We start from the raw sequence: 72,089 nt of genomic DNA, 5'->3' as shown, positions 1-72,089 counted from the left end.
TGCAGTATTCCAGATGTGGTCTCATTACAGTTCTTTACAGTGGGATCACAATCTCCAATACTTTAATTACTGAAAGTGTAACTTTCATACTTTGTGGGCTGGAATTCTTCTGCCAGTGCTGTTGCATTTAATGCAGTTAACAGTGCTGCCGGAAGAATTCTGCCTCCAGCACACATCTGAACAGGGAGTATAGCAGCAGGATTTTTACAGCATATCCTGACGCCCAGAAAGAATCATAGTTACACTTTAAATCACTACTTCTTTTAATTTCCTTTAAGTCCTTGTGTTATATGGACTTTACAGTTCAATTTGTTGAGGGTAACCATGTGACTGGCTTCCATGTGCAATCTGTGTGGGTTCTGAATCAAGATATTTTACTGTAAATCCAAAAAAATTTAAAATAAAAAAATCTGCAGGTAGATTTTTATTATATCCAGAGGCAGGAAATACATATGAAAAATATTCTGTGTGAACATTAACCAAGTTTGACAACAGATATCTGTTTAAATATCTGCTTCGGTCTACCAGTGCTGATACACCAATCTCTTGAATAGCTTTTAAAATAATCTGTGCTTTATGAGTTTGCGGTTGCCACTTCACAGACATATTGAGAGTCCATTAATTTCCTCATCTCAACATGACCTTGATGGTTTCCACGTGAGTTCTGTAAGGTCACATCATGCTAAAGAATGTTCAGGAGGCCTGTACGCTATCTGATTCAAGGTCCAAAATGATTTGAAAAACTATAATATTGTTAATATGTAACAGTCAAATGTCATGAAGCTTTAGAGGTTGAAAATAAATGGCCGCAGTATTCAATATGAATCTGTTATTGTAGATAGTAACCGGCATATAACCAGAACATTTTTTAACACACTTTGTACAGTATTGTGTGTATATGCATGCAATTCTTCTCAAAGTAAGAGCAGGCAAGTAAAATGGTTATGGATATTCTTAAACAAATGCAATATATTTTTGTGTGAATTATAGTATTTTAAAAAAATGAATAAAAAAAATCCCAGAAATGCTTTGTCTCTTGTTCATGAATATTTAAACCATTAATATGTCAAATTGTATAATATGCTTTGCCATCTTTTGTCAACTATCTTTCAGAAAATGTGAAATCTCAGCCAATTAATAATTGCATAAAAAATAATTAAATAATCGTAATGAGACTTATGAACAAGTCACATGGCTCAGAACACTTTTATGTTACAAAAGCGGTTTAGTGTTAATTTAGAATAAAATGACCTCTGGGATCTTTTATATGTGCTACATTCACCTCACAAAAAGAAAAAAAAAAGTTCATTTTCACTTAATTTGGAGTCAGCTTGATTAATGTAATATTTAATAATGTAAAAAACCATCAGCTATACTTGAAGGTCACACTGCATTTCTATTTTATCAATTAAAGTGTACATACACCATTGCGACCACTCCTAATGCATCTAGAATGAAGACCAAAGCAAAGTGGAACCCCTCCTATACAATTGATCTTATATACAGCTCCTATGTAATCTTAAGTGCCTCCTTCCTTTTAGATTATAAACAAGGCCTGTTCATATTCTAATCCTGCAGTCGTGTTCCTCTCATTCACTTCTTTAACTGCCTGCAATTCAGCATGAATAGGATCAGAAGGAAGGGAGAAGCACCTAACTGCCGGATTAGACAGGGTTTGCGTGTAGTCTGTAGCCATATTTTTATTTTTACTTTTTTTTTTATTCCCACCTGGGAACTTGGTCTTGACTCCTCATATGATACACTGGTGGAAGGCTATGTTCACACAAAGTTTTTTCAGCTCTGTTTAAAATTACATCCGTCATTTTGAGTCTAAAATAACGGATGTCATTTAGCAGCCTGGCCTCCCCTTAGTGCAATGACGGCTGTTGGTACATTATTCTAGTTCAGGGGGACAAATTAACCTTTGGGTGTGGCTTAATTGAAAAGTCCATTGAATTTAATAGTAAAAACGGAGAAAGAACGGTGACAAAAGGAAAACTGTGTGTGAACAACTAATAAAAAAAAGTCCCCTGTTTGCAAAAGGCGTCCAGAAATAATGATCATGATCATTATTTTGACATCCATTTGTAAAAACGTCCGTTATTCAATACATTGTGTGCATTGGACGTCCGTCTTTCCATTGACTTCAATGCATTGCCATTGCAGTTAGTTAAATAAAAATCGGATGCCTTTTCTCTATTTTTGACGTTGTGTGAACATAGCTGAAAGCTGACAAACATCCTATAAGGCCCTGACTCTACCAGCTTAGATCTAATGACGGCATACCTGGGGGCATTTCTTAGGCCCAGGCTGCCATGACAACCTATTGGCACTCTGCGTCTGCATTGCTGGAGCACTAGTGGGGAGTGATAGCTCTCTGTCAAGCTCCTTAGATGCCACTTATATTTATTTACCAAGTATCAAAAAAAAAAAAAAAAAAAAAAAAGCTAGAGACTTTACACTCAAACAAAAAATTAAAAGCAATTAAATAACCACATAGGTATATGACATGCTGGGTGAAGGGATATGGCACTCCCTCACCCCACCAGGAAATCAAACAATAGTATTGCTCCACATGTTCAAGTATATACAAATAGGTAAACCTGATTATATTGTGCAATGTAGTTGGCACTACTAGATATAATGGCAAATGACCCCAACAATAAATACAGTAATAAAGAACAAGGATCAAATACACAGGAAATTACAAAAAAGGTCATGTACTGCAAGAAACATCCCCGTAAACACCAAATAATTGCACTAAAGAGGCCAAAGTACAAGCATGAAAAGATATCTAGTTACTCTACGATAATAGGAGCTGATGACCTGGTGTGTGTGACAAGACACATTGGGTCTGCACGAGATCATCAGCTCCCATGATCGCAAGGTGACTAGATATCTTTTCGTGCTTGTAGTCTCATGTGTTTTTTATTGATTTTACTATTATTTTACTATTTTGGTGGTGTGCGCTTAAGTGTATAGTGTCTAGCTTTCCTTTTTTTTGATACTTGGTATGCATTTGCTACCTACTGGGGGCATCTACCCAATAGGACAAATATTCTACCTAATGGGGCATCTACCTAATTGAGGGATGATCCACATAGCTATTTGAGGGTGGGCACCTAAAAGTGGAGGACATGTACCTAATGGGGGTGGGAATTATCGACCAGTTGGGGGCATTTGCCTAATGAGAATGGGAATTATGTACCCACTGGAATCATCTACCTAATGAGGTAATTACCTACTGAGTAGGAACCTACCATCTACCTAATTATCTAATTATTTAGTTTGCTTATTTTTAAGTGTTTTAGTGAGTGGGTTGTTCCCATTAACTATCCTAACATACTATCCTAGCTAAGACAATGTTCTAACTAGATAATTGTAACCATGAGCCATATGTATATTTAGTGCTTATTTTTATGGTCGAACAGTTATTTAGGATCAGCGATAAATTGTTGTTTTCTGATTTACTTCTGATCCTCTTTTTTTTTAATATAGGCCGCTCTTAGCCGGCAAGCAAGTTTTGATCTTTGCAGTTTGTGCCTGGAGTTCCTGCTTTAGGCTAAGTTCACACTCTGTATCTGTGCGGCTGTATTGCGGGCGGTAAATCATCGGCCGGATTTTTCCGGTTCATGCGTACGCTATACGATATACAGCTGCACAGTGCACACTATGTATGAGCCTACGGCCCGATCGTAAACGGACCCGTAAAAAATGAACAAGACCATTGTTTGCAGCTGGAAATGCGGCCGTGGATTGACAGGCGGTCCGTACGGAGTACTTCAAAAATAGCCGGCAATGATGCCGAATGCCGATGCCTCTAATAGTTAATATATTAAATTAATAAAACACATTTTCTTTGTAATAAAGTCCCTTTCGTTGTTCAATAATTTAATTCTAACGAATCCATCATTGTGCAATTAAATATACTGTTAAAATAAATATATATATATATATAAATAAATGTATATTTATATATATATTTATTTTTTGACAGTATATTTAATTGCACAATAATGGATTCGTTAGAATTAAATTATTGAACAACGAAACTGATTTTATTTCAACGAAAATGTGTTTTATTAATTAAATATTAATTAGTACAGAAAGCTCCAGTAAGCCGTTAATTCATATTGCCGGCAATAGAGCTTTCTGTACTAATCATCACTTTACTTTAATTAAAACATCAAATGTTTCTTCTAATTATGTTATCACAATAGCATTATTAGAAGAAACATTTAGAATTATATGTGCGCTCAGCTGATTGGCTGATCGGCTGAGCGCACATATAATTAGCGGGTCCGCAGCACAGTCACTTCATTGTGCTGCGGACCAGCGAAGAGACAACATCGGGGTGAGTATAAAGCTCTCCCCACCCCCTCCCGAGCACTGCACCCCTCCCAGCAAGGAAGGGGGGTCACTTAACCCCTTCCTTGCTGGGATGGGTGCAGTCTGACATCAGTCTGGCCCCCAAGGGGTTAAGTAGGATGCAATACATCCTCCCTTAACCCCTTGGGGGCCAGACTGTAAGCAGCGATCTGTAAAGATGCTGCATACTGTAAGGAGCACAACACCACTCACAATGATGGGTGTTGTGCTCCTGTTTGTGTGTTTTTTGTGTGTTTCTCCCTTTTTGTTTTTCAGATATCGGTATCCTGTGGATTACGTCGGATTCCGTGGACTACGTCGATGACCAGCGTTTTTTTTTTTTTTTTTTATAAAATGGTCAATGAGGGGTGTGGGGGTGTTTTTATTTGAATAAAATTTTTTTTGAACTTGTGTCTTGTCTTTATTTCTTTACTTTATAGACTTAGTAGTGGAAGCCGTCTAATAGACGGAATCCATTACTAAGTCGGGGCCTATTGTTAGCCGGTATAAAATGGCTAACACTAACCCCCCATTATTACCCCAGTACCCAATGCCACCAGGGGTACTGGGAAGAGCCGGGTGCCAGTGGTCCCGGAGCGTCAAAATTGGCGCTCCTGGACCGGGCGGCAGCAGGCTGGTAAGATTTAGGCTGGGGAGGGCCTAAACCAATGGCTCTTCCCACCCTGGTGTTACCAGGCTGCTGTCGTTTGGTTTTTAACCCGGCTGGTTATAAAAATAGGGGGGACCCTATGCTTCTTTTTTATTATTTATTTATTTAAAAAAAAAAACGCATAGGGTCCCCCTTATTTTTATAACCAGCCGGGTTAAAAACCAAACAACAGCAGCCTGGTAACACCAGGGTGGGAAGAGCCATTGGTTTAGGCCCTCCCCAGCCTAAATCTTACCAGCCTGCTGCCGCCCGGTCCAGGAGCGCCAATTTTGACGCTCTGGGACCACTGGCACCCGGCTCTTCCCAGTACCCCTGGTGGCATTGGGTACTGGGGTAATAATGGGGGTTAGTACTAGACATTTTATACCGGCTAACACTAGGCCCCGACTTAGTAATGGATTCCGTCTATTAGACGGCTTTCACTACTAAGTCTATAAAGTAAAGAAATAAAGACAAGACACAAGTTAAACATTTTTTTATTCAAATAAAAACACCCCCACACCCCTCATTGACCATTTTATTAAAAAAACAACAACAAACAACCGCTGGTCATCGACGTAGTCCACGTAATCCGACGTAATCCACAGGATACCGATATCTGAAAAACAAAAAGGGAGAAACACACAAAAAACACACAAACAGGAGCACAACACCCATCATTGTGAGCGGTGTTGTGCTCCTTACAGTATGCAGCATCTTTACAGATCGCTGCTTACAGTCTGGCCCCCAAGGGGTTAAGGGAGGATGTATTGCATCCCCCTTAACCCCTTGGGGGCCAGACTGATGTCAGACTGCACCCATCCCAGCAAGGAAGGGGTTAAGTGACCCCCCCTTCCTTGCTGGGAGGGGTGCAGTGCTGGGGAGGGGGTGTTGTCTCTTCGCTGGTCCGCAGCACAATGAGGTCACTGTATGCGGATCGGCTCTTTATATGTGCGCTCAGCCGATCAGCCAATCAGCTGAGCGCACATATAATTCTAAATGTTTCTTCTAATAATGCTATTGTGATAACATAATTAGAAGAAACATTTGATGTTTTAATTAAAGTAAAGTGATGATTAGTACAGAATGCTCTATTGCCGGCAATATGAATTAACGGCTTACTGGAGCTTCCTGTGCTAATTAATATTTAATTAATAAAACACATTTTCGTTGAAATAAAATCAGTTTCGTTGTTCAATAATTTAATTTAAACGAATCCATTATTGTGCAATTAAATATACTGTCAAAAAATAAATATATATATATATAAATATACATTTATTTATATATATATTTATTTTAACAGTATATTTAATTGCAAAATGATGGAATCGTTTAAATTTAATTATTAAACAATGAAAGGGACTTTATTACAACGAAAATGTGTTTTATTAATTCAATATATTAACCATGAGAGGCATCGGCATCGGCATACTGCAGAGCATCGCAAACCCCGGTAATAGCGATTCCTGTAAACTGTTTCCCTGCTTTCCCAGATGCATTCCAGATGTGTTTGCATCACTTTCTTAAGATTTTATGTTATTTTTAGTTGAACCAGATTTCCAAGTAAATGACCGTATGTTTTCAGCCGCATGTCTATTTTTTCCCACGGCCGTAGTTTCATCCGCACATTTACAGCCGCATAAAAAATACAGCCGCACACATACATAGTGTGAACATAGCCTTAAGAATGTCAAGTGTTGGTGGCTAACAGTCTGCTAATAGCACTCAAGATTCCCTGATAATTGTGGTCCAGGGTGTGTATTAGTTTAGTGGGTCTTATTCACATTCCTTAAAGGGGTTGTTCAACAATTTTTTTTCTTTCAAAATAACTGGTGCCAAAAAGTGCAACTTAGGTCTATCAAAAAATCTCAAGTCTTCCAGTACTTATCAGCTGCTTTATATGATGTATTCTCTCCACTCTTACACAGTGCTCTCTGCTGCCTCCTCTGTCCGTGTCAGGAACTGTCCAGAGCAGGAGCAAATCCCCATAGAAAACCTCACTTGCTGGAATATGCAGCAGCTGATACTGGAAGACTTGCCTTTTTTATTAGAAGTAAATTACAAATCTCTGGCACTTTCTGCCACCAGTTGATTTGAAAGAAAAAACATTTTGGTAAACAACCCCTTTAACCCCTTAACGACATCGGGCGTACCCATACGCCCCCGTTGCCTGGGCTTTAACGCAAACGGGCGTATGGGTACGCCCGATGTTTCCCCGATCGCTGCGTGTTCACACACAGCGGTCGGGGAAGATGGCCTGCTATAAATCATAGCAGGCCATCATAGCTTCACGGCACGGGGGGTGGTTAACACCCCCCGTGCTTACGATCGCCGCTATAGGCTGATCAATTCAGATCAGCCAATAGCGGCGATCGGAACCTTTCCGGGTCATCGGTGACCCGATGACCCGGAAAAAAATGGCGGTCGGTGCTGTCCGAGGACGGCACCGACCGCCATTACTGTAAAAAGTAATGGTGATCGCCGTGCCACCGGCCCGATCGCCGTGAACGGCCGGCCGGCCGTTCACGGCGATCGGGCCGGTGGCACGGCGATCAGAGTCCCACAATATAGTAAATACCTGCCCTGGACCCCTCAGCTAGGTAGCCGAGGGGTCCAGAGCAGGTATTTGTACATTACTCACCTGTCCCGGGCTCCTGATCGGCGTCTTCCGGGTTCGCGGCGTCCACCGTCATTCCGTTCGGTCTTCGGGTCTTTCCGGCGGTCCCCGTCGTCTTCTCTCGGCTATTTTCGGCTCCAGCCTCGTCATTTTCCGGATTTTGCGCTCTGCTGCCCCCTAGCGGCTGATATGTGTAATACACTTATCAGCAGCTACAGGGATATTCAGAATGTAGAAAAAGGTTGTTTTTTTTTTCCAATTTTTTTTTTTTCTATTTTCCGCACCCTATCGCCGCTGAGTGTTGATCAGCATCGCACGAAAGTGCGCTGCTAATCAGCAACTCCTCCTTTTTGGCGTAGGGTGTTTTTTTTCTATATCCTACTGCCACGGTCTGCTTATAAGTGCCGCACATAAGTGCGGCATTTATCAGCAACTCCTTTGTTGGCGTAGGTTTTTTTTTTATACTTACTGTAAAAAAACACGTAAAAAACACTACATTACACCACACTACATTGAATAAAGTTTGACACTACACCACTACATACCCCATATACCAATCCCCGTATAAAGATGGCCCCCAGGGTGTTTTCGGCGTCAGAGGGATACGTTATTATTGCCCCCGACCCCGAAACAGCCAGTGAGGATGAATGGGGGGGATCCTTCTTTCCTCCATTCATCCTCATCATCCTCATCATCCAGTGACGTGTCTGGGGGTAGCGTAGCGTACGCTGCCCCCCAGACACATCTTTTCCGCCAGTACCGTCCCAATAAGAGATGACGGTATGGTGTGAAATTCTACAAACTCTGTGAGCGTACCTCAGGGTACACTTACAGATTTCGAGTACGTGCAAACTGCGGAATGGCGAAGGATAACCCTTTGTGCATTCCGCAGCTGGCACCCGCCGGCGGACTAATGCGGGCGCATGTCTCTACCCGTGTCATAGACTCCAATCTATGCACGGGCGGAATCCGTCGTCCATCCAAAGAATGAACACGTTGGACGGAGAGCGGAATCCGCCCGTGCATAGAATGGAGTCTATGACACGGACGGAGACGTGCGCCTGCATCAGTCCGCCGGCGGGTGCCATCTGTGGAATGCACGAAGGGTTATCTGTCGCGATTCCGCAGTGTGCATGTACCCTTAGAGTGTATGAAGGAAGGGACACTCGAATCCAGCCCCCAGATGCCCACTCCCCCCCCCCCCATCCTTGGAGTTAGTGGGGAGATCGTTCGGGAACTGATCTTCCCACTGCTGGATAAAGGTCACCACCTGTACGAGGATAACTTTTATACCAGCGCCCCCTCTTCTGGTCCCTCGCTGCCCGAGCTACTGTAGCTTGCGGCACGATCCGAACATATCAGAAGCCGTAATAGAGCCCTAATATTTAGCAGCCATGGAGCGGACCCAGCGCTTCTGGATATGAAGGACCCCGGATCGCACCAGGACAACATTTTCCAGGTGACGTCCCCCACACTGGAGAACAGGAGACGCCAGAAGAAGTGCAGAGTGTGGGGTAACAGGGGGATCAGGAAGGACACCATTTTCCAGTGTGACGCCTGTCCTGATCACCCCGGCCTCTACATACTGGATCGCTCCAAGGCGCACCACACGTCACTGGGGTTCTACATTATCTAAATTCTGTCCCTTATTCCTATTTCAGGGGTCACGTTGATCCGGGGATTATTCTGGTCGCCATTATGGAGTCGGGAAGGAATTTTTCCCCTGTGATGAGGCTACTGTCGTCTGCCTCACGAGGGGTTTTTGCCTTCCTCTGGATCAACACAGGTTGAGTTTGATGGACACCTGTCATTTCCAACCTTATAAACTAATAATTGCCCTAATACCCCCAAATAAAATAGAATTGTCCCTTTTCCCCAGCTAAGTAGGTATGGCCGCCATTCCCATTAGAGGATGCCATGATGCAATTACAAAGCCTCTGTGCGGCCAGGACAGTAGAAACCCCCCACAAGTGACCCCATTCTGGAAACTACACCCCATAAGGAATCTAATAAGGGGGGCAGCGGGGATATGGCCCCCTGGTGACGGCCACATTTGGGACGTGAAAGTGAAAAAAATTGTATTTTTTATTTTCTCGGCACATGTTCTACGTAAGTGCCCGTCACCAGGGGGGTCCATATGCTCACTGCACCCCTTGTTAGATTCCTTATGGGGTGTAGTTTCCAGAATGGGGTCACTTGTGGGGGGTTTCTACTGTCCTGGCAGCACAGGAGCTTTGTAATTGCGACATGGCCTCCATCCTCCATTCCAGCCTCTAAATGGCGCTCTGTCCCTTTGGTGACTTGCCCTGTGCCCATATGGCACATTATGCCCACATGTGGGGTATTTTCGTACTCAGGGGAAATTACCCTACACGTTTTGTGTTCATTTTCTTTTTTAACCCCTTGTGGAAATGGAAAAAAATCAAGGCTAGACCAACATTTAGTGTAATTTTTGTAAAATTTTTACTCTAAATTATTAATCTTGTCATGTTTTTTCATTTTCACAAGGGGTTAAAAGATAAAAAAAAACATTTAATGTGTAGAGCAATTTCCCCTGAGTACGGAAATACCCCACATGTGGACATAAAGCGCCATGCGGGTGCAGGGTAAGCCTCCGAAGGGAAGAAGCGCCATTTGGTTTTTGAAGGCTGGATTTGGATGGAATGGATTTCGAGGGGCCATGTTGCATTCAAAAGGCCCCTGTGTTGCCAAGACAGTTGAAACCCCCCACAAGTGACCCCATTATGGAAACTGCACCCCTCAAGGAATGTAACAAGGGGTGTAGTGAGCATATGGACCCCACTGGTGACGGACACAAATGTGGAACAATGTGGCGTGAAAATGAAATATTACATTTTTTACACTATAATGTTGGTTTAGCCTTGAATATATCATTTTCACAAGGGGTTAAAAGAGGAGAAAAAAAAACAAAATGTGTAGCGCAATTTCCCCTGAGTCCGTAAATACCCCACATGTGGACATAAAGCACCATGCGAGTGCAGGGTAAGCCTCCGAAGGGAAGGAGCACCATTTCGTTTTTGAAGGCTGGATTTGGATGGAATGGATTTTGAGGGGCCATGTTGCATTCAAAAGGCCTCTGTGTTGCCAAGACAGTTGAAACCCCCCACAAGTGACCCCATTATGGAAACTACACCCCTCAAGGAATGTAACAAGGGGTGTAGTGAGCATATGGACCCCACTGGTGACGGGCACAAATGTGGAACAATGTGGCGTGAAAATGAAATATTACATTTTTTACACTATGATGTTGGTTTAGCCTTGAATTTATCATTTTCACAAGGGGTTAAAAGAGAAAAAAACACACAATATGTGTAGAGCAATTTCCCCCGAGTCCGTAAATACCCCACATGTGGACATAAAGCACCATGTGGGCGCAGGGCAAGCCTCCGAAGGGAAGGAGCGCCATTTGGATTTTGGAGGTTGGATTTGGCTAGAATGGATGATGAACGCCATGTCGCATTTACAGAGCCCTCGTGGTGCCAAAACTCTGGAAACCCCCCACAAGTGACCCCATTCTGGAAACTGCACCCCTCAAGGAATCTAACAGGGGGGGAAAAGAGGATATGGACCCCTTGATGACGGGCACATTTGTGCCATGAAAGTGAAAAAATGAAATTTTTCCCTTTCACGTCACATTGTTCCACATTTGTGCCCGTCACCAGTGGGGTCCATATGCTCACTGCCCCCCTTGTTAGATTCCTTGAGGGGTGTAGTTTCCAGAATGGAATCACTTGTGGGGGGTTTCCAGTGTCTTCGCAGCACGAGGGCTCTGTAAATGCGACATGGCCCTTGAAATCCTTTTCAGTGAAATTCAGCTTCCAAAAGCCAATTGGCGCTCCTTCCCTTTGGAGGCTCGTCCTGCGCCCCCTTGGCACTTTATCGCCACATGTGGGGTATTTCTGTACTCGGGAGAATCTGCGCTACACATTTTTTGTCTTTTTTTGCCTCTTATCCCTTTAAGAAAATGAAAAATTGAAGGCTAGAACAACGTTTTAGTGTAAAAAATAAATTTTTCTTTTTTCACGCCATATTGTTCGGAAAATCTGTGAAGCATCTGTGGGGTCCAGATGCTCACCGCACCCCTTGTTACATTCCTTGAGGGGTGTAGTTTTCTGAATGGTGTCCCTTTAGGGGTGTTTTTTAGGTTTTGACACCCCAGAGCCTCTGCCAACCTGAAGTGGTACAGTCAAAAATGACCAAATATAACGGAGGCGTTGAAATTCACTAGGCGCTCCCTTATTTCTGAGGCTTGTGGTTGCGTCAAATAGCGCAATAGGGCCACATATGGAGTATTTCTATAAACTGCAGAAACGGGGCAATAATTATTGGGGTGCATTTCTCTGGTAATAGGTTTATAATTATGAAAAATATTGGATTACAATAAAATTTCTGCACAGAAAATTAAAATTTTCAAATTCCTTACACACTTAGCTTTTATTTCTGTGACTCCCCTAAAGGGTTAAAACACTTTCTGGATGTGCTTTTGCAGAGTTTGGGGGGTGCAGTTTCTGAAATGGGGTGCTTTGTGGGGCTTTCTAACATACAGGCCCCTCAAATACACTTGGGGGCTGGGTTCACACTATGTATATTTCAGGCAGTATTTGGTCCTCATGTCAGGTCCTCATAGCAACCAAAACCAGGAGTGGATTGAAAACACAGAAAGGATCTGTTCACACAATGTTGAAATTGAGTGGATGGCCGCCATATAACAGTAAATAACGGCCATTATTTCAATACCACAGCTGTTGTTTTAAAATAACAGCAAATATTTGCCATTAAATGATGGCCATCCACTCAATTACAACATTATGTGAACAGAGCCTTTCTGTGTTTTCAATCCACTCCTGGTTTTGGTTGCTATACAGCCTCACAAATACAGCCTCAAATATACATAGTGTGAACCCAGCCTAAACCTGAACAGGTCCCTAAAAATATCTGATTTTGAAATTTGACTGAAAATTTGGAAATTTGCTGCTAATGTTTTAAGCTCCCTATTGTGTAAAAAAAATGAAAAATAGTTTAATAAATGCCGCCAACATAAAGTAGACATGTTGCTAATGCTATTTAATATATAATTTATGTGGTATAACCACTTTCTGTATACGCAAAAAAGTTTCAAAGTTGGAAAAATGCATTTTTTCACATTTTTTCACATTATTTGGGTTTTTTTCATAAAGATTTGTTATGAGTATCGACTCCAATTTACCAGAAATGTAAAGTACAATATGTCACGAGAAAACAATCTCAGAATCAGCCGGATAGGTAAAAGCATCCCGAAGGTATTAATGACTAAAGTGACACTGGTCATATTCATAAAATTTGTCTCTGTCATTAAGGCCATTTCAGGCTCTGTCCTTAAGGGGTTAATGCTGCAATTGCAGGTTCCAGTTGCAATGGTCAACGTGTTCGGCAGCCACAGGCTCTGCTGTGTCTAATAATAGGTCAGGATATAAGCCAACCACTTCAATATCATAACAGCCATCTTCTGCTCCCCAGCAGCAACCACGCCTCTGAAGTATACCTTCCAAGACATGGAGGCAGTTGGCATATATCCTGATCATTGTAATTTCATGCAATGATGGGAATATATACCCACTCCCTCCACATCTCAGAAAACATAATTCCAAGACATGGATTCACAGTATTTAGGCGGCAGGGAGAGGCTTCAGCCATCTTCTGACACCCTTCTCTCAACAGCACCCTTAACCCCTAGATGACCAATGACGCACATGTACGTCATGGAAGTCTGTCACCAGACGATCCTGGATGTACATGTACGTTATGGGCTATGAAAAGCAGTCCAGAGCGGAGCGCTCTTCATAGCAGGTGGGGCCGGCTGCAGTCAGCAGCCTGGCCCTCACTGTTAATGACAGGCTTCAGGCCGCTGCGTTTACGTGTAAGTGACAGGTACAGCTCCTGTCACTTACCAATCGGGACCCCCGCAGTCTGACTGTGGTGGTCCCTATCGCTGTGCCAGACCACTGGAGGTCTTTTACCTTCCTCTGTGCGGTCCGATCGGTGCTCTTCTGATTGAGTCTGCCACAGGCACCTATAACACTGAGCAATGCTATGCCTTTGGCATAGCAGTGATCAGTGTAAGCAATCTAATGATTGCATGTTAAAGTCCCCCAGGGGGAGTTAAAATGTGTAGAAAAAAAAGTAAAAATCTTTTAAAAAATACACCAAAGCCCCTCCCCAATAAAAATTAAAATCACCCCCTATCTGATAATATAAATAAAACACAAAAATAATTAAGTAAATAAATAAACATATTATATATCGTATTGTGTGTAATTGATCTATTAAAATATAACAATTGTCATCACGAATGGCGAATGGCATAAATGAAAAGAGGGAAAAAAATGCCAGGATTGCCGATTTTTTTATCCAAACAAAAATCACCCCGACATTACTGTCAATGTGTACATTGGCGTGCTCCGCTACTAGTTCACCCTCCGGAATTCGTGGCGCTCAATCATCCATACCAGTCCACTCTATATATATATATATACACACATCTTTTAACAGATAGATGAAGGATAAGGGACTCACCAATCATTGAATACTTGAGTTTTAATACTTGAGTTTCAATAGGACCATTTTATTAATAATTAATTAAAAAAAAAACGATTTCATTAAAAAATATATAACATTAGAAAATCTTTGTAAATCTGCATACAGTTGTGTTCAGACTGACCTATAGAATAATGGTATCATGTCACTTTTACCGTAACGTGCATTACATAGACACAGGAACCCCTCATAAGTTACCATATTGCATTTTTTTTCCAATTTCACCAATTTACATGTTTATAAATAATATTTTGGTAGTTCCGTCATACATGTTATGGTGGAATGACAAGCACCATTTCAAAGTATACCTAATCCTGAAAAAAACAAGCCCTTGCATGGCAATGTAGGTAGAAAAATTAAAGTGCAAAAATGAAAATTGGCGTGGTCCACTAGGTCATTTTGGGCTGGGTCCTTAAAGGGTTAATGCTACTCATATTAAACATAGGGTTTAACTAAAGACTACAACATGCTTTAAACATGATTATGATACATAGGAAGAGTACCTTATACTCTTTATTTTTCTTCTTTTATTATTATTTTTTTTAAAACAAAGATAATAATCTCAACAGTTTCTTGAATATCACATCCAAATAATCAAAAATTGGTTTTCATTACAACTTTAAACTCTATTTCAATATCCTACTTTACATATAAACCATCCACTACTACCATTTTACAGTGGAGCCAATCCTCCTGGGTGCCAAATAACAAAACAAAACTAAATATAATTAACTAAAAACAAATAACTAAAAATAAATAAATAACTAGAAACAAAACTAACTAAATACCACCCCCAAAGGAACTACTACTACACAACTGTGGTGAGGTGTGAGGAGTGTTTAGGTGATCTCCCTGGTAGGTCAGCTGGTATGGTGGTGTGTTAGCTGAGTGGGCCTAAGGTGTAGGACCCACCCCAGTCTGGTGCCTCACCAGCACAAAAAAAAGAGAAAAACCCGAGTCTACAGGTGTGTGTGGGTGCAGTAGAGATAAGCCAGAGTCCACTGCTTCAGCAAAGTAGAACAATTTACTTAGGAGAAATGGGTGACTTCTAGTCTGACCACCTCATGCCCACTAGTTGCGAGCTACCCTTCCTAGGTGGGTAATACCAGCCCCAGGCCTTTTTATCTGGGCTAAGCAGACTCCAGATACTTTCCAGTTTTCCTGCAATGCGCAGTGGAATACATAGACTTTCTGTACCTTTGTTCCAGTGGGGTAAGTTCCTATGGCTTCTGAGGTAACTGCCCTGCACTTTGTAGAGAGGTTCCTGGCATGGACAAGGTGTTCCTAGTTTGGTTTCTCTCCCCCTGTAATGGTTTAGCACTGCATAGCGGTTCTGGTGCTCATCAGAAGAAAACTGGCTTGTCTAGTTGTGTCCATGTTCGACTGACTTCAGACTACAACTAACTCTAATTGCACTCTGACTCCTCCCACTGGGAACTTAGTCCTAACTACAGGGGTTTATCTAATCCTTCTGTGATTGGCAGGATGAAGGTAGGCTAGAGAAAGGAGGGAAAGCACCTGCACCTATGAGTGGATAAAAAGGTAATATAAGACACAGAACAGTTAACCCTTTGGGAGCTTCAGCAGTGCATAGAACAAAACACATACAAACATAGTAGCAATGCCTAGTGGAAAAACACTAACTGCAGTGGATATCTTATCCCACTGGTAAGATTCAAGGGGTCTCATCAAGTCAGAAGACCAGTGGCATAGATACCATAGAGGCAGGGTAGGCAGCTTAGGCCCATGTAGGAGGGGGGCCCGGGGGAGAAGGTAAGAGTCGTCCTGTGTCCTTCTGCTTAACCCCTTATGTACTGTAGTGTGTAAGTGACCCAATGTTTACTTACATGCTGCAACACAAAAAAGGGTTCACAAGAAGAAGACAAAGAGATCTCTGATTCACTGCACTGATAACCCCTGACCTCTGACTTTTGCTGTCAGCCTCAATCAAGTAGGAAAATGTACAGAGCTCCATGCAGAGGTCAGGGGTTATCAGTGCACCAGCAGTAAAGCAGATATCTTCTTGTCTTTTCAACTTTGGGTCACTTTCACACAGCAGTACATAACGGGTTAAGCAAAAGGTAATCTGCTCCTGCACCAATGTATTTAATCATAAGGTTTTGTAATGGGCCCTAATAGTTAAAATCAGTGGACTGACAGAGCAAGCAGCCATTGGCTCTCTGCTCTGCCAGTCACTCTTGTAGATGCAGGCAGGATCCTGCCTCTGGCCACAAGAGATTTTATTTTTGGCCACATCACAGAAGATATCTTTTTATCTATCTATCTATCTATCTATCTACACAGTGCTTTGTGTTGTGTGTAGGGGGGGCCCTTAAATTTTTTTCCTTATGGGCTCTGTGAATCCTTGCTACGCCCCTGCAGAAGACAAATCACACACTGGACCCAGAATTTTGAGCAGACTGGGGTACGAGCTACACCCCTCTCTTCTTTAGCACCTTCCTTTGTCTCTGGAACCAGAAGTAAACTACAGAGATACCAGACAACCATCTTGTGTATTTAACAAATGGAGAGAAGTAATCTTACTAATCTCTAGTTAATATAATTAATGCCCATTGACTAATGAATTATTTCACAGTAAATGATAAATACATGAAAGTAAAAGATTACAAATTCTTTTACATTTAGCACAAACATAAATAAACATGCAGCCCCTACACACACCAACACCCACATATCCACACACACATATGAACCTACACACAAACACTTACACATATGCAATCCAGAATAATTACTGTACATTTTCTTCCTTCACTCTCAGCTTGTCTTGATCTGCTTTTATGTGCTCTGTCTCCCTATTTCTTCTCCCTCCTTTTCCTTCCTACAGAAGGCAAGCCATCTTTCAGTTTCCAGCTTATATTACAGCACATTAGGCAAATGTGATGTCAAATTGTGGATGCACTTTTTGTTTTCTCAGATGGATAACAAGGCCTCATTTGTAAAAAGTCAAGAAATGGACTTCCCAGCAGGAAGCCAATGAAATGTCATTGGGATTAAGCAATATGAATACAGGAACTAATGACTATGTTTAGCAGATGTAAGAAAGCTGTTCTGTACTGAAGTCTCTCAATGGTATATTCTCTCAGATTGGAGACCTTCACAATAAATGTGGTCAATTAAATAGGAAATAGTTTTTTTTTATACTTTATAGTTATGTCACAATAGTGAATTTTATTGAAAGTAAGAATTTAATAAAGCTCTAATGTAATATATTTCCTTTTCATACATTTTATGATAGGGTAATATGTTACCTACTGTAAAAAAATAACCTACATTCATTTTATACATCTGCATACCAGCATAATGTTTGTATAACGTGGTGCGCCTGCACTAGGTCTCGCAAAACTGTATATGCCGGGAAAAGGACCAAACAAGTGACTACTAGACTACATTTAACTCATTGAAATCAATTGATCAGGTGTGGGTATGTCTAGGTATACACCACACACACAAATCATATTCCTACATAAACAATGAATGTAGGCTACTTTATTGATGAAGTCAATGTAAACTTTGTCTGCAGATTTGTGGCGCAAGCTGCAATTCACAGCATGCTCATTCTGTGAAGAAGAAGAGAAAGACTTGGTGTTGTGAGGGTTGTGTAGAGGCCGTGTAGGGGTCTTTGTCTAATTAGTGCAGTACTCTGCCGGGATTGTCACGTAGATACTTGAGAAGAAGACATTCTTGAACTCACGTATATATATATGGACTTTGCATATATGACCGCCTTCTGTCCACCAGCTCAGAGACTTCCAGGTAGGGTAGTACGGGTCCTAGGTCTCTAAGTCGAGCTCCCACTAGAGATGAGCGAACTTTTCAAAAGTTTGTTTTTTTGAAAAGTTTGGTTCGACCAAATTTCAGATTTCTTCGGATTTCATAGTTTAAAGCATCTATATGATAGGGGGGTAGTGTATTTGGTTGAATTTAGGGCTCTACATGTCACTAACATCATTATCTTTTCATTATCTCAAAGTCAATTTTTTTTTTTTAGACTTCAATATTCACCATTACAGGGTCTATGCAGAAAAAAGGTCACAAATGCAGTGAAGGAGCAGTCTCTCCACTACACTCTCGCAAGGGTCCAACTATAGTACTTGTTTATCTGTATAGCACTTTTTTTTAGAGTTTTATTCTACACACATACACGAGGTATATATTTAGTGTCTCAGGAAAACACCTATGTCATATACACTCTTCCAAGGGTCCAACTATAGTACTTGTATATCTGTATAGCACCTTTTTTAGTTTTATTCTACACACATACACAAGGTATATATTTGTGTCAGGAAAACACCTATGTCATATACACTCGCAAGGGTCCAACTATAGTACTTGTATATCTGTATAGCACTTTTTTTTAGAGTTTTATTCTACACACATGCACAAGGCATATATTTGTGCCTCAGGAAAACACGTATGACATATACACTCTTCCAAGGGTCCAACTATAGTACTTTTATATCTGTATAGCGCCTTTTTTAGTTTTATTCTACACACATGCACAAGGTATATATTTGTGCCTCAGGAAAACACCTATGTCATATACACTGTCGTAAGGGTGACAGTATAGTACTTGTATAACTGTATAGCACATTTTTGTTCTGTGTACCCTTTGCTCTCCTATGCCTAATCTATCTACCTATCTATCTTGCGCCCTCCCTATTTTTCTCTCTCAATCACTATATGTTTCTCCTCTCCGCTTTCCTAACAATCTTTTTGTCTTTGCTTTTGTACAATATATTCTCAGCACAGCAGCGTGCAGCAGCAGTGTTTTGTCACTAATAAGCTCTGTGCACTGATAACAGTTTCCTTCCTCATGTGACCGCTCCTCTTAAAGCAATATAGACGTCACACAGGAGGTGGACTAGTGCAACATCCCTGCTGATTGGATGTGTTAAGGGCATCATGGGAAAGCGCTTTTCCCGCCCAGAACACTTCCTGCTTTCTAAAATGGCGGCTGCCATTTTAGAAAGCAAGAAAAAAAAAATTTGGAGCGGACTTCCAAAAATCCAAATCCGACCAGACTCGGACTTTTGGAAAAATCGGAACTGGATCCCATACCGGCCGAACCGGTTCGCTCATCTCTAGCTCCCACTGAAGATTTCCCCAAGTGGGCAAGCATTGTCAGTAAGATACTTCAGCACTTAGAAGAAATAAAGCAAGAGTAACAAAGCCTCCTGGTACAATAAGGTTGTGGGTTGGTGTGTCTAATCAAAAAGTAGATAGACACACTCACCTTGTGGAGCTGTGCAAGGAATAGGCACAACTCTACTGTAGGCGTAGAAAATCGCTTGGACCGAAAACTGCAACTGTCCCTCGGGTAAACAATCACCAGTGGTGCGTGAAGAGATGCAGGAATGTGTCCCAGAAGGGTCACAGGAACCCCGGAGAACGGTCAGCACAAGCGTCCAGGAAGTGGGCATAGTCACAATCAAACCATTGCACGGTCATGTGACTCAGTATTCTGTTTATTGCCACACGTTTTGGTCTGTATAGTACTTAGCAGCTTTGTCTTACTGGGGATAAGTCCCTTTTCCTTTCCTTTAGGGGGTGACTGTCCCGATGATTAAAAAGGATGTCAGGCTTAGACAAGGCTTGTCCCAGCTCACGGTTGCCCCACTTCTAAGGCTTAGCACTGCATACTAGTGGTCTCAGGCTCTCTTGCAGAATTAAGGCAGACCAAACCCAATGTCACTCCACTCACTAAACAGGAAAACCCCCTATCCTATATAGGGTTCCGTGACAGGAAGAATAAAGAGGGGATAGTGTGGAGTGTCTGCACCTGTGATTGGACAACACATAACAAATAGGTTAACCTTTTACACACTGCAGTTGTGAACAGGGGAGAATGAGACATCTAGTGGCTGGAGCCGAAAATTACAGCTCCAAGCTCTCGGTTTGACACCTGACAGTTACTTTCTGTTGGGTGGTAAAGAAGTTAGTGACACCTGTACTGGGACACTTACAGAAGTACCATCCACAGGACTAAAAAGGCTTAAGATATGTTAGATAAGATTGTGACTTCCCTATTAACGTTAGCTGGGGAAATCTGCATCAATTGTACATTCTTTTAGTCCTGTGTGAAAATACACTCACTTTCACTCTTTGCAATGTATATTATAAGACTTGGAATCCATCTGCAGCTTGCACTCACTATTAATGATCATCATTAAGGATCACGCTGATTGCACTCATTAACCTCTTAAATGCCTTGATCAATTGTGATCGCAGCATTTAAGAGGCTCAGGACAGGAATGGCGCTTGTCACTGACTGCTTAGCACCCCTGCAATTTGATTGCTGGGGCACTGATCAGTTTTCATGGCAAGCTTCCAAAATGATGATGCTGATCATAGCTTAGTGCTTGATTACTATGGGCTCCAGCAGCACATAGTAATCGAGCACTGATCTCACTGTGACTCTGCTGTGCCAGGCTAATTAGCCATTTAAATGCAGCTGTCAAAAAGCTGCATTTAAATGCTATTAAAACCGCATCTGGGGTGGTATAGTGGGTGCATAACCCCCCCATCTGCCTGCATATACGCAAACAAGCTACCAATAGAAAGTATAGATCATGGGGCAAAAAATGATGCCTCACACAGCCCCATAGACCAAGAAATAAAAGCATAAGGATGGTAATAGAGCAATTTTTTAATTAAAATTTGGATTTTTTAAAAAGGTTTTATAAAGTAAGTTAAATATAAAGAAATTAAACATAAAAATATAAGTTACCTATCATTGTAATCATATGGACTTGAGAAACATAGATAACATGCCAATTTTGCCATCTGGCGAACCGCATTTTTTCAATTTTACCGCGCATACAATTTTTATTTTCTTTTTTACCTTTTGCAATGTGGGTCTGTGGATGAAAAATGCAAGCACTATGGCCTTTTTAACACGAGGAGGAAAAAACTAAAGTGCAAAAATTAAAATTTGCTCCGTCCTTAAGAGGTTAAAAAAATAAAAAAAAGTGCACCTTTTTCCATTTTTCATATAAAAAGTATAATTTTTAAAAAAAATAAAATAAGTATATTTGGTATCTCTGTGTGCAGCTTTGTTCAAACTATGAAATAAAATAACATTACTGATCTACGATAAATGTTGTAAATGAAAAAAAAACTAAACAAAACAGAATTGCTGATTTTTTTGTGACATCTTATGTCCGAAAAAAGAGTTAATTTAAATCAGAGTCTGTGCAAAGCCTCTTTGGTCTTCTGTATAAGAGTAAAGAGAAAATATGGGTATATAGTGTGCAATATACATTTGAAGGAAATCTCCTTTTGAGGTTAGGGATGCAGTCACTGATCTTTTAGTAGCTTTTGATAAAATGCTGCTCTTTTTGGAAGTAACATTTTTGATTTGCTTCTGGATTATCAGCAAAGAACAGATCAGTCTGAGATGTATGCGTTACACCTTTTATCTGCTCCGTGAAAATTGCTTAAATGATTTTAGTGTAGAAAATAAGTGTTACGGCTAAATTGCTTCAATAAAGGTCTTGAAAAACATTACTTGTGAACTGAGGTATAAAGCAATATTAATCTAATATATTTTACCATTTAAATAGTGTGATTAATAAGCAATATTATCTAGAAATGCTTCCTAATGACACTTTAGCAGTCTTGTAAACACAAGAATCACATGCAATTATACTCATTATTGTTCTGCCAGTTCTTTCTTTGAATACAAAATAGATATTATTGGGCAGCGGCTTGGCAAATGTAAATTATCAAAAACACAGGACCTCGTGTTTATTATTTAGAGTCATAATTTTTATGAATTGTATATTAGAGCTGGAGTAGAATAGCAATAGGGATGAAATGGCTGCAAATAGAATCTATCATGAGGAGACCCAAAGGCACATGAGACATGTAAGAGTACAGGAGTGCTGTAAGTGGAATATGACAATTTAGGGGACCCTGGTATGAATTATGGTTGAGGTCACTTGATATGAACTGTGAACAGAGCTTTCTCTGCAGTTGGTTGCATTTGTTACACTATGGGGGAGATTTATCAAACTGCTGTAAAGTAGAATTGTCTTAGTTGCCCCTAGCAACCAATCAGATTTCACCTTTTATTTTTCAAAGAATTTGTAAGGAATGAAAAATAGAATCTGATTGGTTGCTAGGGGCAACTAAGACAATTCTACTTTACACCAGTTTGACAAATTTCCCCCTATATGTGTACTGCATTGAACATGAAAAAAAAAATCATGATGCCATAGCAAAAAATATTCACTACTTTACAGCGTATAGATATGGTGACGATAAGAAATAGTGGCCAATAGACATCTGGAAACTGAATTTCAATTAACCAAAGATAGCGATGAACATGAGATAGCTGTCAGTTCATTTACCCAAGGAAGACCGGAAACTGGGAGGTGGCTGAGAAGTGCCGACAAAATTAGTGGCTTAGGCTGACTGTCTAATATGTATAGGGGAATTAAAGGGAATCTGTCAGGTCCCTACCAGGTAGAGCTGCAGACAGGTGTGGCACTTCCGATTTCTGGAAAAATGCCACAAGCAGATAGCTGTGGCACTTAAGGTTCTGAGGAAAAATGCAATTTTATAACTTTGCAAATGGCCATCAGCAAAGGCAAAAGTATCACTTGTTTTAACTCTCTATCACCTATCTGCCTGTGTCTGAAGCTCTATACCTGGTAGAGACCTGACAGACCCCCTTTAAAGTACTCCAACATTAGGTAAAAGATAAATATGCTGCATAAGCATATAGCATTCTTTACCTGTCTGCCCAAGTTCTGCAACCACCAAATTTTTTTTTGTTTTGGGGGTCTTAGTACTGTATTTTGTGATTGTACTTCCTGGTTGAGAAGTTGCTCAGTTCTACAAGTTCCAGAATTAATTGCTTTCCCTTTCCCTAATTTTACTAGATTCAATAATATATGTACAGATGTGGGCTTTCTTAAACTATCTCCAAAATTAGAGCTTATTCGCATGTCCCGTAAATTATGGGCCCTATGGACAGGGAAGCCTTGTAATGGAGTGTTTCCCCACCCAGCATGATGTATCAATATCATGCCAGGAGCGGGGAAACTCTTTGAATCTCTGTGGCACTGTAATGATAGAGCCAAAGAGATTTAACGGGATTCAAAGAGATTCAAAGATTCAAAGTTGCACTTGCTTACTGTTAATATTATCCAATCCTTAGATTGGGTGCCACACACAGAAAAAACTATTACACACTCAGGCTCAGCTGCTTCCAGACGCTTCCCCACCAATGGGAGACAAGTCCCGGTATTCACTATAAAACTACCTCTAGGTTCCTGGGTGAGGATAGGAAGTAGTCAGTTTATGGGCCCTATTACACCAACAGATTATCTGCCAGATTTTGCCGATGCCGTGAATGGTTTTTAAAAAGGGAGAAATCTCCTTTATGACCAGTTCTCTGTTTATAGTCTGTTCCTGGTTTTGGCTTAAAAATCTGTTTTTGTAATAGGGCTTTATGTCTAGAGAAAGAGCACAAAGAAAAGTGGTTCCTGGAGAAGTTTATTCCAGGGCCCAGTCTTGGAGGCTTCTTCTAGTATTATAAAAGCTATGCAGTACTAAAGTTAAACCTGGGGTAACTACCCAAAGGGAAAACCTTGTCTTGTCATGACTATGCTTTATCTAGTAAGGATGTACCAAAATAAAGGTTCATTTGCAGTGGAGCAGTGCAACTAAACCAACGTACTCCATTGATCTTCACTTGGTCATCTCAGGGAACCCAGTTGTGCAAACCTGGGGCTCATGCTACCAGACCTGGCACTTCATGATCTCTTCTGGGGCATCTCCTAAACCATGAGTATGAGTATCTTCTATCAAGATTCTTACAGAGTCAAGTCATCCCAACAGAGTACTGTTATTACTTAGACAAAGCCCCTTGGTAGCCCCTGTAACCTTTACAAGTCAAGTCAAGCCTAACCAAGTTAAACCTAACTCAACCTACTAAGTCTAAGTACACAGAAGCTTTTCACACTTACTGTACATACCTCAGGTGCCCAGTCTAACTATTTTGTGTGAAAAAGCACTACTGTTCACTGTCTTTTGTATTTTTGCACCTTATTGCACTTATTTGTATTGCACTGAAAATTTTCTCAGTAAACTGTTCATTGTGGTTAAGAATTGGACTCTGTGGTTACTTTGCACCTGCACTGACACTGGTTCTAACATTACAAAGCCAAGTGTACATTAACATGAACATACCACTCCTGGCCACCATGACAAGTGCCTATTCAGTACCCCTAACACCTAGCCCTCTGCTCACTCCAAAACCTAGCAGCCCCCAGGGTCAAGGCAATAGCACCAGGTTGCACTGTGGTAGTCTACCCTGTCAATGACTACTAGGCACAGTGCTGGAGAGATGTGCCTGGCAACTACAAGGTATTAGGGGCAGTTTACGGAGCACCAGCATTGTGACCAGTTCCCCTTAAGGAAAAACTGGCAATACAATGGAGGCAGTCATATACATATAGAAACAGCCACTTTATACATATATATATATATATATATATATATATATATATATATATATATATATTTATATATATATATATATATATATATATATATATATATATATATATATATATATATATATATATATCATCTTTATGTGTGTTTTCTATAATTACAAGTTAGAAACTCTTGCGATGGGAAACATATAAATTGTCCCTGGAATTATTCTTTCATGATTCTCCTTTACACAACTCCCTGAAATGGACTTAACCATTTCATTTGGTTTTAGGTAATAATGCCTATATTATGTCATTGTGCCTCGTATTGTAGAGTTTGCATGCTTGGACTAGCTTAACACTGCCTGGGCTTGTCATTCTGCACACTTAGAGAATTGGCTCTCATAATGTTTAGTCAGCAAATCATAGTTATTATTCACACCACTTTCATGTGCCCCAAAAGTAACTGTCATAGAAATGTATTGGGATCTTAAATTGAATCATGTATGTATAATAATACAGGATCCCACACCCGTCTTTTTTGTGTTCAGATCATACTGAACATTCACAAAGTTCTTTAAATCCCTTATGTCCTAATGTCCAATTTCAACTCACATTTGCATTATAAAAGCAATTCCAACATATACTGTAGTGTACTTCCATATTGTTTATGCATATATCTATTGTTATTTTTTTTTTACTTTACGTTAAACACATAACTATAAATTTTCATGTATTGATGTACATTTTTCTCTGTTCTTTTTTTCTTTTTTTTTCGGTAAACATTTCTTTTCCTGTGAAGTATTTTCTTGTAAATGAAATGGGGTCCACTGTTGTTCACTCCAGCTCTGGGTCCCTTTGTCAGGCCCGCTCAGCCAGTCAGTGGTCAAGGGGGGACTCTGCTATGGCCGCTGACTGGCTGAGTGGGCCTGACACGTCCCAGGTCCCCACTCATATCTAGAAGCGTCCGAGGACTGGAAACAGGAATAGATGACAACAAACCCCAGTGCTGGAGCTGGGGAGGTAAGTGCACGTTGTTATGTTCACCCACCATCTCCTCAGCTATTTAGAAAAAAAAGTCAGAGCACGGACTTCTCTTTTAACTTTTATATGTTTAACTAAAAAGACCATATCTCATAAGTACAAGCGTGTGCCAATGGACAAATAAAAGTGACAAGGTCAAAGCTAATGAATACAGGACTGTCTTACAATACAAGAGAACTATACATTAAGTGACCAAACAATCATGTCCCTTTAGCAGCAGATCTAGAAATATGTGAGATGGTATGTATCTGGATGCTCTTACTGGTTCTTGTGTGCTGCTGTTGGTCTTGGCGTGAGGGTCTGGTCATGAAGTCGCAGTGTTGGTCACTCATGGTCCAGGAGGAAATGCTATTTTAGTATTCCATGTCTGTATTCATAACCTGGCCCTGCTTGTTTGCTTGAGTACTACCCAGCTGTAGCTATAAGACCAATTCCCTAATGACACCCTAATAAATAAATTCTAATTTCTGGTTATCTCCAGGTTATCTAAATTCTAATGAGCCACTTAAAGATGGTTTTAAAGCGACTCTGTGCCCACAATCTGCCCCAAACCGTTTGTACCCTCGGATAGCTGCCTTTAATCCAACATCTGTCCTGGGGTCCGTTTGGTAGGTGATGCAGTTATTGTCCTAAAAAAATAAACTTTTAAGCTTACAGTCTTGTGTCAAATTGGTGTGGCATAGAGTGTCTGAGCCCTAGGCTTGCATCACCTCTCCGTCCCTCCTCCCCGCCCTTTTCACTGTTAGGAATGCCCCAGGCACGATTTCTCCTAATCATCACTTGTCTGAACACTGCACAGGTGCCTTAATGATCGAGCACATGTGCACTGCTTAGACAAGTAATAATTAAGAGAAATCCTTCCTGGGCATTTCATGATGATGAAGAGGGTGGGGAGGAGGGACAGAGAGCCGGTGCAAGCTTAGGGTACAGACACTCTAGGCCACACCAATTTGACATAGGGCTGCATGTCTAAAAGTTGTTTTTTAGGACAATAACTGCATCACCAGTTGATCGGACTCCAGTACAGATTTTGGATTAAAAGCAGCTATATGATGGTACTAATGGTTTTGGTGGGGTCAGATTGTGGGTACAGAGTCGCTTTAAATAAACTTACAAAAATGAGGCGTCATTTCTAGGTGTTGTGTGGTAGTTAAGGCAAGAGTGCAGTGGTTCTGCAAATGGGAAATGGGGTGTGATGCTATCTCCTTACAAGGCTGTATTGTCAGCACTTGGGTATGAAAAGGAGTAGTATAAACTAGCCATTGCGCTTCATTTGGGCTAATTTTTTAGTTAAAATTTTTGTAGGCCAAATACTAAAACATTAGGGAGTTCTCTAACTGAACAAGAGGCAGTGGGCCCTTCAATTTCTGAATGGTCAGCCCATACCATTTTTAGGTTCATTCCACCTTCCTCATCATACAGCATACAGCATGCTAGAGTCAACCTTTTACTAATTGTTCTGAAATAAGCCCTTTAGTTCTCCAAAATGTATACGTGTTTTATTTTGCAGTGGAAGCGAATAGCATGGAATGGATCTACATCTTATCACATCCTCTAGCAGTGTAAATGAGCTTCCTGCTGGCCCCTTTTCATTCATTCATTATCTGCCATTGTTGGGGTGGGATAAAGCCATATGCTCTGTATAGAAAGCAATCAATGACTATCTGTGACAGCAGTTGAAAATGGGAGATAATCAGATCATTGAGCTAATATAGTCTTCAGTTCAATGAAGTGTCTTGGATCAATGCACAGCTACCAACACAAATTCTCTTACAGGCTAACATATTACAGATAGTGTATTACAGTCTTATAAAGCTGTGCGTACAACATTAGCAAACAAAATATTGCGAGACTTAAACATCATATGGATGACATTCATTCTATTCGAGGGAATCTTTCATAAGTTTTATAAGCACAGTAGATGTATGTGCACACAATTGGAAATGTCTCGTCGTCATCATTGCTCGCGGTTTGGTCGCAGCTTGCTTATAATCATGAATAAATGGAGTGTGTCTGGAAGATACAAAACACATGGAAGAGACAGAGGCAAGACATCAATTTTCATTCGGAGTGAGGATGTCATCGTTCCATTTAAAACGAAGATAAAATCTCTCAAACTTCTATACCAACTGATACAAACTGCCATATGAAGAGCCGCACGTCCTAGCCGATGATACACAAATTGCACTCTCAGTGGGTTTACACATCACGCTCACATGAATGCAGACAACTAGACAGGAATTTAGCTTTCAGATGAAAACTTTCCTGATTTATTATTTCAAATAAAAAAAAAGGTTCAGAGGTTTGAAGGTTCAAAAAATCTCTTGCAGGAATCTTTTTGTTATTGTCTGCAATGGAAATAAAATTTGACACAGGCCTATAACACGTTTGCACAGCAGTGATCTGAGGAGACAGTAACACTGTCAGAAAGAGATATTTTAATGAGGTCTGGATAACACACAAAACAGGTACAATATTCATCATCTTCTTATATGTCGAAAAACCAACAGGAATGCCCCACAGCAGAATTAATTTACCTGCTTTCGATTTATCTCTTGCCCTTCTCTTACGGAAAACCAACTAATCCACTAGATATGTTTTAGCTAAGGTAAGTGCTTACAGAAAACTCCTTGTTTCCTGATGGAAATGGCAAGCATCCCGTTCCTGTGAAGTCTGGAGCTGTGAGTGTGAATGCTTTGGGTAGTATCTTTTGCCTTCGTATTTGCTGAGGGGCACAACTATGTCCTGTGATTTCTACAGAGCTCTGCTTATGATTTTATGCAACTTTTCTCCTGTTCATCATGCACAAGTAAGACTAGTCATGAATATACAGGAATGATCTGTAGAAAGGGAAACAAGAAGGAAATTATCAAGTACATTGCAGAAAGGTTTCAGGCAAACATATAACTTCTGTGCCACAATATGTGGGTATGCTCCAGGGTATGCCCTGCTAGCTGGGGAAACCCTTAAAAGCAAAGAGTAGTAGTAGATGCTTGGAACTAACATCCAGAAGAAGTGGTTGGTAAATCCACACAGAGGTTGTTGCATGCACCCTGTGGTGGTGGACACATGTCGAGAGGAAGTGTAGTTATTATTATTATTTATTTATAGAGCACCCTTAATTCCAGTTCAGTTTTTCTCTATTTCTCTAAGGATTACCACACACAGATCAGACATCTCTGCTGAACTTACCCAGGAGCCTGGCTCTGCCAGGTTCCCTGTCCAGGACAGACCAGCTGTTGTGTACAGAACGTATGGAGAACACAATACTTTCTTTCTTAATGCAAAACTTGCACTAACGATTCAGTGCTTAACACTAAAGGAAGGACAAGTCAGAGGACACCCAAACCCATGCCGTGAACATATCTAATCAGTGCAGGACAGTATCCTAAAGCAGAGGAACACAGGAGCCAGAAGCAACAAACTCTGCAAGCTAAGTGCTTTTATATTGTATTGTGAGCGAGTTTTGGAGCGTGCGAGTTTTAGATCTGAAGTGTGTTTTTGTCTCAAGTGTGGGACTTTAATATTCTGGGACTTTAGATTTGGGGAGTTTTAGAGGAAAACAAATTGTTTATTTACTTTTGAACACATTGTTTGCTTTTGTTGCTTGTTTGTTTTTTCTTTCTTTATACATAATATCCCCATATAAATGAGCGCCATGTTTGACAATGCGGCCCAATGTACATCTTGTGCGATGTATGCAATCCTTGATCAACCGATCGAGGGTGCATACCATTGTGGGAGATGTGTGCATGTTGCTGGTTTGGAAGCCCAGATCCTGGATCTAAATGAGCAGCTGCAACGATTGAGATGCATTAGCAAACTGGAAAGGGGTCTGGTGCTCACTGAGCAAGCACTCCAAGGGGTAGATGGGGGAGAGAGTGATAGCATGGAGGTACAGGAGGAAGAGGCAGCTAGTTGGGTCACAGTTAGAAAAAGGGGTAGAGGGAAGAGTGTGAGGGAGGCCAGTCCTGATCTGGCACACCCCAACAAGTTTGCCAAATTGGCGGATGAGGGGGATGTTGATTCAGGGGTGGCATTGCTGCAGCAGGACACTGCCTCTGAAAGCCAGGGGGGTGTCTGCTCCAGTAAGGTGGGAAACAGGAGTTCAGGGCAGGCCAGGCAGGTACTGGTAGTGGGGGACTCAATTATTAGGGGGACAGACAGGGCAATCTGTCACAAAGACCGGGATCGTCGAACAGTGTGTTGCCTTCCTGGCACTCGAGTTCGTCACATCGCGGATCGGGCTGACAGATTACTGGGAGGGGCTGGCGATGACCCAGCAGTCATGGTGCACATTGGCACCAATGATAAAGTTAGAGGTAGGTGGCGGGTCCTTAAAAACGATTTCAGGGACTAGGACTAGGACCTCCAAGGTGATATTCTCTGAAATATTACCTGTACCACGAGCCACACCTGAGAGACAGAGATTAGGGAGGTAAATAAGTGGCTCAAGAGCTGGTGTAGGATAGAGGGGTTTGGGTTCATGGAGAACTGGGCCGACTTCTCGGTCGGTTACAGGCTGTACGGTAGGGACGGGCTGCATCTCAATGGGGAGGGTGCAGCCGTGCTGGGGGAGAAGATGGCTAAGAGGTTGGAGGAGTGTTTAAACTAGGGCCCGGGGGGGAGGGCAACTACAATATAGTAAGTGAAGACAGAGTAGATGGAGAGCTGGGCCTAGATTATGGAACTGGGGGTGGAGCGGCGGGAGGGGTTAGAACAGTCACTAGTGACAAGAGGAAAGGGAATATGGACAAATATATTAAATGTATGTATACTAATGCTCGAAGCCTCACTAATAAAGCTGAGGAATTAGAACTCATAATGGTTGAAGAGAAATATGATATAGTGGGGATAAGCGAGACATGGCTGGATGAGAGTTATGACTGGGCTGTTAATATCCAGGGTTATAGTCTATTCAGAAATGACCGTAAAAATAAGAAAGGGGGAGGGGTCTGTCTATATGTTAAATCATGCCTTAAGCCTATTCTGCGGGAGGATATATGTGATGATAATGTGGAGTCTCTTTGGGTAGAAATAAGGGGAGGGACGAAGAATAATAAAATTCTTATAGGAGTGAGTTATAAACCTCCAAGTATAGTGGAAAAATCTGAAAATCTTCTTATAAGACAAATAGATGTGGCAGCGAAGCAGGGGGAATTCATTATTATGGGGGACTTTAACTACCCAAATATAAACTGGAAAGCAGAAACCTGCAGCTCCAGGAAGGGAAGCGTGTTTTTGGAAATAGTAAAAGATAATTACCTTTCCTAACTAGTAGAGGAACCAACAAGAGGGGGGGCCCTTCTGGACCTGATCTTAACCAATAGGCCCGACAGAATATCAAAAATAGAGGTGGGGGGTCACCTAGGTAATAGTGACCATAACATAGTAAGTTTTCAATTATCCTTCAATAAAATTATTAGTAGAGGGGCTACAAAAACATTAAATTTCAGGAAGGCTAATTTCCAAAAACTAAGAGAGGACCTTGGGAACATAGACTGGGACAATGCCTTCAGAAATAAAAGTACACAAGAGAAATGGGACATATTTAAGAGCATCCTGGGTAAATCGTGTGAACTACACATACCATATGGGAATAAACGTAGTAGAAATAAGAGAAATCCAATGTGGTTAACTTCAGCTGTAAGGGGTGCAATAAATGATAAGAAACAAGCATTCAGACAACTAAAACAAGAAGGTAGTGGGGAAGCATTGAGCAACTATAGACTGAAGAATAGAATGTGTAAAACGCAAATAAAAGAAGCAAAAATAGCAACAGAAAGAAGGATAGCCACAGAAAGTAAAACAAATCCCAAAATGTTCTTCACTTATATAAATAACAAAAGACTTAAAACCGAAAATGTTGGTCCCCTCAAAAATAATCTGGGTGTAATGGTGGAGGGGGAAGAGGAAAAGGCCAATCTACTAAATACATTCTTCTCTACTGTATTCACAGAGGAGAATCCCATAACAGACGACATGACTAGGGATAATGTTAATCCTCCCATAAATCTCACCTGCCTAACACAACAAGAAGTGGGGAAACGCCTTAAAAACATTAAAATCCATAAGTCACCGGGCCCAGAAGGTATCCATCCTAGAGTTTTGCAAGAATTATATACTGTGTTGGACAGACCGTTATTCCTAATATTTAAAGATTCTATTACGACAGGGATTGTTCCACAGGACTGGCGCATAGCTAATGTGGTACCGATATTCAAGAAGGGGTCAAGGAGTGATCCTGGAAACTACAGGCCCGTAAGTCTAACATCTATAGTAGGTAAAGTATTTGAGGGGATTGTAAGAGATGCTATACTAGAGTATCTTAATGAAAATAATCTTATGACGCAGCACCAGCATGGATTTATGAGGGATCGGTCCTGTCAGACTAATCTGATCGGCTTCTATGAAGAGGTAAGTTATAGACTGGACCTGGGGGAGGCTGTGGATGTTGTGTATCTGGACTTTTCAAAGGCATTTGATACTGTGCCGCATGAAAGGTTGGTCTACAAAATGAGGATGCTGGGACTCGGGGAAAACGTATGCAAATGGGTAAGTAACTGGTTGTGTGATAGAAAACAGAGGGTGGTCATTGATGGAAAATATTCAGATTGGGTTTTAGTTACTAGTGGGGTACCTCAGGGGTCAGTGTTGGGTCCACTTCTTTTTAATATTTTTATTAATGATCTTGTAGAGGGGCTACAGAGTAGAATCTCCATTTTTGCAGATGATACTAAACTGGGTAAAGTAATCAGTACAGAGGAGGATAATATCATATTACAGAGGGATTTGGAGAAGCTAGAGGCTTGGGCGGAGAAATGGCAAATGAAGTTTAATGTGGATAAATGTAAGGTTATGCATTTGGGCCATAGAAATAATAAGTACAGTTATGTGCTAAATAATAAAACACTGGGTAAAAGTACTTCCGAAAAGGACCTGGGGGTATTGGTGGACAGTAAACTCAACTTTAGTGATCAGTGCCAGGCAGCAGCTGCCAAGGCTAATAAAATAATGGGGTGCATCAAAAGAGGTATAGATGCTAAAGATGAGAACATAGTTTTGCCTCTTTATAAATCACTGGTCAGACCACACATGGAATACTGTGTACAGTTTTGGGCACCGGTATATAAGAAGGACATAGGTGAACTGGAGCGGGTGCAGAGGAGGGCAACAAAGGTCATTAAGGGAATGGGTGGGTTACAGTACCAAGACAGATTATCAAGCTTGGGGTTATTTACGCTAGAAAAAAGACGTCTTAGGGGCGATCTGATCACAATGTACAAATATATGAATGGACAGTACAGAGATCTTTGTAGTGGTCTTTTTACTCCTAGGTCTGTAACAATGACAAGGGGGCATCCTCTACGTCTAGAGGAAAGAAGATTTCATCATCAGCATCGACGCGGGTTCTTTACTGTGCGAGTGGTAAGACTGTGGAACTCTCTGCCACATGAGGTTGTCATGGCCGATTCATTAAATAAGTTCAAGGGAGGACTTGATACTTTTCTTGAACAATATAATATAACAAGTTATGGGCATTAGATTTCTGGTGATACGTTGATCCGGGGATTGTTCTGGTTGCCATTGCAGTCGGGGGGGGGGGGGGAGGGGGGGGAGGGGCGGGAGTTTCTCCATGTGGTGGGGCGGTTGTCTTCTGCCCCATAGGGGTTTTTCGCCTTCCTAGATCAACACAGTAAGATTCTCCTAGGTTGAACCTGATGGACTCTTGTCTTCTTTCAACCTTATTTACTATGTTACTATGTTACTATGTAACTGATCCGGATAGAGCAAAGCTACCGTAAAGGTCTACATACTCTATCTCGCAGCGCAGGTGACACCTGGACTCACTCGGACACTTTGCTCGTCTCAGGTAACTAGGACTGGGGGTCATTTCCCCTTTCTGTGGGTGGCAGTACCAACAGTCCGGGTGCATCATAACTCCACTCCGGACCACCGTGATAAGAGCCTAAGGGACCCATCACAACCCGGCACAAAAAACTAAAAGCAGGTATACCATCACACCTGTGTGCTGGGTTAGTACTGGCATCGCGACAACCTTCTAACAGGCTGAGCTATATTCCACCGACCATCCACCATAGAAGTGGGTTCACACAGCACCACCTAGCAAGTGACCGGTAGCTGAGCTACCACACACGTCCAATTCTGCACAGCATTCCAGCAGATGGACATGGTGGTACGTGACAGGGATGACACAGGCACTGCGCCTGTCATCCTCGGTGGGGGGGGGGCGGGGGCAAGAGAGGTCTCGGCAGTTAACCCTATAACCCTGTCACAGCTACGGTGGCTAATCAGGCTCAGCTAAGGCTGAGTCTGATCAGCATTGCCAATTACAGGCACTATGCATTGCTATGCAGATCAGTACTGCAATGCAATATGCCTGTAATCAGGCAATTGCACAGTGAAGTCCCTATGGTGGGACAATAAATTAAAGGGTAAAAAATCCCACACCCACACAAAAAAAGTTAATAATAAAGTTAAATTCAGAAATAATCCCCACAGCCCATAATACAACAATAAATGTTGGAAAATTATAAAAATACAAAAGTACACATATTTAGTAGTGCCGCGTGTGTAATGACACTGGCAATAAAATTATTACATGATTAAACCTGCACGGTCATGGTAGAAAATTTAAAGTGAGAAAAATACAAGTTTTGTAATTTTTTCACAAAAAAAATCTGCCAAATTTTACCACTCACCTAAAGTACAATATGTCATGAAAAAAATTATCTCAGAATCAGAAAAAAAAGAATCAGAAATAAAAGAATCAGAAAAGCATCATATAGCTACAACCACATAAAGTGAGACAGATTGGATTTAAAAAATGGGCTCTGGTCCTGAAGGCCAAAATCTGTCCAGTTCTGAAGGGGTTAAGGATCTGTATGTATCAAAGAATGTAAGGGAAAAATTCCAGTAAAAAACACACACATGCACCTTTTTTAATGGATTTTTTCAACCAAAGTCTAATGGGAAGAAAAACACAACTAATTACATTAAAAAAATACCATAGCCGCAGCATGATGCATTTCGGAAAAACTGTCAATGACCCAAAAAATGGCGCTTATAGGAAAAAAAGTGCCATGAACAAAAATATAGTAGAAAGTAGGCATTTTAGATTTTACTATTGACTCCCAGCTAACATCTGGATTATATAAAGGCAGCTTAGATGTGCCAGGTTCCTTCTTTGTCTCCTTCTGGTGTCCATAAACAAACCATTTTTTCATTGTGTGGGAATAACATGGTGCTCTTCTCCATAATGGGACCTTATAAGCAATAAGTGCCTCGTGTGCATGTACAGTATAGTATCCTATTATTAATATTATTATACATGTATTATTATAATTTTATAATATATTATTATTGTTATATATATATATATATATATATATATATATATATATTTTTTTTTTTTCAGCTGAATGGCTTAAACATAATGTGAACAGAGCCTTAAATGTATTTCCCTTTTCTCCTCATCTCCATTTAACAGCAGGCAGTCACACACACACCAAGGAAGATGCTACATCCCTCTCTTCCCCCGCCATTCTTCCTCCCTGTCGTCTGTTTACTATTTTACACTTGATGGATTTTTTGGATACTAAAAAGGTTTCTGAGCAAGAAAACCAACAGACAGTGAGAAGAAAACTATTACATTTTCCCTAAGAAATGTGTCCTTCTCCTGTAACTCTTTTCATCGATGACATCCAGCAATATTGCACATCTCTAATACTTTTCTATGATTTTTTTTTTATAGTTTTCACCCTTTTTTTCATTCCCTCTTATTACTTCTTTTACAATCTCCCATGAACAATCTCCTTTGAACTGTCATCTCTCTTAGGTGTTAAGGCCCTATTCCACGGGCCGCCTGTGAGCGCTGTCAGCGCTCGTTTTCTCCTCATTCCCCGCTTGCTTGCTGTTACTCTTAGCCACGCCCCCAGCACCACTTAGCCACGTCCCTCCATGACGTCATCATCACATAGGTCCCACCCCCTCATCAGCCATTGGAAGGGCCTTAAGCAGTGGGCAGTCTAAAGCCCTGGGGTTATGAGCTAACACTCATGTTCTCTGAGAAAATAGCGGCAGTCTGAGGAGACATGGTCGCCTTGCTATATGACACCAGCCGCAAGTATGACACCAGCCGCAGGCAAGCATTTTTTCCCTGCTATGACCTAAATGGCAGAGGGGTCATTGTTAGGATCCTGGCTGCCATAGCAATCATGTAGCTTACTGCAATCACAAGAGGGATTTTTCCCCTTCTGTTTAACCACCTAGATGTCATGATCCCTATTGATCTAGGCATCTAAGGGGTTAAATGGCCAGAATCAGGGCCATGGCAGTTTATTATATCTGACTCCTACTGGGGTGCAGCACCATTCTTGAGTTTACACAAATCGTAATTTCACTTATCGTAATCTGATATACAGTTATATCTTTAGGGGGGAGGGGTTAAAGGAATATACAACATGTTTTAGTGTGCCTACCAAGTTACAGTTTAGGAAATGTAATAAAGCCTTAAGAAACCTTACAATGAAATTCCCGTAATGTTTGAAATCTAAGGATGTTTGAATTCTTTTCTGTATCTTACATTAATACAGATGGGAGTGATATTCTCCTTATCCCAAGAGTTGACCCCATTCTGGTATGGTGAACTTTACCGTGGTAATGTTTTGCTTCTAGTTCAAGTAAATTCACAGCTATCTCATGATAACAACACAGGAGGCCATTCAGGGAATGCCCATGGATACAACATAATGCCTGGTTGTCAGCGTACCTGCAATTATATAAAACACCATCTGACCACACTGCTTTGACTGTCTGCAGCTGCCACTAACATATCAATTGCCTCTTCTAGCCATTGTTGGTATAATTGCAACTGTGAAAATTACATTACCGGGAAACACACTGAGACTGAAGATCTCTTAGTCTTTCAGCATTATCACAATTTTAAACACAAAAGAATCTCCTTCTGTCTTGAAAGCTTTTGAAAGACAATCATTTCTTATAATATTCATTCATTTATTGGTGTCACAGACTGCTAGTAATTCACTCTTCCCAGGACTAAGGCAACTAAAAATGGCCTTTAATAAACAGCTTTCTGCAATAGATACATTTGTGTGGCCGAATATGAACTGGGATTAAATCGCTTTATTTTCTGATTGGTCATAATTAAGAAGCAAATGAAGCACCGAGAGGCACCGTGCCTATATTATCATGCAAAAACACTGCCTTTTCCGAGCTCATTTCAGGCTGCAGTCAGTGTCAGAGTGAAAAAAAGTGATTTGATCTAGTGAAAGGCATACACATGACACAGAAGTCATGAGGCAAGCATCCTCATACAACCCAGAGGCCTGCTGTTCCAAAGATACTTTTATCAGCAAAGAGACTCTTTAATGTAGTGTCACTGAAAAAGAATTCTAAAGTTGATGTTTTTTCGTATGCAGGAACTAAAATAAAGGGCAGTGTGCCACAAACATACTTTGAAATAAAGAGCAAAGAATTTCTCCAGGATCTCTCCTTTGAATGTGTTGTTTTAATTCTCCAGGGACTTGGAACATATGAGACAGTGGATGGCGTTCCACAATGCAGAGGCCACACAAATCTCTTAGATTTATTTCCAGTTTATTTTTCAACACTCACTTACATGTTGGACAAGTTTTAGAAATAAGTAACCTATGGGAAATATTATTTTTTTTCCCTACAATTAATCAATAATATAAGGAGAATAGACATTGATAGAATAGAATTGGGAATAATTGGAAACTTTAATTTTATGTTGTTTTACAGTAAATGTTAAGGTGGCCATGTACCTTCAGTAACTGATGGCTGAACAATCATCTGGCCATCAGTTCAGGGCTGTATTTACCACTAGGCACCCGTGGTTCGGTGCCTATGGCAGGAGCTTGCAATGAGCAGCACCAGGGAGCAGGGGGAGGGAAAAAACTCTTTTTGTTTTTTTATTTTTTACTCTCCCACCTCCTCTTCAGACTTGCCAATAAATCTGGTGTCTTTTCAAGGGGGAACTGTATAGCGGTGTTAACCAGTCACAGTATGGTGGTATTGGTCAGGTCTGGTGTGGCAGTGTTATCCAGTCACAGTATGGCGGTATTGGTCAGGTCTGGTGTGGCAGTGTTATCCAGTCACAGTATGGCGGTATTGGTCAGGTCTGGTATGGCGGTGTTATCCAGTCACAGTATCGTGGTATTGGTCAGGTCTGGTCTGGTGGTGGTAAATGTGACGCCTGGAGCTATTACCTGCCAATCATACAAGAGTCAGAGAGTGCACAGCTACATAAGGAGTGTAAAGCTGGGTGCACAACTACTATATAACAACACTACCAATATATACAAAACACAGTATATAGCAAAAAAGGCTGGCACACCAAAATAATTAAAAAAAAAAATTGAACAATGATTTATTATTTTCCATGATAAATAAAAAAATTCATACAAGGAATTGAAAATACATGATCCTAAACCCCTAAAACAGTTAAAACCTACCAAAAACATCTAGAGCTGTAGGTTATAACCTCAGCTCACTCCCTGCCCTATACAACAAATAAGACTGCCCCTGTAAAATACATCTGCCCAGTATGTAAATAATCCATGATGAATACAGATACCTAGAAACACCAGAGGGCTAGTGCATCAGAATACAAAAACATCGTAGTAATACAATAAAAGTGCTGAGTGCAACCAAAACAATAAGCACAAATAAACAGATTTGAATTAAAGGACAAGTGCCATGAAAAACTTTTTCCCAGTAATTGAAGCACATTACAAAGTTATATAACTCTGTAATGTGCTTCAATCACCTATCTGCCTCCCTTCCCTGTCTTTTCCCCCCTCCACCCCCCACCAGGAAGTGTCCTGACTCACACAGACCTGATTACTGTCGTCACAGTCACCAGGCAGCTCCTTCTTGTGAGGATGAGTCTCAAGGGTCAAAATTGGCGTGGTCATTTACGCCATTTTGGACTCTTTCCTAAAGGGGTTAAATGAACTAGTTCATAGTGAACTGATCTCCAAAATGAACTAGATTTCCTATCACTAGTATTGAGACCTTATAACTTATAACCCGTTATAACTTTCAAAATCTAAACCATCAGTAGATGTGATATAAAGCAAGTTTGCAATTTAAATTCATTATTTTTTTGTTATCATGGAGAACACCGCACTTCCTGTTTTCTGACCTTTTTCCCTTAAAAAACAAGAAACAGTCAGAAATCAGGAAGTCCTGTGTATCCCAGGTTAGCTAAGCGCTCACAGAGAGAAGTCAGTCATGTGACTGATGGACACATTGAGCCGTGACTCTCTGTACTGTCCGGAACTCCTGTGTTTAGTCTGTTTTTTTCAACAAGCACAAGTCAGAAAATCTTCATTCTGGAGACTGGACCTGGATTTCTGCTTTTCAGTTCAGCTTTGTTTTACAGCATGATAACAACAAAAATAATGAAAGTAAATTGCAAACTTGCTTTATATCACATCTACTGTTGATTTAGATTTTGGAAGTTATAAAGACAGTGACACTTTAAGGAGAGGATCAAAACAGGCCCCTTCAGAACATGCAAAACAATGCAGATAAGATCCTACTTGATATAGTAGGTTTTATTTGAATGGTATAATTAAATATAATTCTGGCTAGCCTACATATGTTTGGTCTAAAGGTCCCCACACACCTGATACTCATATCATCCTTATTCGGCCATCAGTATAGGGTATACGGGGCTCTCTCTCTCCGATCTATCCAACAACAGATGGAGTTGGCGGAGATAAGGGTTAGGTGTGATGTCTGACCCCTTTGTTCTGGGAGGGACAAGTCACAGTCAGGGAAGTCTGGCTCTGTATTACTCTCCCCATAGAGGACACAGGAAAGCTAAGATCTACTGAATGTTCCTGAGAGTGGGGAGGACAGGCAGAGGATGGGAGAGAAAAACATTGGCCGGATTTGCGCTCATCCGTCAGTTATTGAAGGTATATTGGGACCTTTACTACCCTGTCAACGCTATATCTGGGGGTCTGCATCACCATAAATCTGGTAGATTGGCGCTTGCTTACTGATAATCGTGCAGCACGGGCTGTATATATATGTATATATTTTTAGTGATACATGAATATAATAGAGTTTATACTCTCCAATTCTCTCCCGGAGTTTTGCAGTCTTTTGGCCATGTTCCCTGTTCCTAGCTGAACTAAGAAACTAAGAAAAGAAAAATAAGTTATGCCAAGGGAGTCCTTTGAATACATGGCCTATATGATTCTCGGTTGCAGACGGCCTTGTATGTGCTCTACTCTCTTCAGACTGTATGAAATGTCATCTAGGATTTTCTCTCTCCTGTCTACTATCTGATATACAGTGTAATCCTTCACTCCTCCCCGCTGATAGCTCTAATACTGAGATGGATTTATCTTATCTTTCTCTAAGTAGCAGCTAAATGGTAGGAAATTTTTAATGACTCTAAAAACCATTGAGTGCAAAGGTGTCCATAGCCTATAAACCTAAAGAGATCAGTTAAAATTACTTTTATTATGCTGTTTAGGGTATACCCTTCTGGACAAGATTGTACTATATATGTCCTCAATAAGAACAGATGTGATGTTGGATAACTCAAGACTGATAACTTTCTTTATTTTTTACAGATATCAGGATTCATGTCACACACTTTTTCACACACCAGAGTTCAGTCCACATCAATATATTTGAGATGTTTCAGATACTTACAATGAGACTCATGCAAGTGCGTAGCTAGGATTCATGGGGCCACAAAGTAAAAAACTGTACCCCCCCATGCGCCATATACTCATCTGGCCCAGCGCTATCCTCGGCATTCCTTTGCTCTCCCAGCTCCCTGGAGCACGGGTGTGCTGGGGTGCTGGGAGAATGAAGGAATACTGCGTCGGGCCAGGTGAGTATGTGGCAGAATGGGTTTAGGGGTGGACTAAGGGTACCATGGGCCGTGGGCTGTATGGGAAGTGTGGGCTCCTTTTAGATTAAAATATTGAAGCAGATTATAGTCTGGTGTGGATTTAAAAACAGAAATGCTGTGGGAAATCATTTTGTGGAAATCTACAGTATAGAGCAAACAAAACTTTTTAGTACGTCCTTAATGCAGTCGATGCGTATACATCATTTATACATGAGTATATATATATATATTTCTTATACATTGACATGCATAGATCTACACACAGTCAGGCGTTCAAACACAATGGGGGAGATTTATTAAACTGGTGCCAAGTAGCATTGTCTTAGTTGCCCCTTTTCATTCCTCACAGATTCCTTGAAAAATGAAAGGTGGAATCTGATTGGTTGCTAGGAGAAACTAAGACAATTCTATTTTACACCAGTTTGATGAATCTCCCCCCAATGATGTCAACTTTTACAGATTCACATGTGCCTTTTGTTTTATTTCAAATACACACAAGCTGCCTTTATGCACATAATTTACACACATACAAACTTTTTTTTAGTCCCATTGTCACACATTTAGGCTATGTTTAGACAACGCAAGGCAGAAAAGTTTTGAATTAATCGTGGCCATTGTTGCGAATCAGCAACAATGGCCATGATTAATTCAAAACTTACTGTCAGGATGGTATCTTTGCGGACCGTTATGCGCCTCTCGGCTTGTGCTGTGCAGCCGAGAAGGCACTGATTTTCTTGTATTTGTTCTGTTTCTGTGTTTTGTTTTGCTGTGTCTGAACACTGGTTTATCTGCTCTATTGGTTTGGTGGACACACCCGACTGCACCTGCATGGTTAATCTGTGTTTTGGTTATGCTGTGACTGACAGGTCTTCCTGCCAGTGGATGTGTTTTGTTCTCAGGTGTCTGTGCTTGGAGATAAGGGAGATGGTCCAATTACGTTCTGGATCAGAACCCTGGCCTCCTATATAGCCAACCCCAGTCTGTGCATTCAGTGCTGGTAATTGACTTTGTCTCTGCCTGCTAGTGTCTTCTGTTCCTTTGCATCTCATGATCTTTTTGCTTTGTATCTCCCCCCCCCCCCCCTTGCTTGCCGCCTGCCCCTGACCATATTGCCTGGACTTTGACTACGCCTACTGGATTCTGATTTTGTACTTTTGCTGCCCGATTGTTGTGACCCGGACTGTTGACTATTCTTTATTGTGTTTTGTCTGTCCGTCTTGTCTTTGTGTTCCACCTAGCCAGCGCAGGGACCGCCGCCCAGTTGCTCGCTGCCATCTTAGGGCGGATTGTGGCAAGTAGGTAGGGACAGTGGGCTGGGTTCAGCATCAGGGCTCACTGTCTTGTCTTGCCTGACACTTACGTTGTGTGAACTTGGATTTATCAAACTGGCGTAAAGTAGAATTGGCTCAGTTGCCCCTAACAAACAATCAGATTACTGAGGAACAAAAAGTGGGCTGCTAGGGGGAACTGAGCCTTTACACCAGCTTGATAAATCTCCCCCATACTATAAACACACCAACATGCTTTTGCACATCTACACATGCAGGAAGTATTTTGCACTAATATACTGTATATTAGTCTACCTATACACAGTGTATTTCTTGCCTGATTACAATGTGGCCCCTGACAGGTGCTTTTTGGTGTTTGCATATGACTCCAGGTGCTGAGACATACTTATTCCCATCTACTATTAGTAGGACTCTGCACTGAATATGTCCACATCTTCTGATTCTATAGAAATGTGTTGTAAATTGCAGCCTTCTTATTATAACAAGTTTAAAACAAAAACAGAAGGAGAAAATGTGATTAAAAACAAAAACAGTTAAGCTTTGAAAGTGCTTTCAGGTCCCCTGAAGTCTGGTAATCAGCACAGCCAGTGAGTGTTTGTGCTGTTATATACTGCTCTCAGCGTCTCCATGGGCTGTTATCTGAAGTGAGATCTTTCAGTAGTTTTATGGGCCCCCTGGGAGCCCGGGCCCCATAGCAGTTGCCTGGTCTGCCTGCATTGTAGCTACGCCACTAGACTCATGTAATCCTGCGGTCAAGGTGGAAATAATAATACCTGTCCCTAGTCCAAAATGGACTTTCAACTTTTTGCTCTTGAACTTTGTGCTTTTTTAAGTACTTAAAAGGGTACTTTGAAAAAAAAAATCATTTTCAAATCAACTGGTGCAAGAAAGCTATACAGAATTTAAAATTATATATATATTTTAAAACTCAAACCTTTCTGTACTTATCAGCTGCTGTATGTCCTGCACAAAGTTAGGCATTCTTACCAGTCTGATATGGTGTTCTCTGCTTCCACCTCTGTCTATATCAGGAACTGTCCTGAGCAGAAGAGGTTTGCTAAGTGGATTTGCTACTGCACTGCAGAGTCCTTGTCATAGCCAGAAGTGGCAGCATAGAGCACCGAGTCAAACTGGAAAGAATGCACTACTTACTGCAGGACACAAGGATGCAATTTCAACACTCAATGACTTGGTGGTAAACTAGATAAGTACCAATTTTTTGTTTTATGTAATGGCATCAAAAAGGGTGCCTTGAGTTCCAAGCAAAACCATGGAGAAATCATAATGGATAATTTCACCATTTTAATATTTGAAGATTAACCCCTTAAGGACAGAGCCTGAAATGGCCTTAATGACAGAGACAAATTTTATGAATATGACCAGTGTCACTTTAGTCATTAATAACTTCGGGATGCTTTTACCTATCCGGCTGATTCTGAGATTGTTTTCTCGTGACATATTGTACTTTACATTTCTGGTAAATTGGAGTCGATACTCATAACAAATCTTTATGAAAAAAAACCAAATAATGTGAAAAAATGTGAAAAAAATGCATTTTTCCAACTTTGAAACTTCTTTGCGTATACAGAAAGTGGTTATACCACATAAATTATATATTAAATAGCATTAGCAACATGTCTACTTTATGTTGGCGGCATTTATTAAACTATCTTTCATTTTTTTTAGACGATAGGAAGCTTAAAACATTAGCAGCAAATTTCCAAATTTTCAGTAAAATTTCAAAATCAGATATTTTTAGGGACCTGTTCAGGTTTAAAGTGTATTTGAGGGGCCTGTATGTTAGAAAGCCCCACAAAGCACCCCATTTCAGAAACTGCACCCCCCAAACTCTGCAAAAGCACATCCAGAAAGTGTTTTAACCCTTTAGGGGAGTCACAGAAATAAAAGCCAAGTGTGTAAGGAATTTCAAAATTTTAATTTTCTGTGCAGAGATTTTATTGTAATCCAATATTTTTCATAATTATAAACCTATTACCAGAGAAATGCACCCCAATAATTATTGCCCCGTTTCTGCAGTTTATAGAAATACCCCATATGTGGCCCTATTGCGCTATTTGACGCAACCACAAGCCTCAGATATAAGGGAGCGCCTAGTGAATTTAAACGCCTCCGTTATATTTGGTCATTTTTGACTGTACCACTTCAGGTTGGCAGAGGCTCTGGGGTGTCAAAACCTAAAAAACACCCCTAAAGGGACACCATTTAGAAAACTACACCCCTCAAGGAATGTAACAAGGGGTGCGGTGAGCATCTGGACCCCACAGGTGCTTCACAGATTTTCCCAACAATATGGCGTGAAAAAAGAAAAATTTATTTTTTACACTAAAACGTTGTTCTAGCCTTCAATTTTTCATTTTCTTAAAGGGATAAGAGGCAAAAAAAGACAAAAAATGTGTAGCGCAGTTTCTCCCGAGAACAGAAATACCCCACATGTGGCGATAGAGTGCCAAGGGGGCGCAGGACGAGCCTCCAAAGGGAAGGAGCGCCAATTGGCTTTTGGAAGCTGAATTTCACTGAAAAGGATTTCAAGGGCCATGTCGCATTTACAGAGCCCTCGTGCTGCCAAAACACTGGAAACCCCCCACAAGTGATTCCATTCTGGAAACTACACCCCTCAAGGAATCTAACAAGGGGTGCAGTGAGCATATGGACCCCACTGGTGACGGGCACAAATGTGGAACAATGTGACGTGAAAGGGAAAAATTTCATTTTTTCACTTTCATGGCACAAATTTGCCCGTCATCAAGGGGTCCATATCCTCACTGCACCCCTTGTTAGATTCCTTGAGGGGTGCAGTTTCCAGAATGGGGTCACTTGTGGGGGGTTTCCAGTGTTTTGGCAGCAGGAGGGCTCTGTAAATGCGACATGGCGTTCATCATCCATTCTAGCCAAATCCAACCTCCAAAATCCAAATGGCGCTCCTTCCCTTCGGAGGCTTGCCCTGCGCCCACATGGCGCTTTATGTCCACATGTGGGGTATTTACGGACTCGGGGGAAATTGCTCTACACATATTGTGTGTTTTTTTCTCTTTTAACCCCTTGTGAAAATGATAAATTCAAGGCTAAACCAACATTATAGTGTAAAAAATTTAATATTTCATTTTCACGCCACATTGTTCCACATTTGTGTCCGTCACCAGTAGGGTCCATATGCTCACTACACCCCTTGTTACATTCCTTGAGGGGTGCAGTTTCCATAATGGGGTCACTTGTGGGGGGTTTCAACTGTCTTGGCAACACAGGGGCCTTTTGAATGCAACATGGCCCCTCGAAATCCATTCCATCCAAATCCAGCCTTCAAAAACCAAATGGCGCTTCTTCCCTTCGGAGGCTTACCCTGCACCCGCATGGCGCTTTATGTCCACATGTGGGGTATTTCCGTACTCAGGGGAAATTGCTCTACACATTAAATGTTTTTTTTTATCTTTTAACCCCTTGTGAAAATGAAAAAACATGACAAGATTAATGATTTAGAGTAAAAATTTTACAAAAATTAGGGGTTAAAAAAGAAAATGAACACAAAACGTGTAGGGTAGTGTCCCCTGAGTACGAAAATACCCCACATGTGGACATAATGTGCCATATGGGCACAGGGCAAGTCACCAAAGGGACAGAGCGCCATTTAGAGGCTGGAATGGAGGATGGAGGCCATGTCGCAATTACAAAGCTCCTGTGCTGCCAGGACAGTAGAAACCCCCGACAAGTGACCCCATTCTGGAAACTACACCCCATAAGGAATCTAACAAGGGGTGCAGTGAGCATATGGACCCCACTGGTGACGGGCACTTACGTAGAACATGTGCCGAGAAAATAAAAAATACAATTTTTTTCATTTTCACGTCCCAAATGTGGCCGTCACCAGGGGGCCATATCCCCGCTGCCCCCCTTCTTAGATTCCTTATGGGGTGTAGTTTCCAGAATGGGGTCACTTGTGGGGGGTTTCTACTGTCCTGGCCGCACAGAGGCTTTGTAATTGCGACATGGCATCCTCTAATGGAAATGGCGGCCATACCTACTTAGCTGGAGAAAAGGGACAATTCTAATTTATTTGGGGGTATTAGGCCAATTATTAGTTTATAAGGTTGGAAATGACAGGTGTCCATCAAATTCAACCTGTGTTGATCCAGAGGAAGGCAAAAAACCCTCTTAAGGCAGACGACAGTAGCCTCATCACAGGGGAAAAATTCCTTCCCGACTCCATAATGGCGATCAGAATAATCCCTGGATCAACGTGACCCCTGAAATAGGAATAAGGGACAGAATTTAGATAATGTAGAACCCCAATGACGTGTGGTGCGCCTTGTAGCGATCCAGTATGCAGAGGCCGGGGGGATCAGGACAGGCGTCACACTGGAAAATGTTGTCCTTCCTGATCCCCCTGTTACGCCACACTCTGCACTTCTTCTGGGGTCTCCCGTTCTCCAGTGTGGGGGACGTCACCTGGAAAATGTTGCCCTGGTGCGATACGGGGTCCTTCATATCCAGAAGCACTGGGTCCGCTCCATGGCTGCTAAATATTAGGGCTCTATTACTACTTTTGATATGTTCGGATCGTGCCGCAAGCTACAGTAGCTCAGGCAGCGAGGGACCGGAAGAGGGGGTGCTGGTATAAAAGTTATCCCCGTACAGGTGGTGACCTTTATCCAGCAGTGGGAAGATCAGTTCCCAGACGATCTTCCCACTAACTCCGAGGATGGGGGGGAGGGGGGCATCTGGGGGCTGGATTCGGGTGTCCCTTCCTACATACACTCTAAGGGTACATGCACACTGCGGAATCGCGACAGATAACCCTTCGTGCATTCCACAGCTGGCACCCACCGGCGGACTGATGCAGGCGCGCGTCTCCACACGTGTCATAGACTCCATTCTATGCACGGGCGGATTCCGCTCTCCGTCCAACGTGTTCATTCTTTGGATGGACGATGGAATCCGCCCGTGCATAGAATGGATTCTATGACACGGGTGGAGACACATGCCTGCATCAGTCCGCCGGCGGGTGCCAGCTGCGGAATGCACAAAGGGTTATCCTTCGCCATTCCGCAGTGTGCACGTACCCGAAATCTGTAAGTGTACCCTAAGGCACGCTCACAGAGTTTGTAGAATTTCACACCATACCGTCATCTCTTATTGGGACGGTACTGGCGGAAAAGATGTGTCTGGGGGGCAGCGTACGCTACGCTACACCCAGATACGTCATTGGAGGATGAGGATGATGAGGATGAATGGAGGAACGAAGGACCCCCCATTCATCCTCACTGGCTGTTTCGGTGTCGGAGGTAATAATAACGTATCCCTCTGACGCCGAAAACACCCTGGGGGCCATCTTTATACGGGGATTGGTATATGGGGTATGTAGTGGTGTAGTGTCAAACTTTATTCAATGTAGTGTGGTGTAATGTAGTGTTTTTTACGTGTTTTTTTACAGTAAGTATAAAAAAAAACCTACGCCAACAAAGGAGTTGCTGATAAATGCCGCACTTATGTGCGGCACTTATAAGCAGACCGTGGCAGTAGAATATAGAAAAAAAACACCCTACGCCAAAAAGGAGGAGTTGCTGATTAGCAGAGCACTTTCTTGCGATGCTGATCAACACTCAGCGGCGATAGGGTGCGGAAAATACAAAAAAAAAAATTTCAAAAAAAAAAAAAAAAAAAATTTCTACATTTGAACATCCCTGTAGCTGCTGATAAGTGTATTACACATATCAGCCGCTAGAGGGCAGCAGAGCGCAAAATACGGAAAGAGCCGACGCTGGAGCCGAAAATAGCCGAGAGAAGCCGAACGTGACGTCACGGAAGAAGTGACACCGGCCCGATCGCCGTGAATGGCCGGCCGGTACCGGCCGGCCGTTCACGGCGATCGGGCCGGTGGCACGGCGATCACCATTACTTTTTACAGTAATGGCGGTCGGTGCCGTCCTCGGACAGCACCGACCGCCATTTTTTTCCGGGTCATCGGGTCGCCGATGACCCGGAAAGGTTCCGATCGCCGCTATTGGCTGATCTGAATTGATCAGCTTATAGCGGCGATCGTAAGCACGGGGGGTGTTAACCACCCCCCGTGCCGTGAAGCTAAGATGGCCTGCTATGATTTATAGCAGGCCATCTTCCCCGACCGCTGTGTGTGAACACGCAGCGATCGGGGAAACATCGGGCGTAAATTTACGCCCTGATGCGCCAAGTACCAGGGCGCGAGGGCGTAAGTTTACGCCCGATGTCGTTAAGGGGTTAAAAATACATATTTACAATATTATTTATACATATTTAGAATATGTAGAATTATATTCATTAAATCTAGCTGATCATGCATTTAGAGAATATATATATTTTTTTTCTTTTTACGGACTCTGACTAGAATATTATAGGTAATACATCTTGCCTTCTTCCACTAAGTATTTCAGAAGAAGTAGAAAAAATCCTTTCCATAGTGAGGAACAAAAATAGAGAATATCAGTGCTGCTCAAATGCGGTTCACATTACTGAAATTTTACAGTGTATTTATATGTAATAATTACATTAGACTTATCTCTTCCCTCCATATGTTCTGTGTCCTTAATTTTGCAGCAGAAGTTAATTGAATTAACTGGTAAAATGCAGTATCATTTTGTGATACTTCTCTTTTCTGAATACATATCAAATCAGCTGTGATAGCTGGACATCAATATAGGCGAATCCTTTCGATACATCTATATTGTCCACAAAAGGTAGCTATGTCTTTCAATGATTTTCTTATCTGTACTATTTGAAGCGAGAGAAATGATAACTAAACTGTATGGTATTGCTTTCTAGATTCAGTGAAAATTGCTATGTGTGGTTACAATACAAGACATAAAAATGACCTATTTTCACTGAGTTTATTTTTAACTCACACATACACAGGCAGAGGCATGCCCAAAATATGTCAGGAACAGATCTCTGGTTTGATTTTGGTGGGAGTAAATCCCCTCACCAGCAAACTATACAAAAATAGATGTTAGTCATTTTTAAATGTATGTGGGGGCAGGGTAGAGACAGCTAAGAAATTGTACTATATTCCATGTTATGGGGCTTAATGTTTTTTTTCTTTTAATAATCATTATATGTATGTATTAATTGAAGTAATTAGAATAGTAATATTATTAGTATTAACAATAACCTTGCAACACCAAGAAGGAAACTTCCTGGAATTATGGATTTAAATTAATAGACGTGTTAATGATATGCAAATGAAGAAAAAAATTGAAACTATGGGGGAGATTTATCAAACTGGTGTAAAGTAGAATTGTCTTAGTTGCTCCTAGCAAACCAATCAGGTTCCACTTTTCATTCTTCACAGATTCTTTGAAAAATGAAAGGTGGAATCTGATTGGTTGCTAGGGGCAACTGAGACAGTTCTACTTTACAGCAGTTTGATAAATCTCCCCCAAAATGTTTGCAACATCTCTATTTATTCAGTATTACGTAGAAGCCCAAATATATGCACTTATACACCTTGGCACGCTATCAATGAGGTAATTAATAGTGGTCTGAGGAATGTTCTGCCACGCTTAGGTACCAACTCATCAAGATCTGCTGCTGGCAGCCATGTTTGCAATTGCTAACCAATGACATCCCAGACGTGTTCCATGGGTGATGGGTCCAGTGATGCTATGGTAGCTGGTCTAAGCCATGTAGGCTGCTCACAGTAGCAAGAGCAACATGTAGCCTGGCTATTCCACTTCAGAGGAATGGCCTTACCACTGATTGAATAACCAAATGAATGTAGTGCTGAACTATTGTACCTGGAATAAAGATTAGATGGTTCTGGCTACTGTACGCTATTATCATCCAATACCATAATCTCAAGTTTAGGACTGGTGTGATGTTTCAGTGTGAAACCTTCTTAATGGTGTTGCCCACAAGGACTCCAGCTATAACTGCACCTAAGACAAAAGCAGAACGCATCAGGGAAGAGGATAAACCTCCATTGCCCTCAATGCTGTCTTGCTCTGCACTGTGATAGCCTTTGAGAGCAGTGGAATAAGAGTGTGTGTGTGGGGAGGGGCAGCAATGTGTTGTGATCCTATAAAACAAGCCATGGCTTAAAGGGCTTATCCAGCAAAAATGTTAAAAAATATTAAGTCTACCCATACTTGTCAGCTGCTGCATGTCCTACAGGAAATGGTGTTTTCTTTTCAGACTGACACAGTGCTCTCTGCTGACATCTCTGTCTGAGACAGGAACTGTCTAGAGCAGCAGCAAATCCCCATAGAAATCCTCTCCTGCTCTGGACAGAGATGTCAGCAGAGAGCACTGCGTCAGATTGACAAGAAAACAACATTTACTGTAGGACATACGTCAGTTGCTAAGTATGGGTAGACTTTTTGGGGTAGAAATTTTAAATAGAAGTAAATTACAAATCTATATAACTTTCTGAAACCAGTTAATTTGAAAGAAAATGATTTTTGCTGTATAACCCCTTCAAGATCATAGAAAAAATATATATAACAGGTAAAGTAAAAACAAAGACATGATTCGTGACCCTAACATAAAGATATATACAATCCAAAATCCTTAGCTCATGTAGACATGAAGTCATATGAATAAATACAAATAAGCACATGGCACACCACACCCCACAGTGGAAAGTAATGTCTGAAGACCCACCAAACCCAGCATGTGTTTTGCTTGAGAAAGCTTCTTCAGATCCCAATCTGTGTGTACTCTTTTTTGCATGTTACTTTATTTATATTGGTTATTCTTTCCATGATAATTGTTTTCACTCGTCCCTCTTACCTCTCTCTTCTCCCCCCTCTCAATTTACCCCTCATCATGCTCTTAGTCTGCTTTCAATTGCTACTTTAGGTGGTGGGTGGACACCTCCCCAGACATTGGCTGTTCTTGCCAGCAGCACTGTACTGCTCTGCTCTGCACTCTGCTGTTCTGGGTTCAGCTCAAGTATGCCAGATGCTGAGAGTCAGTGTGAAGATAAATTACTGCAGATAAGGTGGCTGGGCAGGGAAGCCATTACACATCTCTTTACTGAAGCATGCTTCAGAGCAGTGAAGGAGTGACATCAGCATCCCGGCCATGAACTTAAAGAGGTCAGTCTAAAGATACTTTACATTTAATGTGCACCCTTTGGCTGGCGTAACTTTAGACCATCTGTTAGTTGGCCCTCTTTCCCTATAGGCCCTACTTTTTCTTCCTGTAAGCCACATCCTTGCCGGCACTTCCTGTTTTCTGACTCGTTTTTTCTCAATAAACAGGAAATAGTCAGAAAACAGGAAGTCCTGTGTTTCCCAGGTCATCTGAGCGCTCACAGAGAGAAGGCAGTCATGTGATTTTTTACAACCAGCACAAGTCAGAAAAACTGCCTTTAGGAGACTGGACCTGGATTTCAAAGTTCAGCTTTGTTTTACAGCATAATAACAGCAAAAAAAAAAAATAAAAATGGATGTATATGGCAAATTGGCTTTATATCACATCTACTGTTGATTTAGATTTTTAAAGTTATAACAAAAGGGACACTTTCAGTAATGCTGCCACTGTTGCCCATTGAGTGTGTTTAGTATCTCAGCTCAGCTGCCTCTTTCGGCAGTGGACCATGCATGCACAACCAATGGCATAGGCCAAAAGCTATCTTATGTATATAGCCAACTTTGTTGCATCTGGCACATTTATATTTGTGTTGCTTTCTGTTGTGTCTGTAGCAATAACTGTATAGTAAATTTAGCAGCAATAATTGCCGTTATGTTTATTCTAATCCCATTGCAATGATTTTATGCATGTTACAAGGAAAATGAAGCTGAGTTTTATGTGGATACATCATACACATCAATGTTATCGGTAATTTGCAGTGAATTAGAACCTTACAGGAACAAGTGTAAAAGCGATTAGTACAAACCGTAATTCTTCAGGTTTTGGTGGGTTCTGTTGAAGTGCAGATTGTGGACCAAATTGCAGGATGTTAGTGCTTAGGGAATTGCCTTGTGTTGAGGGAACCTTGCCCTTGTTAAAGTTCATCTCTTTTCAGTGCAGAGGTCAAATCTTATTAAAAGGTTCATGCTCTTGAACTGCAACATTCCCCCGAGGCCTGCAATGGAACAGAGTGGGGGGATGAATGCAAAATACCATTCTTCAATACATAACAATTTTATCAGTCTTAATATATGGCTGGGACGAAGACAATTGAGCTACAATTAGCTCCTCTCTCTCTCCTTCCAGTTGGCACAGTGAAAAAGCTGGAAATTTATCACTGAGAGAGGTATAGTTGTAAGCGATTAGTGATAAACACCGTAACAGCATAATAAGTGTTTCACTTTGCTAGGCTAATCTATAGTGTTTGCGGATCAATACAGTTATTTCAGAGGAACTCATTTACACCTTGTTAATGCAAGATTCAATGAGTGGCTGTATATTACCCAATACGTATCACATGCACTCCAAACCTAGGCCTCTTGTGAATATTTCTTGGACGTTAACTGCAGATGTATGACGTGTCTCAAAAGAAAAGTTTAATATACATTATTTAAAGGACATTTAGTATGTATCATACACTTCTTTTTAAAATCATTTGGATGTTGTATATAAGCTCACCGGACAAAAACTTAGTCACTCCTAAGGAAATCATGAAAATCATCATTTAATATTCTCTGGCCTTGATAACCCATCACAATGTTTGCTCACTAACAGGTTGGGAAGGATCTTCATTCCCAGACTGCAGCAATTCCTGTCGGGTTTGGAAGCGATTTTGATCCACGAGCCGTGAAACTCATCTCTGGTCTCTCTCAATTAGGATCCTTTTCCGACCACAATTCTGATGTCGTGTTTCGTAGCCATGTGTATTGCACCACTGCTTGTAGACACTTTGAACAGTCCACGGCGAAACACCAACAAATCCAACAACTTCACTCATTGTATGGCCATTGGCACGGCCAAACATGATTGCCGCTTTTTGCCATTCTGTCACATCCTTCCCTTTACCCATATTTACATACAATTACTGCTTGAGGGTGCCTTCACACCTACCGGATCCACAGCGGATCTCACTTCTGCGGATTCGAAGCGAGAACCGCTGCGGATCCGATATCAATTCACCCCTATGATAGCACATATTCGCAGCGGGATTAACATCCCGCTGAGAATATGTGTTTTAACTCCCTGGTGCCCGCAGCCCCGCCGGCGCATCCCCCATCCCCGGCGGCGGCACATCCCCCCCATCCCGGCCACATCCCCCCATCAGCCCATCTCCGGCCCGCCGCCGCGAGCATACATTACCTGCTTGGCGGCGTGGCTGCAGTGAGGCTCCCGGCTCCAGTCCCGCTCAGCTGATCTGAGCGGGACCGGAGCCGGCAGCCTCACTGCAGCCATGCCGCCGAGCAGGTACTGTATGCTCTCAGCGGCGGGATGCGGGCGGCGGCGGGCTGATGGGGGGATGTGGCCGGGATGGGGGGGATGCCCCGTAGATGCGCCGGCGGGGCTGCGGGCAACAGAGAGTGAAAGCACATATTCACAGTGGGATGTCAATCCCGTTGCGAATATGTGCTATCACAGGGGTGAATTGATACCGGATCCGCAGCGGTTCTTGCTTCGAATCCGCAGAAGTGAGATCCGCTGTGGATTCGGTAGGTGTGAAGGCACCCTGAAACAAACTGTCTAATTGATTACTACTGCCTAATGATCAGGTAGAGGCAGTGCTTGTGCAGCTTAGCATGTGACTCACCCACTGCCCCATCTGCACAGGTCTAATTGGTTAATTTGGGATGTGAATTTTTTGTCATTTGCATGATACTTGCTTTTGGGGGGTTTGTTTCATGTTTACTAGGTGCACTTACACTCCTTGCTAGGTGTTGCCCGCCCTTATTTGTGTGCACACAGTTATCAATATTGTAAAGAGCACAGTCTTGTGTTTGTGTGTTTTACAGTTCTGAGGGCTGGAGCTACCCCAAAAGGTAAATTTAAATGACATTTTATTCAATAAATCAATTTATCCTCTATACACACATCACCTCTGTCAGAGTAAAGCTGTCACGGCGCTGTGTATCAGGGAAGGCTGCCCCCCCCCCCCCGTCTTGTGCCCATGACAAGAAAGAGTCCATCATGTTCAACCTAAAGAAACCCTACTATGTTGATCCAGGGAAAGGCAATGTACCTAGTTAATAGGGGAATCTACCTAATAGATGACAATTTCATTGATGAGAACAGAACTCACTGCTCTTAGTGAAATCATAGGACTGGCTACAGATTTAATTCTCGTGCATACCCTTACCTACTGTCAGTAGATTAGCAATAGGTAGAGAAAGATTGCAAAAGAAAAGACTGTAGCATGAGATTGTACAGAACTGCAGACATAGAAGGCTAAGACACTTAGAGCCAAGATCTGTTGTGAAGTTATTTCATTTTAAATACATTGGAACTATAAAATAGTTATAAAGTGTTAACACCAGAATATTAAAAGCAGCTATGTATTTACTGTAGTGTTACATGTTATTTATATGCAGCACTTTATGTAGATAAATACATACATTAAAAAGCTGTGGGGGATAAATACTTAGCTTGAGTGTAGGACGTCCTTATAATATTTACAGTACAGTCATACTACTTAAAGTCATAGTCTTGGCATTAGGCAAGTGTGACATCTACTGCAACAAAATAAGCCTTGTTTTTGCTACCTTGCACATTTAAGTTTTTTTTTTATGTGGCAGTGATTATCGCCGAGAATATAATATCCAATAATACACTGAGAAGACATACTTTACTGAGAGTCTAATAGGTTCATAAAATTACCTTCAAATTCAGAGGCTAAACTGTGTTGATCTTTTTTTCTGTCTAATTCACAGGCTTCTTACTGGTAACACAGCGGAAAGAAATTGGTGCCGTGGAGAAGCTAAGTGCACACATAATTATTTTTGTATGTTTTAAGTTGCATTCAACAGTATTGTCTTTGACATTGCTCTTAAACCATCTGAACTGAGCCTAATACGTATTTTATTCATAAACATCTGTAATTGTGAATGCTGTTTTGCATATGTTTAAAAAGTAAAAATTATGGAAAGTAAAAAAGAAGATAATCACTTGAAAACCAATACTTGATGTACCCAAACCAGCATGGCTGGGCAGACCATGTCAATGGTTTCTTTGACTATGTCACAAAAGTGTTGAATGAGTCACCAGTAGTGATGAGCGAGTACTAAAATGCTTGAAGTCAATGGGAGACTCAAGCATTTTTTGAGGCGACTCAAGTTCGGTAGAGAGAAGGTCGTGTGAAAACCTGTCAACCTCAGAAATTGATGGAAACACAACGGAAATGGACAGGAAACAGCAGGGGCAGCATGTATGCATGCCTCTGAGGCTGCCTAATGGCACCATTATGCCTAAGTCTGTGCAACAGCCTGGTTAAAACAGAGGTAGGCATAGGGACCTCCCAAAAACTCAGCCTGACACAGCATGGCAGTGAGAACACAGGGAACCATTAAAGCAGAGGTAGCTTATCATGAACCAGTCAGCCTTCCAAAAATTATACCAGACCTAGCATGGCAGTGAGCTCACAGAGAACCATTAAAAGTGAGTGAGGAAGAAAGTGAGCCTCCCCAAAATTAGGCCAAACACTGCATGGCCTTGAGCACACAGAGAACTGCCGGGATCAGCAGTAGCCAGAGGCCAGGCAGGAGCAACAGTAACCAACATGGAGGCCAGGCAGGAGCAAAAGTAACCAACATGGAGGCCAGGCAGGAGCAACAGTAGTTAACATGGAGGCCAGGCATGATCAGCAGTAACCAACATGGAGGTAAGGGCAGGCACACCAGTAGTCAGCAGTAGTCAACATGGATGCCAGTTAAGGCCCAGCAGTAGCCAACATGAAGGCAAGGGCAGGCACCACAGTAGTCAGCAGTAGTCAACATGGATCCCAGTAAAGGCCAAGCAGTAGTCTACATGGATGCCAGTTAAGGCCCAGCAGTAGCCAACATGGAGGCAAGGGCAGGCACATCAGTAGTCAGCAGTAGTCAACATGGATACCAGTTAAGGCCCAGCAGTAGTCTACATGTATACCAGTTAAGGCCCAGCAGTAGCCAACATGGAGGCAAGGGCAGGCACCACAGTAGTCAGCAGTAGTCAACATGGATGCCAGTAAAAGCCCAGCAGTAGTCTACATGGATGCCAGTTAAGGCCCAGCAGTAGCCAACATGGAGGCAAGGGCAGGCACACCAGTAGTCAGCAGTAGTCAACATGGATGCCAGTTAAGGCCCAGCAGTAACCAACATGGAGGCAAGGGCAGGCACCACAGTAGTTAGCAGTAGTCAACATGGAGGCAAGGGAAGGCACACCAGTAGTCAGCAGTAGTCAACATGGATGCCAGTTAAGGCCCAGCAGTAGCCAACATGGAGGCAAGGGCAGGCACCACAGTAGTCAGCAGTAGTCCACATGGATGCCAGTAAAGGCCCAGCAGTAGTCTACATGGATGCCAGTTAAGGCCCAGCAGTAGCCAACATGGAGGCAAGGGCAGGCACACCAGTAGTCAGCAGTAGTCAACATGGATGCCAGTTAAGGCCCAGCAGTAGCCAACATGGAGGCAAGGGCTGGCACCACAGTAGTCAGTAGTAGTCAACATGGATGCCAGTAAAGGCCCAGCAGTAGCCAACATGGAGGCAAGGGCAGCATGGTGGCTCAGTGGTTAGCACTGTAGCCTTGCAGCGCTGGAGTCCTGGGTTCAAAGATGACCAAGGACAACATCTGCAAAAAGTTTGTATGTTCTCTCCATGTTTGCGTGGGTTTCCTCCAGGTACTCCGGTTTCCTCCCACACCCAAAAACATACAGATAGGTGAAGCGCTGCGGAATCTGTGTGCGCTTTACAAATAATAAAAAAAACTAAAACAAACAAGGGCAGGCAGAGCAGTAGTCAACATGGATGCCAGTTAAGGCCCAGCAGTAGTCAACATGGATGCAAGTAAAGGCCAGCAATAGTCAACATGGATGCCAGTTAAGGCCCAGCAAAAAGGAGGCAAGGGCAGGCCCAGCAGTAGTCAACATGGTTTCCAGTAAAGGCCCAGCAGTAGTCAACATAGATGGCAGTTAAGGGACAGCAAAAAGGAGGCAAGGGCAGGCACACCTAGTGAGGCTCCCTAAAACTAGGCCAGACACTGCAGGGCCTTGAACACACAGAGAGCCATTTCAAGTGAGAGGAAGCTAGTGAGGCTCCCCAAAACTAGGCCAGACACAGCATGGCATTCAGCACACAGAGAGCCATTACAAGTGAGTGAGGAAGCTAGTGAGGCTCCCCAAAACTAGGTCAGACTAGGCCCAGCAGTAGTCCACATGGATGCCAGTTAAGGCCCAGCAACAAGGATGCAAGGGAAGGCACACCAGTAGTCAACATGGATGCCAGTTAAGGCCCAGCAGTAGTCAACATGGATGCCAGTTAAGGCCCAGCAACAAGGATGCAAGGGCAGGCACACCAGTAGTCAACATGGATGCCAGTTGACTTGCGGAAATGCGCACAGATGCGGTGCACCTTGTTGAGCAAGTCAGCCACATTGGGGTAAGCTTTAAGGAACCGCAGCATCATTAGGTTAAAGACGTGGGCCAGGCATGGTACATGTGTGAGGCTGCCGAGTTGCAGAGCCACCACCAGGTTCCGCCTCTTGTCACACGCAACCAAGCTCACTGCTAATTACACACGAACCCGGGTGCTGACAGCTAACTGGCTAGGCCAGCTGTCAGTGACCATCAAGGGTACACCTGATGCCTCTTGACTGGGGGCCCCGACCACAGCTAGACCAAAAAAAATTAAATAAAACAGCTGGCTGGTTGGCGGGGGCGCGATTGGCGGGCCCCCGGCAACCAGTCCCGCTCCTCCGCAGATGTAGTGTGACGTCAGAGCATGGCAGTGAGGACACAAAGAACAATACAGTCTGCTTAAGAGGCCACGGAATTTAATCAAATACACTTTCAATCCTTTAAAGAGTCTCTAAGAGACGGCAAGTGCGGTAGCCTGTGTATTAAAAAGACCTGGTCAATCCTGCCTTCAAAAAGGCTACTACAATATCCAAGGAAGGAAAGAAGCTAATTGTAAAAGGCCTGGTCAATCCTGCCTTCAAAACGGCTAAAACATCCAAGGAAGGTAGAAGGTGCTGTTCAGCAGTTTGAGCACCGCCTGTTGGTGCTTACCCACGGCAGTGCTGCTGCGCCTAAAACTAAAATAGCCGGATTATGGCTAGATTTAGCCTCACACCCTCATGCAGTTGTGCGTGATAGGCATCTCTTTGGAGGTAGGGACGAAGAATAACAATACAGTCTTCTTAAGAGGCCCCGAGCTAAAAAAATGAAAGGACAGCAGAGAACCCCCGCAAGTTCAAATCCACAGATCATATGGTTTGATATGGATATTATATGTCCATTTCATTCCATATTATATTATATTATATATGGAAATTGAAGGATAGAAAATAAAAAAACATAAAGTGGCCATTACCGGCAAGGGCAGGCACACCAGTAGTCTACATGGGTGCCAGTTAAGGCCCAGCAACAACGAGGCAAGGGCAGGCACACCAGTAGTCTACATGGGTGCCAGTTAAGGCCCAGCAACAACGAGGCAAGGGCAGGCACACCAGTAGGCTACATGGGTGCCAGTTAAGGCCCAGCAACAACGAGGCAAGGGCAGGCACACCAGTAGTCTACATGGATGCCAGTTAAGGCCCAGCAACAACGAGGCAAGGGCAGGCACACCAGTAGGCTACATGGGTGCCAGTTAAGGCCCAGCAACAACGAGGCAAGGGCAGGCACACCAGTAGTCTACATGGATGCAAGTTAAGGCCCAGCAACAACGAGACAGGGGCAGGCACACCAGTAGTCTACATGGGTGCCAGTTAAGGCCCAGCAACAACGAAGCAAGGGCAGGCACACCAGTAGTCTTCATGGGTGCCAGTTAAGGCCCAGCAGTAGACAACAAGTAGCCAACAACCCCCAGCACCCTTTCGATTTTCAATTTGACTGTAGCAGTTGGGGTAACATTCCCTGCATAATGTAACTACTCACTTCTACCCCCGCCACCACCCTTTCAATTTTCAATTTGACTGCAGCAGTTGGGGTAACATTCCCTGCATAATGTAACTACTCACTTCTACCCCCGCCACCACCCTTTCAATTTTCAATTTGACTGCATTCCCTGCATAATGTGACTGACCACCTCTCCCCCCACTGCTGTTTTGATTTTGAATTTGACTTTGACCCTTGAGGATCTGGCAATTGTCTCATGCAAAGGGATAATCAATTGAGGGGTAGTGTACTACAAATTCCAGCAATACAGTGTAGTACCCACTAGTTTAGGGGGGGCTGTACGGTACAATCTCTTAGTGGCTGGACCTAGACACACGCTGGGATACCCCCTTACAATAAGCAGTGAAATTTTATGCAGGTGTACTACAAATCCCAGCAATACAGTGTAGTACCCACTAGTTTAGGGGGGCTGTACGGTTCAATCTGGTATTGGCCGGAACTATACACACACGCTGTGACACTCCCTTACAATGAGCAGTGAAGTTCTATGCAGGATGCACTACAAATCCCAGCTATACAGTGCAGTACACACTAGTTTAGGGGGGCTTGATGGTGCAATCTGGTATGGGCAACAACTATACACACTTTGTCACCCCAATACAATGAGCAGTGAAGTAAGTTCTATGCTGGATGCACTACATATCCCAGCTATACAGTGCAGTACATACTAGTTTAGGGGGGGCTTGACGGTGCTATCTGGTATGGGCAACAACTGTACAAACTTTGTCACCCCAATACAATGAGCAGTGAAGTTTTATGCAGGTGTACCAAAAATCCCAGCAATACAGTGCAGTACACACTAGTTTAGGGGGGGCTTGACGGTGCTCTCTGGTATGGGCAACAACTGTACACACTTTGTCACCCCAATACAATGAACAGTGAAGTAAGTTCTATGCTGAATGCACTACAACTCCCAGCTATACAGTGCAATACACACTAGTTTAGGGGGGGCGGGGCTTGATGGTGCTATCTGGTATGGGCAACAACTGTACACACCTTCTGTCACCCCAATACAATCAGCAGTGAAGTAATTTCTATGCACTACAACTCCCAGCTATACAGTGCAATACACACTAGTTTAGGTGGTGCTATCTGGTATGGGCAACAACTGTACACACTTTGCCACACCAATACAATGAGCAGTGAAGTAAGTTCTATACACTACAACTCCCAGCTATACAGTGCAATACACACTAGTTTAGGTGGTGCTATCTGATACGGGCAACAACTGTACACACGCTTTGTCACCCCAATACAATATGAGCAGTGAAGTAAGTTCTATGCGAGATGCATTACAAATCCCAGCTATACAGTGCAGTACACCAGGACCACCAGCCCTAAAATCAAAAAGGAGTACACTGAGCACTTCTTAGGGGTGTGTATGCAACACCTAATGCCCCCTTTCTGCCAGCAGCCGGTCACCACAGTGTGCTGGTTAAATCGCGGTAGCAGCACTGCAACTCCCAGCCAGCAGTCTGTAGTAATAGTATTAATAAAAGCTGTTAAGCCCTGAAAAGGGCTGTTTTTTTATATTGCTAGTATATACCCTGCCTACTGGAACGCTAAATCCTACACTGACACTCTCCCTGACCAGCAGCAGCTCTGTCCCTGATCTCTCACAGCATGCGTCTCAAGCGAGCTGCCGGCGCCAAGTTTTATATGGCAGGGTCATCTGATCTGGCCAACCAATCGCTGCTATCGACGTGCATGGGTCCCACGTCATCGCAGGATGTACCAAAGAGTCTCCTGCATGTTTATTGGCTGCGAAAAAGCGCGCAAACTTACAGGAAACGGATGATGAGATTTCCTCGAGTATCGCGAGATGCTCGTCTGAGTAACGAGTACCATCGAGTACCGTAATACTCAATCGAGTACCAAGCTCGGACGAGCACATTCGCTCATCTCTAGTCACCAGTGATTGTATGCTGGGCTGCATATCTATGCCAGTAGGAAGAGGGAGATTGTAATACTGTTGTATAGCGCTCTGGTGAGACCACATCTGGAATATTGTGTCCAGTTCTGGTGTATATGTATATGGGCTAAAAAGGGTTTGGGAGGGAAGTGTTTTCAATAAAAAGGAACAAAGGGACACAATATGAGGGTAGTTGGGGGAAAGAGTAACGTGAGAAAATATTATACTAGATGCTTGCAACAAACGTCCAGCAGATGTGGTTGGTAACTAAAAGTAGACATACCTGGGATAAACATGTAGCTATTCTAAGATTAATGAAGGAAACAAAATAAGTACAGACTAAACTGACTAGGAGGTCTTGTTCTGCCAACGTAAAACCAAATGGTGCCAAAAATGACAAAAAATGACCTGGAGATTGCGCTCACCACCGAACAACGTAGTAGAAACCGATGTTCACATAAAACACGATTTATTCAGTCCAACAATAACGCGTTTCAGGGCTATGGCGCCCCTTCGTCAGATTCAGGACAAACATAGTATGCTCATGACACAGACCATACTTAAATACAGCAAGGAATCACAATGATTAGGCTAAAGGAGGGGCGGTCCATTTCCTCCTCCCGGGTAGTTAACCCTATACACATCAGTGCAAAATTTACATAGTGAAGGTGACATATACAGAATTCACATAAAAAATTCAAATAAAAAATACACATACAAAACCTTCATACAAAGTCCATAAAATCAATCCATATGTGCATCTCCCATATAGTTCATATAAAATCAGATTCATGTGAGGGTAAGTAAATCAATTCATGATGGGCAACCCAGTGTACATATATCAATTCCTAATGAACAATTCATTCTCAGTTCTACATATCAAAAACATTCTATATTAGTCCACTTACCCCATCCTGAAGCATAAGGAAAGGGGCAATTTCTCATGGATTCCCTCAGAGGCAGCAGCTGGAAGTACTCTGCATTCCAACTCATGGAGGGCAGAGAAAACAGTCACATGATCGGACCAAGAGCGGTCACATGATCAGACCACATGATCAGACCACATCACATGATCGGACCAAAGCCAGGAGTCGGATCGTGTGATTACTAATCTATTAGACATAAGTGTCATGTGGCAAGAATCCTATTTGACATGAGTGTCACTAGAAATGGTGAAAATAAACATGGAATAAAGAGATATAAATGTGGATGTAGGCATTAGGTTTAAGTGCAATAAGTTGGTTGTATAATTTTATCTAGATATACAGTATGTAGTGTTTTATATATATTTGTAATGTTATAGGTCCAGTTATTATGATTATAAATTGAGTAATATATATTTGTTTTTTGTATATTTTGTTTTTACCAAAATTGTCTAAAGAGAGAGAAGGAAGGAGAAAGAAAGGGAAAGAAAAAAAAAAAAGGAAGGTGATCAAGGAGGTTTTTTTTTTTTTTTTTTTTTTTTTATTATATTTATATATTGGGTCTGCATATACCCCTTAGCCTTGTTCTTATAACAACGTAATATATTTGTATTTTATTTTATATCTCTTTATTCCATGTTTATTTTCACCATTTCTAGTGACACTCATGTCAAATAGGATTCTTGCCACATGACACTTATGTCTAATAGATTAGTAATCACACGATCCGACTCCTGGCTTTGGTCCGATCATGTGATGTGGTCTGATCATGTGGTCTGATCATGTGACCGCTCTTGGTCCGATCATGTGACTGTTTTCTCTGCCCTCCATGAGTTGGAATGCAGAGTACTTCCAGCTGCTGCCTCTGAGGGAATCCATGAGAAATTGCCCCTTTCCTTATGCTTCAGGATGGGGTAAGTGGACTAATATAGAATGTTTTTGATATGTAGAACTGAGAATGAATTGTTCATTAGGAATTGATATATGTACACTGGGTTGCCCATCATGAATTGATTTACTTACCCTCACATGAATCTGATTTTATATGAACTATATGGGAGATGCACATATGGATTGATTTTATGGACTTTGTATGAAGGTTTTGTATGTGTATTTTTTATGTGAATTCTGTATATGTCACCTTCACTATGTAAATTTTGCACTGATGTGTATAGGGTTAACTACCCGGGAGGAGGAAATGGACCGCCCCTCCTTTAGCCTAATCATTGTGATTCCTTGCTGTATTTAAGTATGGTCTGTGTCATGAGCATACTATGTTTGTCCTGAATCTGACGAAGGGGCGCCATAGCCCTGAAACGCGTTATTGTTGGACTGAATAAATCGTGTTTTATGTGAACATCGGTTTCTACTACGTTGTTTGGTGGTGAGCGCAATCTCCAGGTCATTTTTTGTCATTTTTGGCACCATTTGGTTTTACCTGACTCCACGGGTCCTTGCATAAGGAGCCCGGTTTAGACCTGTTGTGAAGACTGCTGCTACCCCTATCCCTGGGAGATGTGTTGGACACCATTACATGTGCTGCTGGGTGTTGTGGCTCTGTTTCCACAACCCCAAAAGGTGAGCAATGATTTTTTACATGTGTTAGATCATTATTTCTATCCTGAGGTACTACTCTATGAGGCGCTCTGCCTTTTTTTTTTGTTCTTTGTTTCTACTTGTTCTGCCAACGATCTTATTTCTTTCTAGCAAATTTATTAACTCTTATTCAGATTTATTGGCCATACTTTATTGATACAGTCAGAATCAGATGATCAGTTTATGAATTCACCTCTCACTATTAAATTGGGGGTTGTATGTCTTCTATTTGCACAGAATAAACTGGCCATCAGGGTTACCATAAACCTTTGTACCAATCCTCTGTTACTTCATGGGAGTTATCATCCATCCCATATAAAGAGATCTCTACCTTATTGGTCTCGGACCACGGGTGCCTAGTGGTAAATACGACCATGACTATGATGTGTGGTTTGTACCAAGTGTACCAAGAAAATAAGATAAAATTCTGGTGAGTGCTGTATATTTTCTTTATAAAAACATTAGAAACCTTATTCATGCTGAGCACCACACAAACACATTAGCTCAGGTACGGTAACTATGGGACTGGTTTCCTCTCCAACCGGTGGTGCCGGCTGTATCGCTACAAATGAAATGATTTTAAAAGAGCTTGGATGAAGAATCTGTAAGATATCCTGAAATATTTTATTCCTTGTATTTTCTCTACAGGTGTGAATCTAAAGTGTGAAGAGGTCTGGAGGGTGAATGGAAGGCGCTGCATGTGGATATGGAACAATAAGCTGCTGCTTTGTGTCCTACTAGCTGTTCCTGCAGTGAACTGACAAAGGGAAAGATTATAAACAGGGCTATGAAAGCATCAGCTCTGCACTACATGTAAACCCAGAACAGGGAAGATCACTACTAAGTGGTGATGTGCAATTGTTTGCCTCTGTATTATTTCTCAAGTTTGAGGTTGTGAGATGGCAGCAATTTGTAATTCTGACTTTACTATCAATATTCAGTAAGCTGTTGTTCTGTTTAGGAGCCTGTATAGCTACACTGTTTATTGTTCCCCAGTGACGCATCCCATTCACTAATTTTTCTGAGAAATGTTAACCACAATGAACTAATAAAGAAAGTCTTTTTTTAATGTGCAATGTACAGGATTATTTTAAAATGATAAAATTCAAACGAAAAAAAAAAAAAAAACAGTTTTAGGCTAATTTCACACAACTTATTTTTTCAGTTAATAATGACCTTTGCAACACTGGCCGTTATCAATTGAATAAATACTTTGCATTGGCTTCTATGGAATTTCGGACGGAGTGTATACACTTTCTATACACTTGGACCAGGATTCCTTGTGGCTGAAGTCAATTTTGTGGGGCCGCTATTCATTAATAGTGGCCGCACAAGACTGACAGAGCAGACAATGTAAAGTAAGGCTCCGGCCACACTTTACATTGTGTGCTATAGGTGATTGAAATGCGGGCACACCTGAATGCGCCCGCATCCCAATTAAAAAGAGATAAAGTTCATCTGGCCGGTGGTGCAGCACCGGCCAGGATGGGCTTCACTGACACAGACCGTTCTGACACGGCCATGTCAAAGAACTTCCGGTGTCATACATAGTGTGAACCCGGCTATTCTGTGCAAACAACAGGAGGATATGCAGGGGAAGGACAGAAGAAAGCAAGATACTGGCAGCAAGATCACTCAGTACTAAGCATTGCTGTCATGGGTTTGACTCCATATCCCCCTTAGCCAGTCAGTAGTGTCACTCAGTGGGCATTTCTGAGCTGGGTTGTTATATCGCAGCAATGGATAGTACATGAGGCCGTCGGGGGTCAGTAAGTGGTGACGCTGTGCTGCAGGGGCATGGGGATGGGTAAGTATGACTTTTTTATTATGCTCTGAACCACCCAAAGCCATGGATTTTTACCTTCCACCAAAGTTCTCCTTTAATTTCAGAGCAAGGAAGAAACCTAAAGAGGTTGTCCACTTTAAGGTGTCAAGTGTACCTGTCCAGCAGCACCAGTAGATCAGTAGGTATTCAAAAGGATGCACGTCAAGAGTTCACAATCCAATGAAGTGAACCATAACATCAAAGAGATCCTTAAAAAAGACCATCACTGGTCTAACTGTTATATGGCACTGAATATGGCTGAATAAACGTTGGATTTTCTTTCAACGTAGATACTGTTTGACTTAAAATTTCTATGATGTCAGAGAGACATGTCAAAAGTTTTTCTCGGTCCAGGTCTGAGTGTTTAGACCCTGGCCAATCATGAAAACCAGCCAGGAGAAAACTGCATCTCTGTGCCATGTGATGAGTTGGACTAACAATGAAAGTCTATGGGGGAGATTTATCAAAGGGTGTAACATTTAGACTGGTGCAAACTGGCCACAGCAACCAATCACAGCTCCTCTTTTCTTTCACCAAAGCTGGAAGCTGAGCTGTAATTGGCTGCTGTGGCCAGTTTGCACCAGTCTAAATTTTACACCCTTTGATAAATCTCCCCCTATGAGTCTGACTTTTTTCACTGACACAGAGTGAGGCTGCGCAGCCGGAGGAAGTGCTTCAGCGCAAAACTGTCGTTGCTGTCAGTAGTCACAGCATCCTCTTTGTAATCCACTCATGTGATAAAGATTTTTGAAGACTGCAACTAATGGGTGAGTGCCATATGATTTTCTCTTGATGCTTGTGGTATATACTTTCCTCATTTATATAGAGCACCACCTTTATTTCAATTCTCAGTGTCAACTAAATTCAGTGCTCCCATTACCATTATTGAGCCAAAGTAGTGCCCGACTATCTACCTCTATGTGTGTGTGATTGACATTGGGAGAAGGTCATGTGACATGCATGTATTACCAAAGGTTTATATAAGTAACATTTTAAAATATCTTACGCGTATAAGAATTAAAGTGTGCAGAAATTAAGAATTGTAGTCTAGTAGTTGCAAGAAAATCCATTGCTAATACATCTATGTCTGTCCTAAATATTGAAAAACTACCTTCTGAACTTATAAATCAATTTGTATCCTAGAAGTGTGTATTACAATTAATGTGCAATTTGTATATCATCAATCATAAGACTGTCAGAGGGAAATGGTAATCATTTTAACTTTCACAGGATGGGAGGTTGATTAGACCTTGCCAAGATCTGAACTTGCGACCTTCATGTCACAAGGTTAAGACAAGTCTTTAGAATATGGATCGGCCCTTTGCGAGAATTGCAAGGATTTACAGGCATTATGTTGGGATGCGATGCTCAGACTGTTTCCGTACTTGGACAGATGGGTTACATTTTACATGTTATATGTTACATTGTTGACATAAAATTTTACTAGTTACTAATATCACCAAAATATCAGAGGGTATTAATAATAGAACACCATACAGGGTTAAATACCGAAGATGCCTTGTAAATAAAATGTATAGATTTGCCTCATGACATTTATAAGTACTGATCTTACTAAAAGGAAAAGAAGCTACAGTACTCTTAATATCTGAAATGACTGATCTACAGATACGCTTTATATACTTAGAGCCTTTGTGGATTTCATATTCAACTATTTACAGTGTTTACCTTGACGCAAGGTCAGCTTAGTGCGGTACACATAAGTATACATAATAAATTCAGAGAAATGTAGCACACTTTAGCTGACACAATGTGTTACTTTATTGTAGCCCGTGTTTATGGACTTGTGTCTGTTTTGTATGTTTGATATGCACAAACGTAATAAACTTTACAAAAAGAAATGTAGCTGTTAGGTTAGGGACAGGATGACACAAGGACAGGTGAGCCCTGAAGCTGGTACCTGCCCCGCTGTCCCTGCCTACTTGTCTCAGAAGTCCTAAATAGCAAAGGACAACTGGACGGCAAACCCTGATCTCAGCTAGGTGAAACACAGAACAAAACAAGACAAACACACACAATAAGGCAAAGTTAGAGATCCGGGTCAATAACACACGAGCAGCGCAGTCCAATACAGAATCCAAAAGGGTAGTCAAATAGCCAAAGAGCCATAAGTCAGATAACCAGAAAATCAATGCAGGAAACAATGCTAGGCTAAGAAACACTAATAAACTAGGCACTATCGCAGGCAAGGACTTAGGCAGAGGGAAAGATACATATAGAGAGTCATCAGCCATTGGGGCTGAGGATCCAGGTCCGGCCCAGGTGCTGACAGCTGATTGGTGTGTCAGCTGGTGTGTCAGCTGTCAGTCAATCAACACATATGGCAAACACCCTATGCCAGGGATGCTGTCGGTGTCTCCACAAGCCTGGACATGCTCTGGTAGAGCCAGGAGCAAAGCATGCAGCTCAAGCTCTAACAATAGCACACCTTTGCTTTGAGAACAACCAAACTATTGCTCGGGAACAGGGTCGTCCATGAATAGAAAATATTGAGTGTGGCTGGGTGGGGAAAGTATTGGAAATGTGAGCTGGCCCTTTAAATAAGTGAATTATAAAGGGAGAAAAAAGAGATGGGGCACACACCCTATAGGCCAGAGTGGGAAGTGTAGCATAGTGAGGAGTAGTGATGGTGAACACAGTATGCAAAATGGAGCCAATCTTTGATGTTACGTAACTAAAGGGGCATCAAACTGTGTAGGGCACACTAAGGGATTTCCTTGCTTTGGGGAGACCCTAGTGGGATGTAATTATTTTGTTGGTGGCACTATTGGGGCATAAGCAGGCACTATAACTTTACCTATTTATGAGGGAAGGATTTGTTTGCCACCATCAAAGTTCTGGGCTTTTATCTGTATAGCATTATTTTTCCAGTAGTAGGGCATTGTTAATAAAGACCTGTAGCCAAGTTATAATTTGTAACAATTACACTTTACACCTATTATAAATAGCAAGAATTGAATCTCACAAAATCACACCAATAAATGAGCTCTACCACGCTCGAACACCTAACATTTTCAATCAGTGTTGTGTTGATTTTTTTCTTTTACTCACAGTCCACTTTACTCAGTCCTTTTTGCACATGAGTAAGGGTGGTATTACACGGGCCGATGGGGGCCCGATAATACCTGTAAACAAGCAGCGATCTGCTGGGCCCATTTACTGGGCCTATTACACGGCCCGATAATCGTTTAACAAGGGCTGCATTGACGTTACCGATCTCCTTGTAGCCCTTGTTTAAACTACATATATTACCTATCCACGCTCCAGGGCTGCTCCTGCGGTCCGCTTCTCCACAGGTCCCGCGCGCTCTAGCTTCAGAGTGGCTTGTCAGCTCAGCCAATCACAGGCTGGGACCGCCGCGGCCTGTGATTGGCCCAGGTGGCCTGTCAGCTGACAGGCCGCTCTGAAGCTAGAGCGCGCAGGACCTGGGGAGAAGACCGCAGGAGCAGCCCTGGAGCGTGGATAGGTAATGTATATCATCAGTTGCCCGACGAAAATAGGTCAGAACCTATATCAACGATCAGCTGATGATCGTTGTCATCGGCTGATCGTTGTATTTATTACATGGAGCGATAATCGGCCGAATCGGGCCGATTTAGCCGATTATCGTTCCGTGTAATAGTACCCTAAGAAGATGGCCCCTGTAACTTAGCATCAGGATGCCATGCCAGGAAGCTTACAACTCCAAGTATGCTTTGCCATTTAGCTATGTTTCTACAAGATTAAAAGAAACTTAGCACCCCCCTGTTTAAAAAAAAGTTATAATTTGACAATTCAGGAAATAGTCAAATGTTCGTGAACTTGGCAAAGTGTACCTGTTACAGTCAGAAGCTTTGATCAGTGGGGGTCACCTGAGAATTGGGTTGGTGCTGTTTTCAAAATAAAGTAGCTTGGTTTTTCTAATCCTGGATAACCCCTTAAAATCCAAATGGTTAAACCTAAAGGGGTACTCTAAAATAAAAAATAATTTATCCACAGTTTAGGAGAACTGCAGTTGCCACCCTCTGGGATCTCCAGTACATAGCACCTAGTACCTCTCTTATGATTGAAGTGGCAAGTTGCCCATGTGTACCGCCACTCCATCCATTGTCTATGAAACTGCCGAATATAACTGAGTACACGCTGAACTACTTTCAGCCACTCCCACAGAGAATGAATGAAGCAGCATTCCATTCACAACAAAGACTTTTGGCCCCATATTGAAGGTCATATGGGGGGGGGCAGACTCCTCCCCAATCTGAAACTTATTCCCTATCCTGTGGCTAGGGGATTTGTTTTTTTAAAACCCAGAATACCCCTTTAATAATGAGTTAAAAATGAATTTATATAAAATAAAAATAAAAAATTGTCAGAGTGCTAAGTGCTCATTAAAACATGAAAACTGATTGCATTCTTGAGTAATAAACTGAGGACATGTATGACATTTGTGGTAAAGTATAAAGTTGTTTCTGTACAGTCTTCTGGGTATGTAAAATACAGTAGCGGGGATGTAAGCAGTCAATGCTTTTAGCCTGTAAATATACTGACAGTGCTAGAAGGTATGATAGGCTGAGGGATGCTAAGGAAGGAGTTATGCTGTTACTTATGTCTGTTGATCCAGTAGTAAATTGCATAGTGTCTTAAAGTCATCACTAGTAAGAACAGCATCAAGTGTTAGTGACGATGTGTGATATAGCCAGTCACTGAACACTTACAATTCAGCAGAATGTATAAATTGGCGCAGAGCTGCAGGTGATTTAAATTCATTTACGTCCATCTCACTTCCCATTCAATAACACCAATTGTGTAGAACATACATTGCTGCTCTCAGTATTGAGGATGTCTTCAGCTCTGTATTTAACAGGAAGGAAATTATTATTTTCTTTTTGCCAAGAAAAACAGAAGTAAATGCATTCTGTGGTGAACTGAGTTATTTGAAAATACTTTGAGGAATCTGTACGGGCCAGCTTGTCCTCAACACGGCGAGGTTTTAGTGGCCAGTAAGAGGATTGTGGTCTATGAGGACACGAGGCCTGACATGTCTGTAGAGGAGCCTCTGGCAGCTTATTTACATCATTACCTATGCGGATCTGAGCAAAAATTATAGGGTCACTTTATGGGGCACCTGCCAGTAAATAAGAACATTATCATAATGGTAGATAGATGAAAAAGCTTCAGATTTAAAACTTACTGTAGTTCCAAAATAGTTCCTAATATGAACATGTGTAACTTTTAAGGTGGTTATCCAGGATTAGAAAAACACAGCTACTTTCATGGAAAAATAACACCTATTCCAATTCAGCTCCATTCAATTTAATACGACTAAACTGTAAAACCACACCCAAACTTGGGTGGTGCTGTTTCTGGAAGAAAGCTGACATGTTTTTCTAAAATTAACCACCCCTTTAACCCCTTTAAATTGCATGTATTGCCTAGATTTGCTTTTACTTATTAGAAACATATAATGAAATATGTTATTTTTTTTTTATGTGTTCCTTTTTTTGGATTTACATTCTTTTTATCAAATGTAATCTTTTGTACATTGGTTACGGGGGTTGCCATCTTGCCTGAGTTTATTTAACAGCATTTAGTGATAAGCTTTACAGCAAGCCTCATGGACATAGACAACACTAGACAGGACCTGACCCATTAAGATTAATGTAAAAATTACTGAGCATATTCTGTGACTTTTGAAGTCAGCTGTCTGTGGATAATAGCGCTACCTATCTACTGGTGTCACCATTCACTGTAAGGCCATGTTTGCCTACCATAAATGTGAAATACAGACGTGATTTTAAGGTAAAATACAGCTGTATATTCAATGTAATAACATTTTCTCCTCCATTAAAATCAATAGGGAATTGGCTGGAAGTGCACAAACTTTACAGAATAACAGCATATTTGATTATGAACCTCCAAATAATGAACATGCTCATCATTTACCATTATTGCTCATTATTTCTTTTTATCTATTGGCACATTGTTTTTTTTTCACAGTGTGTGTGAACCTAGCTATTAGCTGGGTTCACACTACGTATATTTCAGGCTGTATTTGGTCCTCAAGTCAGGTCCTCATAGCAACCAAAACCAGGAGTGGATTGAAAACACAGAAAGGCTCTGTTTACACAATGTTGAAATTGAGTGGATGGCCGTCATATAACGGTAAATAACGGCCATTATTTCAATATAACAGCCGTTGTTTTAAAATAACAGCAAAAATTTGCCATTAAATGACGGCCATCCACTCAATTACAACATTATGTGAACATAGCCTTTCTGTGTTTTCAATCCACTCCTGATTTTGGTTGCTATACAGCCTCACAAATACAGCCTCAAATATACATAGTGTGAACCCAGCCTTATGCTGTACGTCTCACTTTATAGCAGCCTCTTTATTACCCTCAGGCTTAATAGGAAGTCTCTGCTTAGTTTTTAGACCTACTGATGGGAGTGAAAACAGTAACATTTCAGGATTATTTTATAATATAGATAGTAATGAAAATAAGAAAAAATAATCACCAGAATTCTTTAAAAAATTGTTGTTAAAAACTTAACAACTTTCAACAATCAGTGATTTTCTGATGGCAAATTCCCTTTAACTCCTCGAGTTTTGCCCAAGTTTAGTTTGGGCTGATTTTCATAGCTTTGCCATTGCACCCTAAACAATCACACAGCTGGGATCCTGCTGCAACTGCTGGAAATGGAGAAGAGTCTATATCCATTTTTAACCCATTACATGAAATGGTCAATAAAGACTGCCATGTAAAAGGAATTTCAGAGGAAGGGAGCTCCCTCTTTCTTTCTTTACTTGTTACAGCAGCTGG

The 72,089-nt window shown here is 41.8% G+C and overlaps 1 long non-coding RNA gene across 1 annotated transcript; it reads right to left on the bottom strand.

Moving 5' to 3' along the window:
• Window positions 1-27,927: 27,927 nt before the first annotated feature.
• Window positions 27,928-61,922, bottom strand: LOC138793739 (uncharacterized). The gene is made up of 4 exons (XR_011363330.1): window positions 61,833-61,922; window positions 52,381-52,459; window positions 51,864-52,052; window positions 27,928-28,584 (listed from the first exon to the last, which is right to left on the bottom strand). It is a non-coding gene; the product is annotated as an uncharacterized lncRNA (long non-coding RNA).
• Window positions 61,923-72,089: the final 10,167 nt, after the last annotated feature.

The sequence above is a fragment of the Dendropsophus ebraccatus genome, chromosome 5 (assembly GCF_027789765.1).
Source record: "Dendropsophus ebraccatus isolate aDenEbr1 chromosome 5, aDenEbr1.pat, whole genome shotgun sequence".
Taxonomy (NCBI): domain Eukaryota; kingdom Metazoa; phylum Chordata; class Amphibia; order Anura; family Hylidae; genus Dendropsophus; species Dendropsophus ebraccatus.
Note: the sequence above shows the minus strand (reverse complement) of the source record. Positions and strands in the feature narration are given on the sequence as shown.